This window comes from Lactuca serriola, chromosome 3 (genome assembly GCF_051521515.1).
Source record: "Lactuca serriola cultivar US96UC23 chromosome 3, Lser_US96UC23_V15, whole genome shotgun sequence".
Classification (NCBI taxonomy): domain Eukaryota; kingdom Viridiplantae; phylum Streptophyta; class Magnoliopsida; order Asterales; family Asteraceae; genus Lactuca; species Lactuca serriola.
Window position 1 is genome coordinate 253,952,886 of NC_136410.1, and position 72,089 is coordinate 254,024,974.

The window sequence follows — 72,089 nt, forward strand, 5'->3', positions numbered from 1 at the left end:
TCAACTGTTTGATAGTTGCACTTTGGGCTGTAAATCCTTAAGGGATAAAGGTTGGACGGTTCTAGGGCTTAGGATAGCCTCAAATCCGTCCAAGGCTTATCTATGGTAAGGATTAGGATTGCTTTGAGAAAAGATTATCCAACTAGGGTTTAAGGGTGAAACCCTAGGAGCCTTACAAGTATAAATAGACCCCTAGGACAAGGGAATTAATCGACACCTCTGCAAAAGCAAAGAAACCCTGGCCGATTTCTAGTCCCTCTCCTCTCTCTCAAATCATCCTCTTGCTAGTTGGTGTTTGTAAGCCATTAGAGGAGTGACAATTGTGACTCTAGAGCTCCAAGACAACAAGATCAAACAAGAGATTCAAAGGTAAACTTCTAGATCTAATTTTGTATTGTTCTTATACCTAATTAGTCATTAGAAGTCTTGGATTGAAAGCATGTTAAATTAGAGAAACCTAGATCCAAGCATTAGGGTTTGCATGTGCACATAGGGATGTTCATATGGCTAAAACCCATCAACTTCTAGTATGCCCATCGTACGTGCTGCTCCTCTACGGTCATCCATGCATAGTACGCTAAGTGTGCTCATAAGTACGTACAACGTACTTAAGGGACCATTATGCTAAACTTAGTTTTCTTCAAGGTTCTCAAAGCAATACCTGAATTGGAGTGTTACAACTCTCCCCCACTTGAACTAGACTTCGCCCTCAAAGTCTGTGGCTGTGAATAGATCGGGATAATGCTTCGCATCTTCTCCTCCGGCTCCCAAGTCCATTCGAAGCCTCTTCGGTGATGCCATTGCACCTTCACCAACTTCACCTCTTTGTTCCGAAGTCCCTTTGTCTTTCTATCTAAGATGGCAACCGGCCTCTCGACATAGTTCATGCTCTCATCCACCTGAATATTGCCCAATGAAACGACTATGGAATCGTCAGAGACACTTCCGAAGCTGAGACACGTTGAAGGTGTTGTGAATCTGGCTAAGCTCCTCCGGAAGATCCAAGCAATATGCCACCTTGCCTACCCAGGCCGTGATCCTGAACAGGCCTATAAACCGAGGCCGCAACTTTCCCTTCTTCTGAAACATGATAATTCCCTTCCGGGGCGACACCTTCAGCAACACAAAATCCCCCACCTGGAACTCAATATTCGATCGCTGTCAGTCAGCATAACTTTTCTGACGAATTTGCGCGACCCTCAGCCGGTCGCGCACATGCTGAATCAGTCTGGTAGTCTTGAGCACTATCTTGGTGCTCCTCATGACTCAATACCCAACCTCATCCAACACACTAGCGTCCTAGACCTCTGACCATATAACATCTCGAATGGAGCTCATTCGATACTGGCATGATAACTGTTATTGTATGAAAACGCTTCCAGTGGGAGGTACGTTTCCCAACTCCCTCCAAAATCCAGCACGCATGCTCGAAGCATTCCCTCCAGTGTCTGGATTGTCCTATAACTCTGTCCGTCGGTCTAGGGGTGGTATGTCGTGCTAAAATGTAGCTAAGTGCCCAGTTTCGCATGGAACTTCTTCCAGAACCTGGAAGTAAACCGGACATCCCTGTCAGAGACTATGTCGCATGTTGCAGCTCAACGCATCGGCCACCACGTTGGCCTTCCCTAGATGGTATAGGATCTCACAATCATAATACTTCAGCACATCCATCCACCTCCTATGTCGCATGTTGAGGTTCTTCTAATCCATCAAATACCTTAAACTCTTGTGACCAGTATAAATGGTGCATCGCACTCCATACAAATAGTCCCTCCAAATCTTGAGGGCAAACACCACTGCCCCTAGCTCCAGGTCATGAGTCGGGTAATTAACCTCATGAGGCTTCAACTGCCTTGAGGCGTAAGCTATCACATGCCCCCTCTGCATCAGTACAACACCTAACCCTGAAATCGATGCGTCATAGTACACCACCAAATCGTCTAACCCCTCGGGTAGTACTAGGATTGGAGCCTCGCATAACCTTCGTCTCAAGGTCTCAAAGCCATCTGCTAATTCGTGCCCTACCGAAAGGTCACATTCTTCTTAGTCAAGCGGGTCAATGGCACAACAATCTTGGAGAAATCCTGGATAAATCTCTGATAACAGCTCGTTAAACCCAAGAAACTACAAATCTCTGATGCGTTCTTCGGTACTTCCCACCGCATCACAGCCTCAACCTTGGCTGGATCAACCGAAATACCCTCCTGATTGATGATATGCCCCAAAAATTGTAGCTCTCGCAGCCAAAAATCACACTTGGAGAACTTTGCATAAATCTTCTCCGCCCTCAAGGTATCCAGTAGTTCCCTCAAATGTTGCGCATGCTGCTCCTTAGTCTTAGAATAGACCAGGATATCATCAATAATAACGATCACCGACCAATCCAACATCGTTCTACTCACCCTTTTCATGGGCATTGGTGAGCCCAAATGGCATCACCATAAACTCATAATGCCCAGACCGAGTCCTGAAAGCCATCTTCGGTATATCCTCATCTTGAATCCTCATCTGATGGTACCCTGACCGAAGATCAATCTAGGAAAACCATGACGCACCCTACATCTGATCAAAGAAATCATCAATCCTTGGCAACAGATAACGGTTCTTCACCGTTAGTTTGTTCAGCTCCCTATAATCGATGCACATCGTGTGTGATCTATCCTTCTTTTTCACGAAAAGGATCGGTGCTCCCCACAGGGAACTGCTCGGACGTATGAACCCTCGGTCTACCAATTCCTGAAGTTGCATAGATAACTCGTGCATCTCAGGTGGTGCCAACCGATATGGTGCCTTTTCTATCGGAGCAAAATGAGGCGCCAAATCGATGCGAAAATCCACCTGCCTCTCTAGAGGCACTCCTGGTAACTCTTCGGGGAAAGCATCCTGAAATTCTTGTACGACCGGCACACTGCCCACATCCGTCATGGTCTCTACCCTCGTATCCGAGATATAACCAAGAAATCTTGTACAACCATGCTGCAGAAATCTCCTAGCACTCGCAGCCGAGCAAAGACTTGGTCCTGCGAGGCTCTCTCACCATGAATACCCGGTTCTCCCCCACTTGGGGTACGAACACTAACCAACTAGTTCTCGCAATTAATCATGGCCCCATTGGCCAATAGCTAGTCCATCCTGACAATCACCTTCAGCCCTCGCAACGGTATCGGGACTAGATCCACACGAAACCTCTCGCCCAACACATTCAGGATGCAATCCCTATACACCCACGCTGCACTAATAGTGCGGTCATCTACGATCTCTACCTTAAGGGGGGAATCCAAAGTTCCCGGCGCGTCTCGGAACTTCTTGCTAAGCGCAAGTGACACGAACGATCGGGTACCACCCGAATCAAATAAGAAATGAGCAGGCATACCATTGAACAAAAAGGTCCCTATACAAGCATAAAGTACACATAAGTCATGCAAATAATAAGAACATAGAGTAATAGACACGTACCAGCCACAATGTATGGCGCTGCTCGAGCCTCCTCGGTAGTCAGCTGAAATGCGTGACTCTTCACCGTCGGGGTATCCGCCATGGCAGGGCGGCCATCGGTGATCCTCAGTGTGGTGAGTGTAGGCTCCACCACTGCTCCTCCCCCTCCCTGCAACCTCGGACAATCGGCCTTTTTATGTCCAGTTTGGTTGCAGTGGAAACATATCAATCCCTTCTTGGGGCAATCCCGGCTCACATGCCCCTGCTGACCACACGTATAACATGTCAGACCCATCCCCCGACAAGCTCCCCCACGGAATCTCCCACACTTGGCACACCAGCCATGGCCTTGCTAGCCTCTACCGAAGAATCGAGGTCTTAGGCTTTTTAGCCTGACCAACCATTGTCTGTACTTGCTCCGGCTTCCGCTTGGTGCGGAAGTCTAACTCCATCTCCTGCTCCCAGGCCTTCTCCACCATCTCATTCAGGTTTTTGCACCCTATAAACCTCACAAACTCCTGGATATCATCTCTCAGCATGGAATAATATATCGTCATGTGCATATGCCCGTCAGTATCATACTGAGGAATAAACAATGATCGATCGCGAAACTTGGCGGTGATCTCCGCTACAGTCTCAATGGTCTGCTGGAGTTCCTGGAACTCTCTCACCATCCTCCGCACCTCAATGGCTGGTGCAAACTTCAAGTCAAACCGCCGAACAAACTCGGCCCATGTCATCTCAGCCATACCGGCTGCTCCCACCTGGCTGGTAACCTCGCCCCACCAATCTTGGGCCCTGTCTCTCAGCACACAAGAAGCAAATCCCACCTTTTCCGCATCCAGACAAGAACTCGTGTGTTGGGCGTTCTTGATATCCTTCACCCAACATCAGCTAACAATGGGGTCCCTGACCCTGAAATACTTCGGCGCCGCACACGCCTTGAACTCCTGGAATGAGGGGGTTTAGGCCCTAACCTGACCCGCAACAATCTCAGCCATGAATGTATTGAGTCTCTCCTCTATGATCTCTATCATACCTACCTTGACCGTCCAAAAAATGACTAGGGTAGCGTCAAGGATGCCCCTGGTAACCTAAGCTGCAATAAGTTCGTGCAACCTCTCATCAATGACATCGGTAGTGTTGCTTGATCTAGCCCCTGATCCAGATCCCGATCCTGACCCCCCTTCCCCAAATCGTGTCACCACCATGCTGAACTGAAATGCAATAAATCATATCAATCAGGATTTCGATATAAGGGATCTTCCCACACCAGTCCTCCTTAAAGTCGTCAGATCTAACACTGGTTCGGGTACAAGTCCTATTCTTTCAGTAGTACGAGCCCAATACTACCTTCCACACCTACCTGTACCTTTCCCCAATGCTCTACCTAATAACTCTAATTCGTCCCAAAACTAAACCATATACCACAAACTACCACATACATCAATCTCAAGTTTTCCTAAGATATTGCTCTACTCATATCAATCAGACCAATCATAACAGGTTGCCTTTATGCATGCAAATTATACACAGAAAAGGATCAAATAGTCTTTCGGATAAAAGATTCTACCCTAGGACAACAACCAAACAAGGAACAGGAAATAAGGCCAAATCAATCATTCTGAGGCTATAACCTCCTAACCGTATACAATTTTAAAAGCATACACATAACAAGTTCCATATAATCATAAAGCTCAAATATCAATATAACATGGCTAACATATTGGGGAACTACTTACTTGGCTCGGCTGATCATGCACGTTGCAGTCTCATCTTTTCCATTCTTTTAAAACCTTTTATGTTATTTTTGAAAACAATTTTACCATTTCCTTAGTTTCAGTCCTGACACACCCGAGAGAGTGCCCAAATCCCTCAAACCAAAGCTCTAATACCAACTTGTAACGACCCAATTTTACAAAGAAAATTTTCATTTTTGAATAATCAAACATATTTCCATACATTAAGAAATCCAGTTATAATGGTTTTCAAAACATAAGTCAAGTAGACCTTTTATTCCAACATCAGAGTGTCCCGTGAAAACGCCTGAGAGAGAGTGCATGTCGTGCCATCATGCCTTGCCTTTACCTTTGGGATCTGAAGTACCTGAAACAAATCCACAACCTGTTAGCTAAACGCTTAGTGAGTTTCCCAAAGCATACCCCACACACAGTCCACATATCACTTATCATATTATCTATCAAAGCTACATATATCATATAATCCATGCATACAACATATAAGGAAGCCCTAGAAACCCTCCAGGGTCTTACACCTAGTGCCACTGGAACCCCTACGTGGTCTTACCATCTGCCATGGGAAACCCCACATGGTCTTCCTACCATGGGACACCCCACATGGTCTTCCTGCCATGGGAACCCCTACATGGTCTTCCTACCAAGCAAATAACATACAAGCTAATCATGCAAATATACTAGGACGCCATGTAAACCCTCCAAGGTCTTATACCAATTGCCACGGGAACCCCCACGTGGTCTTAGTCTACTGCCACGGAAACCCCCTGGGGTATTCCCTACAAATGTTATACTAACATAACACATAATCAATCGACAATCCACATATCGTAGAAAAGGCGGCTTTAGTGCCTTAGACCCATTGGTATGGTAAGAAGACTCACCTCTGTCCGAAGAATCCGAAACTACTCTCCTAACTGTCCGCAAACTCCTATGCTGAATAATAATATTAACTCATATCAGGACATCACATAATCAAAGGGAAACCTAAACCCCAAGCCCTTCCATAAAGGGCCAAATATTCTTCCTTTGTTAATGGGCCCAAAGTCCGTGTCCAAAAATCATTAATGGGCGTCATGGCCCAATAAGACCCAATCATAACATCCATGGCCCAAAACAGATAAAATGGCCCACTATTCCCAAAATGAAACTAAGACCAATAAACAAATGAGGCCCAACAGTTAAAATGGCCCACTATCCGTGGTGTGTATGCTTAGCGTGGCACCCTAGTACGCACAACATACTGGGTTTCTAGGACATACGCACAACGTACACTAGGTTACACCCATTGTACTAACAGATTAAGCACTTTCTCCATTAATTTCTTAATACTCGATTCCTTTACGTGCAAAGGTCAAATCTAAGCTTATTAAGACAATCTAGGGCATAAAGTTGGCAACTTTATGCCTTTGCATGTCTCATATGTTCCCAACACCCCCATTAAGACCTTTTTAAGGATCTTAACCCATACATGAGATCAAAACACCAACCAAGACTCCATTTTTATGTTGCAAACGGACCAAAGGACCTCAGATCTGTCATTTCCATCTTCTGGAGTTGCTCAACTCACAAAAGGAGATCCAAAATAAACAAAGCGGACAAAACTAGAAAACCCTAGCTAGATCTAGAATTTAAGTGGAAAGGTGCAAGCTTTATACCTCCAGAAGCTCCTCAAGGTCGAGTAGATGCAAATCCTTGAAGTCTACGGCCACTCCGAGCTTGCTTGACAACCTCTTCTTTTTGAATGAACAATATAAGGACCACAAATGCACTCACAAATGGTAGTAGGGTTTTCATAGGCGTTTGAAGGTGAAAGGGATTGATTAGGGTGAGGCTCAAATGAGTTAAAGGTGTTTATATATGTCTCAAGTCCAGAATTTAGGGTTTGGACATCTGAAACGTACGCCCAGCGTACGTGCTGCCCTTCCGCGATCATCCATGCATAGTACGCTAAGCGTACTCATAAGTACGCCGAGCCTACGTAAGGTACTATTGTGCTAAACGTAGTTTCTTCAAGGTTCTCAAAGCAATACCTAAATTGGAGTGTTACATATATGCCTTTTTTATGGACACCAAGTATGCAATCACTCAAAACGCGTCAACTCCATAAGCAGTCCTCAGTAACTTGGCGATAAAGTCCATAGAGATATGTTCCCACTTCCAATCGGGGATCTCCTAACACTGCAATGGACCATGTGGATGCTGGTGCTTTGCCTTAACCCGACAACAAGTCAAGCACCTCTCAACTACCCATGCTACATCCTTCTTCATACATGGCCACCAATAATCTCTCTTCAGGTTCAAATACATCTTAGTGTCCCAGGGATGGATCAAGAACCTCGATCTATGCGCCTCCTCCATCAGTATACGCCGAGCTCTGCCCGTATAGGGCACCCAAGTCTGCCCTTAGAAACTCATAACCGCTCGACTATCCGTCACAAACTCGGACACCTGCCCAATCACCCACTCCTTCTTGTGGTTCTCCGGTCTCACGGCCTCCACCTGGGCCTTTCAAATAGTATCTTAGACTGGATTCATCACCGTCATCCTCATACACACATCTCGGATCGGAGCACTCGCTGCTCTACGGCTTACGGCGTCGGCTACCACATTAGCCTTGCTCGGGTGATACATGATCTCACAGTCATAGTCCTTCACTACATCCAGCCACCTCCTCAGTCTCATATTCAGTTTGGACTGATCCATAAGGTACTTTAGGCACTTGTGGTCCATGTATATGGTACACCAAACCCCATACAAATAATGGAAAGGTCGAACTGATGGGTTTTAGCCATATGAACTTTCCTATGTGCACATGCAACCCTGATGCTTGGATCTAGGTTTCTCTAATTGAACATACATCGAATCCAAGACTTCTAATGGCTAATAGAGTATAATAACAATATGAAATCATAGATTAGAAGTTTACCTTGAATCACTTGCTTGATCTTCTTGTCCTTGAGGCTTTAGAGTCATAATTGTCACTCCTCTAATGGCTTACAAACACCAACTAGCAAGAAGATGATTTAGGAGAGAGGAGAAGGGATCAAAACGGCCAGGGATTCTTCTCAAAGCATAAGTCACAAAATCCTTTAGCCCTTGGGGTCTATTTATACTTGTAAGGCTCCTAAGGTTTCACCCTTACACCCTAATTGGATAACTTAGGCCCTAAGCAATCCAATACCCTAATAGATAAGCCCTTTGGACGATTTCTATGGTATCCTAAGCCCCAAAATCGTCCCCCTTATCCATAAGGGATTTATAGCCTAAAGTGCAACTATCAAACAATTGACAGTTTATACCCCTTTATTCAATTAATCTCTTTAAGTCACCAAATTAATTCCTAATTAATTTATGACTTATATTAATTAAATAACAATATTATTATTCCTTATATATTATCCTTATAATATATTAATAATATTCCTTCTCTCATTATAAATCATCCTGTCAAGTTGCTATGGTAAAGGCAACCCAAAAAGACCATGCACAACCGGGTCAAATACTTGCCTAATATAGTTGCAGCCTTAGACACTAATCCAACAGTCTCCCACTTGGATAAGTCTAGTAACTATATATACAAGTATATTTCGATTAGCAATCGTAGCTCACAAAGACGCTGTCAAACTCTGATCTAATCAATCTTGTCCTTCAGATAAGGGATCGTATAGTCCTCTGTTTAGATATCATGCTGACATTTATATGGAACTAATTTGTCTAGCATTTGGTTTCTCGATCTCCAATTTATTTGAGATAGAACTTAATCGAACGCATCAATTCAGTTCTGATCGGGCCCGACATATAAGTCAAATCAAATCATCGAGCGGCCGAGATATCGCTTTTACCCTCTTGGGATAAAAGTAACAGATAAATTTCGACTTATATACATTTACTTATTCATTAATCAACTATACACAACAATGCGTTTTATAACATCAAGTTACCGATGCGGTTTCGCATTATCAATGTACAGCTAATTAACAAATAACAACCCATATATCTAGGTTTTAAGACCATATGATATTATCGTCTTGCGATCACCCTTTTATCATATTCGACAAGGTGATTCCAGCAAGCACGGGTTTGTTCCAATGCTCAAAACTAGTTCATAAGCACTCATAAACGTTGCAGCAAACTTTTGCTATGTCTAATACCATTTAGACAATCTACACACCAATTCATGACAATCTTCATTCATACCTACTTCCAACATATGAACGATTGTGGATAATTTAAATAATTCGATTATTCTTAATAAACTCAATTATTCTGGAAGTCAAAACATGCAAAATGAAACAATAGTTAAACAATTAACATAAGACAGTAACATTACTCATAAATAATACTCTTTTATTTAATCATCAAATGTTAATTATATTTATCTATTACACGTTTCACTACTATCTAATCTATACTAATATCATCCTTCAGCCCAATACTCCTAGCATGCTGCAAATGCTTAACCCTACTCAGTCCCTTCGTAAGCGGATCTGCTGGGTTATCTTCTGATGATATCCTCTTCACTACGAGTTGTCCTTCTTCTACACGATGTCTAATAAAGTGATATTTTCTGTTGATATGTCTAGATCTACCATGATCCCTCGGTTCCTTGGTCAAGGCAACCGCTCCTTCATTATCACAGAAAATCTCCATGGGCTCCTTTATGGCAGGTACAACTCCAAGATCACCGATGAAGTTCTTCAACCATATTGCCTCCTTCGACGCTTCGCTCGCTGCAATGTACTCTGATTCGCACGTTGAATTAGCTACGGTTTCCTGCTTGGAACTTTTCCAAGTCACTGCTCCTCTATTCAGGGTAAACACCCAGCCCGACTGCGAACGGTAGTTGTCCCTGTCGGTCTGAAAGCTGGCGTCACTATACCCTCGCACCTTCAAGTCATCACTCCCTCTGAGGACTAAGAACCATTCCTTCGTCCTCCGAAGGTACTTAAAGATATTCTTAACCGCAATCCATTGGGCTCTGCCAGGGTTCCCTTGATATCTGCTAACCATGCTCATAGAAAAGGCTACATCAGGGCGAGTACAAGTCATAGCATACATGATCGAGCCAACTGCGGAAGCGTATGGTGCTCAGCTCATTTCTGCTATTTCAACTTCAGTACTCAGACTTTGAGTCTTACTCAATTTGGAATTACTTTGTATCAGTAATTCTCCCTTCTTTGAGTTTTCCATACTAAAACGCTTTAGTACCTTATCTAAGTAAGTGTTCTGACTAAGTCCTATTAGTCTCTTACTTCGCTCTCTCATTATCCATATTCCCAGAATATAGCATGCCTCTCCGAGGTCCTTTATAGCGAAGAACTTCCCGAGCCAGGACTTAAGTTCCTGTAGAGTCAGGACGTCGTTTCCTATGATTAGTATGTCATCGACATACAGAACGCGGAAGCTTACTATACTCCCACTGGCTTTGACATATACACATGATTCATCTTCGCTTCATACAAATCCAAACTCTTTGACTTTCTCATCGAAGCAAAGATTCCATCTGCGAGACGCTTGCTTAAGTCCATAAATGGACTTCTCAAGCTTAGACACTCTATTTGGATGCTTCGGATCGACAAAACCCTCTGGTTGAGCCATGTAAACATCCTCAGCCAACTTCCCATTAAGAAAAGCGGTTTTGACATCCATTTGCCAAATCTCATAATCATGAAATGCGGCAATAGCTACCATCACTCTAATAGATTTTATCTTCACAACTGGTGAGAAGGTCTCATGATAGTCAACTCCAGGAGTTTGAGTAAAGCCCTTCGCAACCAATCGCGCTTTATATGTGTGTACGTTTCCATCCACATCGGTCTTCTTCTTGAAGATCCATTTGCACCCAACGGTCTTACATCCAGGCACATTATCAACCAAATTCCAAACTTGGTTGTCATACATGGACTGGATCTCGCTGTCCATTGCCTCTTTCCATTTCGCAGACTCCGGGCCTGCCATGGCTTCCTTATAGCTATTAGGTTCATCTAGATTTATTAGTGTACCATCACTAATATACGTGTCGCCTTCGGTAGTAATATGAAAACCATAAAACTGGGGTTGAACTCTAACTCTTTCAGAACGTCTAAGAGGTAAGGACTCGTCAATCGGTTCAACTGGAGTTTCCTCCTCGGGTTGAGTGCCAGCGGTAGAGGTTCCTTCATCTATCGACTCTTGAATCTCTTCAAGTTCAATTTGCCTCCCACTGTCTCCTTGGGTTATGAGTTCTCGCTCTCGGAAAACTCCTCTCCTCGCAACGAAAACAACATTGCCCTTCGGGGTATAGAAGAGATATCCAAAGGATTTCTGCGGGTAGCCGATGAAAATACATCGCTCACTACGAGGTTCGAGCTTGTCGTGAGTATCTCATCTTATGAAAGTCTCGCAACCCCAAACCTTGATATGTGCCAACGAGGGAGCTTTCCCTGTCTACATCTCGTGAGGTGTTTTGGCAACCTTCTTAGTAGGGACTCGGTTAAGGATATGGGCGGCAGTCTCTAAGGCATACCCTCAAAAAGAGATAGGTAGTGAAGCACGACTCATCATAGAGAGAACCATGTCTAACAAGGTTCGATTACGCCTTTCTGCCACACCATTCAACTGCGGTGTTCTAGGTGGTGTCAATTGTGAAACTATTCCACACTCCTTGAGATAGTGATGGAATTCAAGACTTAGGTACTCTCCTCCTCGATTGGATCGAAGCATCTTGATTTTCCTGCCCAATTGATTCTCCACTTCATTCTTGAACTCTTTGAACTTTTCAAAAGTTTCTGACTTTTGCTTGATTAAGTAGATATACCCATATCTACTATAGTCATCAGTAAAAGTCACATAGAAGCGGTTTCCATCCTTCGTGGTCGATCTAAACGGTCCACATACATCGGTATGTATTAGGTCCAATAGACCCTCACCCCTTTCACATGTACTTGTGAAGGGTGACTTAGTCATCTTTCCCTGCAAACAAGACTCGCATGTGTCATCTTCCCTAACGTCGAATGACTCCAACACTCCATCCTTTTGGAGTTGGGCTATGCGCTTCTTGTTGACATGTCCAAGACGACAATGCCACAAGGATGCTCTATCCATACCATTGGAAGAATCCATGCATAAAACATTATTTCCTAAGTTATCTACAATCATAACAGTTTCATAAATTCCATTACATGGTATAGCTTCAAAATATAAGACACCATTTAGATAAGCAAGAATAGAACCATTCTCATTATTAAAAGAAAATCTAAAACCTTGTCTAAACAAACCATGAAATGAAATGATGTTTCTAGCCATTTCTGGCGAATAGCAACAATTGTTCAAATCTAAAGATAAACCATTCCTAAGAACTAAAGAATACACTCCAATCTTGGTCACAGGCGACGATCTTTTGTTCCCCATGATTAGATTTAATCTTCGATGCTCCATATCCCTATTTCTTCTTAGTCCCTGCAATTCAGAACAAATATGGTAACCACAACCGGTATCAAGGACCCAAGAAATAGCATGAGATGAATCGTTAGATTTAATTGTATAAATACCTGCGAAAGATGGCTTGATCTTTCCTTCCCTTATGGCTTGCAGGTAGTCTGGGCAGCTTCTCTTCCAATGCCCTATTTTATGGCAATGATGGCACTCTGCCTCCTTAGGGTTAGGACAGGGTTTAGCAGGATCAACTTTGGTCCCACTAGAAGAGGAACCATCTCGGGACTTTCCCTTGCGGTGGCTCTTAGACGGAGCCTTCCTCTTCTTGCCTCTTCCTTGCCCAATGGCCAAAACAGGAGCAATGGGTGGATTGGGAGTGGCTGCAACAGACTTGTCCTTTAGGTTGCTTTCAGCAACTCTAAGGAGACCTTGGAGCTTGCTTAGGGTGACCTCTTCCTTGTTCATGTGGTAGGTCATCCTAAATTGATTGTAACACGGAGGCAAAGAGTGAAGCACCATGTCGATCGCCAAGTCTTCCCCAAAGTCAACATTCAACTTGCAAAGACGATCGACATACCTTTGCATCTTTTGCAGGTGCACGGTAAGAGATTCTCCATGACCTATTTTAGCGGAAATCATGTTAGTGAAAATCTCGTAATGCTCTTGCCTCGCATTCTGGTGGTACCTCTCCAACAAGTCTTGGTGCATTTCATACGGATACATGTCCTCATAGGACTTTTGGAATTCGGCATTCATGGTGGCTATCATGGTGCAATGTACCTTCGTCGCATTACGCTCGTGAGTTTCAAAAGCGGTCATTTCAGCCGGAGTAGCGATTTCTGGGTTGATTTTCTCGAGCTTCTCATCTAGGACATACTCCTTGTCCTCATAGCAAGAAATTGTGTGAATGTATCTTATCCATTCGCTAAAGTTCGTCCCATCGAAAGTCACCTTTTGACAAAGGCTCATTAATGTGAATGAACTAGCAGCAGCGTTGTTTGCGTTCGACATATACAAATAGAAAGGACAAAGATAGATTAGAATATGAATCCCCAATTATCACCCAATAAGAAAAATTAGGGCTAGGATCCAACAACAATATTTACATATTTGAAAAGGGATGCCGTAATCCAACATGCAAACAATTTGAAGGTAAGTGAATGACGATTCACTAATTCGCCACCACAAAAATATAACTTTAAGTTCTAAATGTATTGAGAATTCCTAGGTTTGGATGAGATTCATTGAAAACTTTTTAATGGCATGTTTAAATCTCGATATGCCCCTCTCGTTTGTGACTGGGATACCGAGGATCACAAAGTGGGTATGAATTACCATGCAAATTTACATGGTGCCTTCATTGTAACGATCACCTATTCGATGTGCCGATAAACCACACACGCTCCATCAAACTATAATAAACAATGAATCACCCTTTGCCACCATTGCTTAGAACCAATTAGTGTGCCGGTAAACCACACACGCTCCACTAACTTCTTAGCAAGGGTGCAAAGTGTAATTTCATGGGATTGCATCAATTCACTTTTCCTAAAGTAACTAAGATTGGGAAATATTTTAAAAACATGTAGTTACTTTGTGTTTCATATTATACTTTTAATGAAGAGATGAGGTTGTCCTATCCTACCCGTTCGGCTAACGACCCTCCACCGATCAAGCAAGCGGTGGGTGTGAGTGTACACCCATTAAGCGCCATTTTATAGGCAGCAACCTTATACCCACCTTATAGACCGGCTTCGTGAATGAGGCCTACTAACGGTAAGACTAGCATTTTAATTATACATATATAGATATATTAATCTTGTAATATTATATTAGTATAGGGTTGGATTTTAAACTGGTAAAATTCTAGGGTTTGAAATTTAAATCTTCTAAATTAAACTTTTAATCACAAAAAATAAATTTCAAAACTTGAGGGCAAGTTTTAAACTTTTAAAAACATAGAGGATCAAATAACAAATAATCTTAATTAACAATTAATTCCCTAATTATCCATATTTGATTTATTTAATTATTTCTTGCAAAACAATTTACCAATTTAATAAAATAATTAATCAATTATCACATAAGGAAACAAATATTTTATTAATTGATAAATATCTTCAGTTAGGTCAAGAATATACTCATATATATCATAAAATCGGATTTATATTGATCTAATATGATTACGGCAAGTATCTCAAAGAAAAAGAGCTAGAAATCCTGAATATTGCTCTTTCTGACGCTCGAACTCGCCGAGTACCCAGATGGACTCGCCGAGTACCACCATGGGACTCGCCGAGTTCATCAGGCAGAGGACAAAAAACGATTTTTCAGCAACAAACAAGCAATCAAAGTATCAATTCAATAGAAACTAATCTAGGCTCTGATACCACTGATGGGTTTTAGCCATATGAACATTCTTATGTGTACATGCAACCCTAATGCTTGGATCTAGGTTTCTCTAATTGAACATACATTGAATCCAAGACTTCTAATGGCTAATAGAGTATAATAAAAATATGAAATCAGAGATTAGAAGTTTACCTTGAATCACTTGCTTGATCTTCTTGTCCTTGAGGCTTTAGAGTCACAATTGTCACTCCTCTAATGGCTTACAAACACCAACTAGCAAGAAGATGATTTAGGAGAGAGGAGAAGGGATCAAAACGGCCAGGGATTCTTCTCAAAGCATAAGTCACGAAATCCCTTAGCCCTTGGGGTCTATTTATACTTGTAAGGCTCCTAGGGTTTCACCCTTAAACCCTAATTGGATAACTTAGGCCCTAAGCAATCCAATACCCTAATAGATAAGCCCTTTGGATGATTTCTATGGCTATCCTAAGCCCCAAAATCGTCCCCCTTATCCATAAGGGATTTATAGCCTAAAGTGCAACTATCAAACAATTGACAGTTTATACCCCTTTATTCAATTAATCTCTTTAAGTCACCAAATTAATTCCTAATTAATTTATGACTTATATTAATGAAATAACAATATTATTATTCCTTATATATTATCCTTATAATATATTAATAATATTCCTTCTCTCATTATAAATCATCTTGTCAAGTTGCTATGGTGAAGGCAACCCAAAAGGACCATGCACAACCGGGTCAAATACTTGCCTAACATAGTTGCAGCCTTAGACACTAATCCAACACGAACACCACTGCCCCCAGCTCCATATCGTGGGTGGGATATCTCGTCTTATGAGGCTTCAACTGCCTCGATATGTATGCTATCATGTGCCCCCCTCTACATCAGCACCGCACCCATCCCTAATATAGATGCATCGTAGTAAACCACAAAGTCCTCCACTCCCTCAAGAAGGGCTAACACTGGAGCTTCGCACAATATCTGGCGAAGAGTCTCAAATGAGGCATGCTACTCGGGACCCCAAGTAAAAGTAACACCCTTTCGGGTCAACCTAGTGAGAAGGATGGCAATCTTGGAGAAATCTCTGATAAATCTTCGATAGTAGCTGACCAATCCCAGAAAACTCTTGATCTCGGTGGGGGATCTCGGCACCTCCCATCTCATCACTGCCTCAATCTTGGCCGGGTCGACCAATATCCCATTCTGATTAACGAGGTGTCCTAGGAACTGGACCCTCGTAACTAGAAATCACACTTGGATAATTTGGCATTAAACCTCTCCGACCTCAAAACTCCAAGAATCTCCCTCAGATGCTCCTCGTGTTGCTCTCTAGATCTCGAATACACCAAGATATCATCGATGAACAGGATTACCGATCAATCCAACATAGGCCTGCACACCCAGTTCATGAGGTCCATGAATGCTTTCGGTGCGTTGGTGAGCCTGAAAGGCATCACCACAAACTCGTAGTGCCTATAATGTGTGCTAAAATTTGTCTTCTGGATATCCTCCTCACAGACTCTCATCTGATGATATCCATACCTCAAATCGATCTTGGAAAACCATGAGGCTCCCTGCAACTCGTCGATCCTCGGAAGTGGATAACGGTTCTTGACCGTCAGCTTGTTCAACTCCCGGTAATCAATGCACATCCGATGTGAACCATCTTTTTATTAACAAAAAGGATCGACGCTCCCCACGGCGAGCTACTCGATCTGATAAATCCCTTTCCCAATAGCTCCTAGATCTATGAGGATAACTCCTGCGTCTCTGGTGACGCAAGGCGATTAGGTGCCTTGGCAATAGGCGCTGCTCCCGGAACCAAATCAATCCGGAACTCCATGCACTTGCCTCTCGGGAGGCACACCCGGTAACTCCTCAGGAAAAACATTCGGAAACTCACCTCAGCGATAGAACTCAGTCTCTTGGTAGCAACCCGCATATCCATCACATACGCTAAAAAGCTCCTGCGACCCTGTTGTAGACTCTGTCTCGCTCTGGCAGCCGAGCAGAAAGTTGAACCATATCTGGTACCATCTCCATACATTGTAAGCACTCCCCCACTAGGGTCTCGTATGGTCACCATCTGATGCTCGTTGTTGATCACAGCTCTGAACCGACACAACCAATCCTTGCCCACAATGACACGAACATCACCCATCGCGATCGGGACCAAATCTATCGGAAATTCAACACCAAAATCCCAAGTACACATCCCCAGATCACATCAGTAGCGAACAGTGCATGCTCATTGGCCTGAAATTCTCAAAGGTCGACTCAACGCCTCGCGTCGGATACTGATGTGACAACTAAATGCTAATGACACGAAGGATCGACTCGCACCCGAGTCAAATAACACCAAAGCAGCTACTTAACTCACAAGAAAAGTACCTATACAAAACACAATATAAGCACAATATAACTCAAAATAGCATAAGTAAAATAACACATACCGACCATAACATCTGGTGCTGCGCGAACCTCCTCCACTGTTAGCTGGAAGGCTCTCCCACAAACCCTCGGTGTCTCGACCATTGCAGGCCGACTCTCAGTAGCTCGTATAGCAGCAGGTGTAGATTCCTGTGATGATCCCCGAAGAAGTTGGGGGCACTCGGTCTTCCGATGGCCGGTCTGGTTGCAATGAAAGCAGACTGCAAACCCCTTGGGGCAATCCCTCGCCATATGCCCCTCCTTGCCATATTTATAGCAAATACCCGCTTGACATGATCCATCGTGACTCTTGTCGGACTTCCTACAAGTGCGGCCCTTCTGGCCCCCAGACCTTGAATCAGCAGGCTTAGCCTGCTTGCCTGTCGGCTACGACTATGCCGGCCGCCGGTCTCTCCCCTGAGACTCCGCCTCCTGCCTGACCCGTGATTCTCCATCTTAATCTCCCTCCTTCGTGCATTTGCCTAAAGCTCCGCAAATGTCCTCTAAGACGAACTCGCCACAAACTCTCGAATATCCCTCCTCACAATGCTCAAATACTAGCTCATACGTTCCTGCTGAGTAGACACGTGCTCAGGGCAGAACAACGCCCTCTCGTGAAATATCCTCGTAATCTATGTCACTGACTCTGTCTTCTGCTTGAGAGACAAAAACTTCGGGGCCAACCTTTCCTTCTCCACCAGGTGAACATACTCATCTCAGAACATCAATGTAAACCTCTCCCATGTCACTGTAGTGTGTTTTGCAGGAGTACAATTGGTGGTCCCAATCTTCCACCAGTCCTTTGCCCCCAATCGAAGCTTGTTTAGCACGAACCGTATCCTCAAATGCTCTGGGCATGAACAAGTATATAAACACCACTCGATATCAAATATCCATCTCATCACGGCAATCAGATCTTGAGTCCCTTCAAACTCTGGTGGCTTCATGTTGCTAAACTCCTGGTACAGCAACGAGTTAGCTCCCTGTGGCCTGGCAGCAACGACAACTGCGGTGGCTGCAGCAGCAGCCGCCTCAGTAATAGCAGCATATCGCTCATCAAACATCTCAATCAAAGTGGTCTTAATATACCCAAACATCTCTGGAATAACCTCTCGTATTGCTGTAGCCACCTCGTCATGAATCATCCTGAGAATCTCCTCATCGCTAACTCCACTACTCTCTGGGTTGTGGCGTGTACCCATCATGACGTCTCTGAAACACACACAAAATCATCAGATACTCGGTCTAGTATAATCACACTCGATCACTTGCCCCTACTTGCTCCTTAGCGCCCTAAGGATTCTTATTTGGGCTGCCTATAGATTCGGTGCTTTCAATAGTACGGGCCCAATACTACCTACCACACCAAACTTTAGTCACCCTAAATCCTCCTCCTAGGATCCTAATTCACAAGTACTCTATATCTCATGAATAATAGACTACTCTCTCAGTAGACCCCTCTCAAACTCATCTAGGTGTCTCTCCTAGATTTTCTTTCAACTCAAAAACCCTCTCTAGGTGATTGCTGCTAAATACTCTTACTCAGCTCATACTCAAAAGCACATCACAGATAGCAGCAACTCCTAGGCTAAGGCATCACAAATTAGGCAAATCTAGTCCTAAAATATGAAATACCTAGCCTACCCTCTAGCATGCATAATAATATCTCATAATATCTCATAACACTGAAAGTAAGGGTATTTTGGGAAATCACCGTTCGGGCTCTGGCTGATTATACACACTGCTCCAACTTGTTTTCTCTTAAGCTCTTTCTCATTTTAGAAAAATTATATGTTTTGAAAATTATTTTTCTCAAATCCTCATTTTGAGTCCAAACACACCCGAAGGTGCATCCGAATCCCTCAAACCAAGTCTCTGATGCCAACTTGTAACTCCATAAATTTTCAAACCAAAATTTTCAATTTAAAACACATTTATCTCATTTCAAAAATCACCAAAAGTGCCAAAAATATCAATTCATCAAAACACATATCCAAAAACTCTATATATCATACATCTAGGATCATTCCAAAACATAACTCAAACTCTGGTGTGTGTACAATCAAGCCGACGCCTTCCCGTGATCCTGAGAAGTACTTGAAACACATAACACATAACACTTTAAGCATGAAGCTTAGTGAGTTTCCCAAAATACCACACATAGCTCCTTAGCCACTCGAAGCTATAACTCAATAAGACCCTCCGGTCAATGTATCTCAGTAGGACCCTCCGATCCCACAACTCGGGTGGACCCTCCGGTCCTAACACAGAAGGATCCTCTGGTCCTAACTCAGTAAGCTTAGAATAATACACAACATAAATCACATAGACATAATGTAGGATATCACAATACTCAATATAAACACATTGGACCCTCTGGTCACACAACTCAGATTACCACTCTAGGTATGTATAGTGAGAAGACTCACCTCGTAAGAATCAGATAACCTCGAACTCGAATCACCGATCTAGCCTCCACCTAACACATACGATAATTATCCCTAATTAATAACGGTTCTCAATCAAGCTAGACTAATCCTTCTATAAACTCATAGAAGGGTAAAAGACCATTTTACCCCTCCATGGCCTTAATAGTCCACAGATTGACCAAACCCTAAAAGTCAACCAAAAAGTCAACAACAGAGAGTATGTTGCGTGTTCCAGCTCTCTACAATGGGCATACTCTGCTGCCATGCACGCATCGGGGATGCTCAACCCCTACATTGCGTGTACAGGGATTACGCCCAACGTACGTTCCAGTTTAACTCTTTCTACTCATTTGGTCTTAATAAGTTAAGACCTTGGCTCATATCACAGATCTGGACTCCCTAATAGCTCTTACTCCATAAAGTCACTGACTTTAAGACTTTGCATGGCTGATATCGTCACAAAACAAAAAACACTCACTCTCTTATCTCAAAAAGCTTATATCTCATGCATAGCTTGATTCCAACATCCAAGTTTGGATTTTTATGACATTACACCACTAAATACACTCAAAGGGGTTGATCATAGTCTTTGGAGCTCAATATCTCATAAAGTCTCCAACTTTTGGGAGAAAAACCCTAGAATACTCTACTATGAAACACAAATCAAAAGAGTGAGAAATCTTGAAGCTTTATACCTCAATATGAAGCTCCCAGCATAGATATGCTCAGATCCAAGGGCCTCGACTCTCACTCCTTCTTCACCAAAGCTTCTTCTTCACTCCAAGAACATACAAAGTCACTCAAAGGCTCTCAAAAGAACTCACAAGCTCTTGGAACGAAGGTTTAGGGTTTAAGAGGGTTTGTTGTCTGAAAATGGTGGCCAGGAATAAGGCCATCATATCCTTTATATAGGGGACTCACCCTAAATTAGGGTTTTCACTATAGGCCTAGTACGCCCAACGTACCTTCTTGTACGCCCAGCGTACTAGGTAGCTTCAGCGTCAAAAGCACGCAGATGAGTATGCTGAGCGTACACTTGCATACGCCCCATGTACTCATTCACCACCTTTTCTCAATAAGAGGCTAAAGTGGACAAGTACTCAAAAGATCAAGGGTTACAAGGTATGTTACAAGGTATACCTGGACTTCGGATGTTACAATTTGCCATGGACTCCCTTCATGGTCTTCAACTGGGAGGCCATGGGCTACCCTCATGGTCTTACATCCAAGGTCCATGGGCTCCCCCTCATGGTCTTACCAAATTCCATGGACTCCCCCCATGGTCTCCACATAATTCAATACATACCAAATAACAAAACAATTGCATATTCAACTATTAAAATCTCATATCAGGTAACGGGTCGACATTGGTGCCTTCGACCCATTAGTATAGTAAGAAGACTCACCTCAGTCTATAGAAAAGAATAGTTGCTTGGCTACCAACCCAAAATATCACACTAAACAAATACATAAATACGTAAATAAGCCTAATTAGGTCTTTAATGTATGCAGGCTGTATGGGCAACATACAACATAGTACGCCCAGCATACAACTATATTGCATCTAACTCCATTAAGTCCTTAATGTATGCAAGCTTTTCGTTCATGTTCCAGATCTTACCCGATTTAAGGGTCCTAATGCATAAAGTTGGAAACTTTATGCCCTTGCATGCCCTATATGCTCCCAACAACTGTTTCTATCTCATTAAGACGTTTCCAAGAGTCTTAACTCATGCATCGAGCCATAGAGGTCATCAAGCTTTCATTTTTATGATATAATCAAGCTAAAGGATCTTAGATCTATCCTTCCTAACGTTTGGAGCTGCTAAAACTCCCAAAAGAGGATTTATGGACTCAAAAGAGAACTTCTAGAACCCTAACTCAACAAGCAGAAAGAATAAACAAGTTGAAAGCTTTTTACCTCCACAAGCTTCCCAAGCTGCTCCAAATGCAAGATCCTAAAACTTTTCCCCACGTTCAAAGCTTTTTTCCACTTACTTTTCTTTGCTAACACGACAAAAATGAGGTATTTAAGGCACTTCCAAGCTCAAGAGTTGCTCACAAAGGATTTAGGGTTTTGGGGACGTTTGAGAGTCATGAAGGCTGGTTAGGGTAAGGTCCAAATGATATAAGTGATGGGTTTTGAGCATTCTAACACTTCCTAAGTGTACATGCAACTCTAATAAACCTTGGATCTATGTTTGTCTAAGATACATGCAAATAATTATTTTTCCAAGGTTCATATCCTAACTAGCATGGAATGGGGAACTTGAATCAAATAAAGCTAGTAGAAATACTTACCTTGTAGTTGTAGTTGATTCCTAGGGAGTTTTAGAGCCTAGCACCAATAGTGTGGATGCCTCAAATTGAAATCACAAATCACCACAAACTTGGAACTTTGAGAGAATAGTCACTGCTATCTTGAAATTGGCCCTCTTGCTTTTCTCACTCAACTAGTGTCCACTCATAAATTTCAAGAACCAAAGCCTCCTTTATATAGTGTGGTGGATTAGGGTTACATCCATGTAAACCCTAATACCCATGTCTCTGCATTTCCATGACATCCATGGGTTAAAGCTCCATGGAGTATCCATGGACTTTCCATGCAAGCCTAGCCCATTCCAATTAAGCATTAGCCCACACTATATAAATATAGAAGCCCATATTTAATTAGTAATATCTTTGATCTCTAAATTAATCCTAGATTAATTATAGATCAATACTAATTAAATAATATGATCTTATATTAATATATTAGAACTTATAATATATTAATAAATCATAACTTGTACTATTCTCAAAAGATTATCCATAAATTGGTCGGGTGAAGTGCAACCCAAATGGACCATGTCGGGTCGGGTCAAGTACATACCAAATATAGTTATGGGATTAGACACTATATCCAACAGTCTCCCACTTGGATAAGTCTAATAACTATAGTTGCAAGTATGACTTCAGGAACCGATCAGCAATCGTAGCTCTTTAAACTCTGTTGAACTAGAACGCGCCATTTTAGATAAGTGATCATATAATCCTCTGTTCTAGATATATGTCGGACAAATACATGGAACATGGTCTTACTTATTGTCCAGCATTTGTTTCCCGATTTCCGATTTGTTTGACATAGAACTTAACTGAACACATCAATTTAGTTCTGACCGGGCCCGTTACATAGGTCAAAACAAAATCATCGAGGGGCCCAGATATCGCTTTCCTAGAAGGAACAGTTAAACTTCGACTCTTATGTTTGTTCTACCACTCATTGAATTATACACAAAGGCACGTTTTATAACATTGAGTTACCAATGCGCTTTCGTACAATCAATGCATAACTAACTCGTAAGTAACAAATCATATCTCTAGGTTTGAAGACTTATATGATATTACCGTCTCACGATCAATCGAGATAAAATTCCATGAAGTGATTCCAGTGAGCGTGGGTTGAGTCCAATGCTCAGAACTTATGAGCACTCATGATTATTGTAGCCATGTCCAACACCTTAGACCTCTGCAACCAATCATGACAGTCTTGATTCATACCTACTTCCGACATATGACCGACTGTGGAGGTTTGAATAATATGATATACCAAACATAATTATTCTGGAAGTCAAAACATGCAAACGAAATATAGTAGACGATCGACAAGAGATAGAAACACTTTACTCATAAATAAAACACCTTTTATTCATCATCTAATGTCAATTACACTTTACAAATTTCATAATTTATCTAACTACTAAAACTTATATCATCCTTCAGCCCTATGCTCCGAGCATGCTGGAGATGCTTAACCCTACTCAGTCCCTTCGTGAGAAGATCTGCTGGGTTCTTATCCGATGATACCCTCTTTGCCACAGGGATTCCTTCTTCTATTCGATGTCTGATGAAGTGATATTTTCTATCAATGTGTCTGGATCTCCCATGATCTCTTGGTTCCTTGGCTAAGGCAACCGCACTATTGCTGTCACAAAAAATCTCCATTGGCTCTTTTATAGCTGGTACAACTCCAAGGTCTCCGATGAAGTTCTTTTACCATATAGCCTCCTTTGCTGCCTTGCTTGCTGCTATATATTCTGATTCACAAGTGGAATCAGCCACTGTCTCCTACTTGGAACTCTTCCAAGTGATTGCTCCTCCGTTTAAGGTAAAGACCCAGCCCGACTGAGAGTGGAAATTATCCCTATCAGTTTGGAAGCTAGCATCACTATACCCTACAACTCTCAAGTCATCACTCCCGCCGAGGGTAAGGACCCAGTCCTTAGTCCTCCGCAGGTACTTACGGATATTCTTTACCGCAGTCCAGTGTGCCTTGCCAGGGTTCCCCTGATACCTGCTAACCATACTCAAAGCAAAGGCTACATCAGGTCGAGTGCACGTCATAGCATACATGATCGATCCTACAACTGAAGCATAAGGTAGTCGACCCATTTCTGCTATCTCAGCCTTAGTACTAGGGCTTTGTGTCTTACTCAATCTGGCATTACTCTGAATAGGTAACTCACCTTTCTTGGAGTTATGCATCTTGAATCTTTTCAACACTTTGTCCACATAGGTTCTTTGACTAAGTCCAATTAGTCTTTTACTCCTCTTTCTCAAAATCCTTATCCCTAGGATATAGGCAGCTTCACCAAGGTCCTTCATAGCGAAACACTTCCCAAGCCAGGACTTTACTTCTTGCAGGGTTGGGATGTCATTTCCTATGAGTAGTATGTCATCCACATACAGTACCAAAAAGCTGACTATGCTCCCACTAGCCTTGACATACACACAAGATTCATCTTCACTCCTAGAAAAGCCAAATTCCTTGACCTTTTCATTGAAGCAAAGATTCCATCTGCGAGGTGCTTGCTTTAATCCATAAATGGATTTCTCAAGCTTACACACTCTATTAGGGTACTCGTTGCTGACAAAACCTTCTGGCTGACTCATGTAAACATCTTCAGTCAACTTTCCATTAAGGAAAGCGGTTTTGACATCCATTTTCCAAATTTCATAGTCATGAAATGCAGCTATGGCTAACATAACCCTAATAGACTTAATCTTGGCTACTAGAGAAAAGGTCTCATCATAATCCACTCCAGGAATTTGAGAGAAGCCCTTTGCAACCAGCCGAGCCTTATAAGTGTGTACATTACCATCCATGTCGGTCTTCTTCTTGAAGATCCATTTGCACCCTACAGTCTTACGACCTGGTACATTCTCAACCAAGTTCCAAACTTGATTATCATACATGGATTGTATCTCGCTATCCATAGCCTCTTTCCATTTGGCAGACTCAGGGCCTGCCATGGCTTCCGTGTAGCTATTAGGTTCATCCAAACCTACTAGTGTCTCATCACTAATAAGTGTCTCACCTTCCGGAGTAATATGGAAACCATAGTAATGCTCAGGTGCATTCCTAACTCTCGTGGAACGCCTCAGAGGTACAAACTCGTCAATTGGCTCAACAGGAGTTTCCTCCTCAAGTTGAGGGCTAGGGTTTGAAGTCCCTTCACCGCTTGACTCTTGAATTTCTTCAAGATCAATTTGCCTACCACTGTCTCCTTGGCTTATAAAATCTCTCTCTCTCGAAAGACTCCACTTCTTGCTACAAAGACCATATTATCACTAGGTCTGTAGAAGAGGTAACCAAAGGATCGTTGTGGGTAGCCGATGAAATTACACCTCTCGCTTCGGGGTTCTAGCTTATCATGAGTCTCGCGCCTCACAAAAGCCTCGCAACCCCAAATCTTGATGTGGTCTAGGTTGGGTACTTTACCAGTCCACATCTCGTGAGGAGTTTTGTTAGCTTTCTTTGTAGGGACTAGATTAAGAATATGGGCGACAGTCTCTAAGGCATACTCCCAAAATGAGATTGATAGCGAAGCTCGACTTAGCATGGAATGAACCATATCCAACAAGGTTCGATTACGCCTCTCAGCTACACCATTCAACTGTGGTGTCCTAGGAGGTGTCAATTGTGAGACAATCCCACATTCCCTAAGATAGTCGAGGAACTCTGAACTAAGATACTCACCACCTCGATCGGATCATAGCATCTTAATGTTCCTGCCCAATTGATTCTCGACTTCCTGTTTAAATTCCTTAAACCTTTCGAAAGTCTCTGACTTATGCTTGATTAAGTAGACATATCCATATCTACTGTAATCATCAGTAAAAGTCAAAAAATAACGATTAGCATCCCTTATGGCATGTTTGAATGGTCCACACACATCCGTGTGTACAAGGTCCAACAAACCTTCACCCCTCTCACACAAACCTGTGAAGGGTGAATTTTTCATTTTACCAAGTAAGCATGATTCGCAGCTATCATCTGACTTTAGGTCAAATGACTCCAAGACTCCATCCTTTTGGAGTTGGCCTATGCGTTTCTTACTTATATGTCCAAGACGACAATGCCATAATGATGATTTATCCAAGTTATTATTATTAACAGAATCAATACACAATACATTATTTCCTAAGTTATCAACCACAAATATTGTTTCATACACGCCATCACAAGGTAATGCTTTAAAACAAAGAACATTATTAAAGAAAGCATTAATCGAACCAACTTCATTATCAAATGAAAAGGTGAAACCTTGTTTATACAATGCATGAAAGGAAATAATATTTCTTGCCATTTCTGGTGAATAACAATACTTATTCAAATCTAAACTAAACCCACTACTTAGCGATAAAGTATAAACTCCAATCTTGGTGACAGGTGAAGCTTTCCTGTTTCCCATGATCAAGTTTATTCTTCCTTACTCCACATCCTCACTTCTTCTTAGTCCCTATAAATCAGAACAGATATGAATACCACAACCGGTATCAAGGACCCAAGAATTAGAATGGGGTGAATTATTAGATAAGATAGTGTAAATACCTGCATGGTTGGGTTTAACTTTCTCATCCTTCACATCTTGCTGGTACTTTGGGCAGTTCCGCTTCCAATGTGCCTTTTCATGGCAATAGAAGCATTCAGCCTCTTTTAGGTCAGAAGAAGGAGTGATGAAACCTTTCTTGGTTCCACTTGAAGAAGAGCCATCAAGGGTCCTAACCTTGGTACCCTTCGAAGAACTCTTTCTCTTCTTCCCTCGTCCTTTCCCGATTGCCAATATAGGAGCAAAGTTGGTAGGAGTAGGAGTAGTAACAACCGCCTTACCCTTAAGACCACTTTCTGTGGTCTTTAAGAGTCCTTGAAGTTTGCTGAGAGTGACCTCTTCCTTGTTCATGTGGTATGTCATGCGGAATTGATCATAACATGAAGGTAAGGAGTGCAAAATAATATCTATTGCTAGTTCCTCGGGGAAGTTCACATTAAGCTTCAGCAAACGGTCCACAAATCTTTGCATTTTCTGCATATAGCCCGTGATGGGTTCACCATCCTTCATGCGAGTTGTTATCATGGAGGAGATGATTTCATACCTCTCTTGAAGAGCACTTTGATGGTATCTTTCCATCAAGTCTTGGTGCATCTCATAGGGGTAGAAATCTTCATAGGATTTTTGGAGATCCGCGGTCATAGTGGCCATCATGATGCATACCACTTTGGTGGCATCCCTTTCATGTGCCGTAAACTCAGCAATCTCTTGAGAAGTAGCAACTGTCTCATCAATCTCCTTAAGCTCCTTATCGAGGACATATTCCTTGTCCTCGTAGCGAGTAATCATTCTGATGTTTCTGATCCATTCATTAAAGTTGGATCCATCAAAAGTGACTTTCCCACACAAGTTCATAAGAGAAAAGGAGCCACTAGGATTAGAGCCAGAAGCAGCGTTATTTGCAGACACCTTGTAAGAGAAGAAAGAAAGAATTAGTTTAGATATAGAGATAGACCTTAATAAAACACCCAAATGTAATATTAAGGCTAGGATCCAATCACAATATATTATACTTAGAAGAGGTATTTCGTAATCTAAGTAATGACATATTTGAAAGGTAGGTGAATGACGATTCACCAATTTCCACCAAAGTCGAAATATTAATAATATTTAATTTGGTTTTTAGAAACTCCTAGATTCTTTTGAGATTCAATGAACTTTTCAAAGGCATGTTTCAATCTCGAGTGTGCCCTCCAAGTTTTGTGACTGGGATGCCGAGGATCACAAAACGAGGTGTGAAGTAACCATGAAAATTACTTGGTACCCTTAATAAATTACCCCTCAATCGATGTGCTGGTTAACCACACACGCTCCATCGATACTATGATAAATATTAAGTCACCCTTTACCTACCTTGTTAAGTCCAAGTTAGTATGCCGGTTAACCACACACGCTCCACTAACGACTTAGACAAAGTGTAAAGTGTAATTTCATGGATTAGCACCTTATTCACATTTTTCCTAAAGTAACTAAGATTGGGAATTTAATAAAACATTTAGTTACTTTATAATATTCATCAAACTTTTAATGAGAATTTATAAGTCCTTGTCTTACCCGTTCGGCTAACGACCCTCCACCAGTCAAGCAAGCGGTGGGTGAGAGTGGACACCCATTAAGTTGTCATTTTATAGGCAACAACCTTATACCCACCTTATAGACCGGCTTCGTGAATGAGGCGTACTAGCGGTAAGACAACTTTAATCTTATACATATATATTATTAACTTATAATATTATAAGTATAAGGGTTGAATTTTAACTTTTAAAATTCTAAGGGTTGGAACTAAAGTTTTTAATATGACTTTACTTGTTCCAAAACTTGAGGGCAAGTTTTGTAAACTTTCAAAACTTTTCATTTCTTGTAACTTATGAGTTTAATAGAGTAATAAAAATGAAGACTCTTCATTTTTCTAACTCTTGTGTTCTTTTAATGGTTTTAATTCAAGTGACTTTTGGTTTTCCATAACTTGAGGACAAGTTATGGACTCCATTAAAACACATAATGATCATGAATTAATCTACCACATAGGTTACAAATAATTCCTATGATCATCTAAACATCATAACATCAAGAACATGAATATGAACACTTTCATGAATCAAAAATTACACATAAAACTTTGTAATTTTGGTAACAAGTTGTTGTAAATGGATTAGCAAAGACATTACACCATCTAAAACAAGTTTTCAAGTACCAAAATAGTTTAGGGTAATGTTTCTAGTCCATTTCCAGCAACTAAAGTCGAAAATCTGCACTCTGTGGCTCCTACTCGCCGAGTGCATGAACCTACTCGGCGAGTAGGTTGAAGATACATATGAACTCGGCGAGTCCCCCCATGGACTCGGTGAGTTCATCAGCCAGACAGCAAGTTTTTCGACTTTTTCCAATATTTTGCATCAAGTATCAAACAAACAAGCCTAGGCTCTGATACCACTGATGGGTTTTGAGCATTCTAACACTTCCTAAGTGTACATGCAACCCTAATAAACTTTGGATCTATGTTTGTCTAAGATACATGCAAATAATTATTTTTCCAAGGTTCATATCCTAACTAGCATGGCATGGGGAACTTGAATCAAATAAAGCTAGTAGAAATACTTACCATGTAGTTGTAGTTGATTCCTTGGAGTTTTAGAGCCTAGCACCAATAGTGTGGATGCCTCAAAAGGAAATCACAAATCACCATAAACTTGGAACTTTGAGAGAATAGTCACTACTATCTTGAAATTGGCCCTCTTGCTTTTCTCACTCAACTAGTGTCCACTCATCAATTTCAAGAACCAAAGCCTCCTTTATATAGTGTGGTGGATTAGGGTTACATCCATGTAAACCCTAATACCCATGTCTCTGCATTTCCATGAGATCCATGGGTTAAAGCTCCATGGAGTATCCATGGACTTTCCATGCAAGCGTAGCCCATTCCAAATAAGCATTAGCCCACACTATATAAATATAGAAGCCCATATTTAATTAGTAATATCTTTGATCTCTAAATTAATCCTAGATTAATTATAGATCAATACTAATTAAATAATATGATCTTATATTAATATATTAGAACTTATAATATATTAGTAAATCATAACTTGTACTATTCTTAAAAGATTATCCATAAATTGTTCGGGTGAAGTGCAACCTAAATGGACCATGCCGGGTCGGGTCAAGTACATACCAAATATAGTTATGGGCTTAGACACTATATCCAACAATAAGTGTGCTTAAATAGTGTCCAATCCAATAAATTAGGGTTTGGACATTAGCCTCGTATGCCCTGCGTACATGCTCATACGCCCAACGTACGAGCCTCAGCCACCCGCTGCATGCACACGCATACGCTAAGTGTACTCATATGTATGCCCAATGTACGGAGGTTCTATTTTGCCAAAATGAATTACTCTGAGGGTTAAAAAATGGAATACCTGGGTTTTGAGTGTTACAAGTCACATCTAACAAAGTATTGGAATCGGGTCATTCAACTGCATACACAACTTCAACAAACACGGTTTTCAAGCAACGTCTTTCAAACCGGATTTCGCGATTGGTGTTGATTTACATCCAACTTTTATGTTAGAATCCACATTCTACTTATTTACAACATGATTCAAGTTCATCTTCACTTTATTTGGTTAAAGTTATCTTTATTTTGAGCTTTCTGAAGGGTTAAAACGCCATTGTTGGCTTCACTTTGAGATATGTAAGGATATTATGATAAAGGGAACTGTAGGTAAGGAGAAGCGAAATGAGGAAGTTGAAGATGAGAAGTCAGCGATCATAGAATAATTAGGTTAGGTGGCATATTACATTAGTGATTTAGCAAGGGGTAAACTATTTAAAAGGATTCGAAATTGAAAAGGAAGTTACATCAACTTCAAATACTTATTTGACTTATGAAATCTGCTATGGTAGCCTAGTAGGTAACAGTGATTAAAAGAGTAGATCGACAATAACTTTATTCCCTTAAAAAACATCAAAATAATTTAAGTGACTGAATGAGAAATTCGAAATACATTATTGACCAATGTGTCATTTTTCCCAAATTAATTTCATGCAAAGTTATGATATATATATATATATATGTATATATATATATATATATATATATATATATATATACACAAATTTTAAAGAAAATAACAAATTTGAAACCCTAAATCGATTCATCCTGGAAAATAGGTGTTACAATGCTGGAGTGCAAAACCCTATTTTTCGAGCCTAGAGCCCTAATTAAAGGATGTAATGGCTAGGGTTTTGCTCACCCTTTCCTTCCATCACTCTCTTAAGCCATTATTCAACCCTATCCCTCTTTGTGTTCATTTTGAAGGTTATTGGGTGGATTTGTGACATTGAAAGAGTAAGAAAGGAGCTGAAGCGCAAGGATTCAACAAGAAAAGTTCTTCACCACCTTCTTGTGCATAACTTGGACCTTAATAAGTCCACATGTTCTTATATTTTGGCCAGAAGATGAAAAAGGTGAAAATAAAGAAGAATTTGGGTTTTGGCATCATCGGATTTGGGGAGATTGTAAGGTCAAACCTTAGAGTATGATGATGTAAAAACAATCATGTTGACTCAATCAGCACCAACGTCTCCCAAGCGCCAACGTGAAGTTAAGTTTGCAAAGACGTGTCAACACGATATGTATATTTTATGTAATCTGTTGTATATATAAATATACATAGTTATTAGATCTGATATCTTAATGATATCATATATACTTTATTATTAATGTTGAGTATGTGATATCCATGGTTTATAGAGATTCACATTGTATTTACTTTTCTATATGTACTATCCGATCATTAGTTGATTATCGAACCTTAGAGCTTAGTGCTCGTTCTCTTGTGAGAACTTTTTTTCTCAGTGAAAAACCTTTGTGCTTTTTTTGTGTTCTTTTATTCATTTTTATTGTTAATCGTCATAGATCAAGAGAACCTACAAACTTAGCTTACACTTATTCACGGAATATATATAATAGTTGTTTTGACATAAACCTGAAGGCCAAATCGAAAAACGTTGACAAAACTATCCCTTGACATGTTTGATGTTGTTTGAACTAGCCAATTAGCGGGACCACTTGCTTGTTATGCCTAGTAACTATAGGGTCAGGTGAATTATTCTTTACAAGTTAACATGACTTTGGTTTGGACCAGGAATTATTAATACCAGAGATCATGTTTGGTGATTTGTGTAGGGAAGATAACCCATACATTCAACACTACACTCAACATAGTTACAAAGTAGTCGGCAAAGATGAGAAAATGGAAGATGAGAAGAGAGAAGTTGATGTTGATTATTTCTGGATGTGCGGAAAAATGAAGGGGCAAGGGACGTATTTATTTCATTCATCGATATTTTTTAGCTGTGTGATCCAAAGGTTTGCTGAGCGGTTCAGATGTTTGAATATACCCAATAAACTCTTTGATTTTGGCCGATTAAAAGCCCAACCTCTTAATACAATCAATCACAATAATTATGTAGTCATTTTTATAAATATATGTTGAAATATTGTATTATATATTATTTTAGTTGATAGTTGATATGTTTTAAGGTTTTATTTATTATTTTTATTCAATATTATTAAAATATTTGTATTATTACCACACACATTTGACCACAAACAAACAGATGAAGCATGTAATAAAAATAAACATGAAAAATAGTTAAAGTATAAAACAAAAATTAAAAACTAAACACATAATTTATATAAAGTCACATGAACACTTTTAGCAAGTAATAATCAAAAATACATAAACCTTACATAGAATGAAAATTTGTTTTTATAATCAAAATATCATTCAATGCCTAATTTTGAAAATGAGAGCTCTTTCTCCTGCACCCGCCATTTCATTGGCCAAAAATTTGAAAATTAGATCCCTTTCTCCCTCACCTGCCATTTAATACTAGAAACGTGTGTATGCTCCACTACAACAAAAAACGAACGGGAAAACCCTAGCCACAACCGCCTCTCCTCCTTACCACCGCAGAGCACCGCCACTACAACTTTTTCTCATGTCGCTTTGGTCGGCGTCTAATGACTTAGCATTTTCTGTAAGTGAAATCATAAGCTTGAATTCTACTCACTGCAAGAAATTTGGGTCTTTACTCACACATATTATGTGTAGATAAAAGCATCATATGTGATGGTATTCATTATTACCTACACATACATTAAGTGTAACTATGTGTAGGCTCATGCCTGTTGACACAGATCATTACCGACACATAATTTATGTGTAGATATAATATAATCTATACCTACACATATATGTGTGGCTAAAAGTAGTAAATATGTGTAGGTAGAGGTATTTTGATTTGTTTAGGATATCGATGACGTGGCTGACGACGTGGCTGATGATGTGGCTGCTGACATGGTCAATGATGTGGACTATACATGCCATAAAAATACGTGTGGGTAAGAGTATTTTTATGTGTAGGCATTGGTTTTGATATGTGTTGGTAAAAATATATTTATATGTGGGTATTAAAAACGATATGTGTACCTAATACAAAATAAATGGAGACATTTGTATAAATAGAAACATATGCATTCGAAATAGCATTATAAGTTGAAAATTGTCTAACGTAATATTTAAAACCAAAAAAATTACAAGTCTCAAAACTTGAAATACTTAAACTACCAAAAGATCAACTAGTCATGAGTAGCTACTTGAAAATACTAAAAATTATAGAATGGTCATTGCATATCATCATATATACCAATATTTTCATCATGAGACTATCTCGACTGAGTGTGGTTAGATGTACCACACTCGGATGTATCACCATGTGATCTTCCTGATTATGTGCTAAGAGGAGGAGGCATGATGTTTTTTCTCAATCAATATTTGCTTCATAACTTCATGTTCTCTTTTCATTGTTTCCAATTCATCCACCAATTCATCATAACTAGGATGCTTTGATTTCTCAGTGGAGCTTGTGATGTTACCTACGACAACAGGATCACGTCCCCACCCGAACAAACGAACAGAGTTTCGTCTAAGTACCTTCTCTAGAATCAACTTGTCACTCATGGATTCGGAATGCTCATTTAATTACCCACACATATGCAAAATATGTGTAGATATTTACTTACACATAACATATGTAGGTAATTTATGTGTAGGTAAAGACCCTAATTTCTTGTAGTGAGTTTTATAGCAAAATTTACTATAATGTCAAGATAAAAAGCAGAACATACATTCTTTACTTTTTGGGGGAGGGTTGTATACTTAATTTTGGGTGGTTTGATTTTTTTGGTGTTTCATGAATGTGAGTTGGAAGACGCATATTTTTGGTTACTTGAACTAAGTTTCTACTATTTTAGCAGTATCGATTTTGCCTGAACACATTTAAAAATCACTCTTTGTGTGTAGAAAGGACCAATGGGAGCTTGATAAGTTTAGACATTAGTTATATGCTTACATATTGATCGATCCTTAGTAACTTGAGTCATTTTTAAGAATTAGCTACAAAAAACTATCGGTGAGATTTTTACTAAGTAATTAGATGAACCATTTGTTGGATTAGTGTCTAAGTCCATAACTATTTTGGTATGTACTTGACCCGATTATGAGCATGGTCTTTTTGGGTTGCCTTCACCATAGCAACATGTAGGATGAATTAAGGAGAGAGAAAGGTTTAATTATGATTTATTAATATATTATGAGAACAATATACTAAAGGAGAAATCATATTGTTTAATTAATATTAGTCAAGAATTAATTAAGAATTAATTTTGTGGCTAAAAGAGATTAATTAAACTTAGGGGGCTAGATTTGTAATTATAAGATAATTGCAATTGGGCTATAGATTACCTAAATAATATAGGTTGGATGAATTCTATGGGAAGCCCATTAAGAATTCGTCCAAGGGATATGTTAAAGGAGTTCATGGGTTGCTTAGGGCTTAAGCAGCCAGATTAGGGTTTCCTAGTTGTAAACCCTAATAACCTACATGTATATAAAGGCCCTCTATGCACCAAAAACGTGGCTAACACTTGGATTAGGGTTTCCAGCCGTTTTTGGTGTCTCCCCTCTCTTCTCTTCTTCATCTTGTTGCTTAGTGGTGTTTGTGACTCCATTAGAGGTGCAACACTTAAGGCACTAAGCTTTCTGAAGCTAAGGGTTGATTGTTATTGCTATATAACAATCAAAGGTCTGATCTAAACCCTATTTTATGTTAATATGATTAGTTGTATGCTAGATCTAGGGTTTATAGCTTTCGATATTCAATTGCATGTTCATTAGACAAACTAGATCCAAATGCTATTAGGGTTTGCATGTACACCATACGATTGATGTATTGCTCAAAACCCATCAGTGGTATCAGATCCTAGGTCGTTTTTCTATTGAATACATGCATAATTGAACTGCCAAAGACCTGAAAATCAAAATTTCTTGTTGTCTGCCTGATGAACTCACTGAGTTCCTCTTAGAACTCGACGAGTTCCAAAGAGGACTCGACGAGTTGGTTGTTCAGTTGTTGGGTTTTTCGATTTTTTTAGTCAGATTTTGATGTGGATAATTACCAAAACTCGTTTTTATTGCCTAAAATCGATTTTTTATGTTTGGAATGATTATCCTTATCAAAATTGATGGATTTGGTTAAATATGGATAATATTGGATTATTATTAGATAAATATTTGACCTAGTAAGTTTGAAAAGTTTCAATTTACACCCTTTAGGTTTAATAGTTTAAATTTGAACTTAAAATTTTTTTTGTTTTTGAAATTTAAATAGTTAAACCTTAATGTTTTGAAAGGTTTCAAAACTTGTCCTCATGTTTTGGAATTTAAATTTTTGATTAAAAGTTTAATTTTGAAATATTTAAATTCTAAAACATAATGTACTATACTATATATATGTAACATTAAAAGTCTAATATTATATATATATATATATATATATATATGAGTAAAGAGTCAGTCTTACCGTTAGTAGGCCTCATTCACGAAGCTGGTCTATAAGGGGTGTTTAAGGAAATTGCCTGTAAAATGGCGATTGAATGGGTATCCACTCTTACCCACGACACTCTTGACTAGTGGAGGGTCGTTAGCCGAACGGGTAAGATAGGACAGAAATCTTCCATTATAGGTATAATGAAGTACAAAGTAACTAAATGCTTTCACAAATTCCCAAATCATAGTTACTTTAGGAAAAATGTGAAATTGTATGCTAATCCATTGAATTACACTTCGTACCCTTGTCAAACGTTAGTGGAGCGTGTGTGGTTAACCGGCACACTAATTTGGGATGACATTGGTAGCGAATGGTGGCTCGATGTTTGTCATAGTTCAATGGAGCGTGTGTGGCTAACCGGCACATTAATTAGGTGATAGTAGCATTGAGTGCACCACATGATTCGTATGGTTATTCACACCTTATTTGTGATCCTCGGCATCCCAGTTACAAATAGTAGGGCATAATCGAGATTAAACATGCCATTGAAAAGTTCAATGAATCTTAAAAGATCTAGGAGTTTCAATTCGTTTAAAAATTAAACTTCCTTTTTCATGGTGGAAATTGGTAAATCGTCATTTACCTACCTTCAAATATTATGTGACTAGATTACGGCATCCCTCTTCTAGGTTGTAGAGTATTGTGTTGGATCCTAGACTTGATGTTTCATTTGGGTGTTACATCAAGAATTCTAATCAACTTAACTTGAATTTTCTCCTGTTTTTTAGATGTCTAGTTCTGACAATCGTGGTCTTCCCAAATCCCATGGAACAAGCTTTCCAAATGAAGATGATGTTCCATGATAAGATCGAGGAACAAGAGATCATGCTTCACTTCCTCCACCTCCTCCAATTGTTCTCACTAACCCACAAGTTCGAAGGCTTGAAAAGTTCAAGCTCACTCAAGCCATATTGGCGATTAAGCATGAAGATGGAAAGTCTGTGTGTACACACGTCTTAGAGATGAAGTCACACATTGATAGGTTAAGGATGTTGGGTGTCGATATTTCATAGATAATGGCTATTGACTGGGTTCTTTAGTCACTTCCTGAATCATATAGTGAGTTCGTTAGAGAGCACTATATGATGGATCACGACGTGACCCTCATTGATCTCACCTATTTGCTTGTAGCTGCTAAATCAACAATGATTTGGCGTGCCGCTCAAGCAAATTTGTCTGGTGAATCAAACTCCCAAACTTCAATGGACATTGAAAATGATGACATTGGATATCCAGAAAAGGTAAACTCTGAGATAGTTCCTTGTGACATTCCAAAAGAGTCCATTTACTTTTATTTCCAAGAGAAGGGGCATTGGAGACGAAGCTGCCCTATTTACCTGAGAGATCTAAGAGATGGGAGAGTCAAGACGTATGGCTCTACTTTAGGTAAAATCCATTAACTAACTCTTTTAAGTTCCTATTCTGGATTCTTAATACATGATGTCATAAGATTACATTTTGATGTTTTGTAGGAACAAAAAAAAGAGAGGAAGCTTAAGGGAAGAAGTGAGCTGAATCTAATCGTGAAGAAATGAATTTCGATCGCATTGCTTGAAGATTGGATTCTTGAGCTACTACTTGGAGTTAGAATAGATTGCTTAGGAATATGTAACAACATAGTTTTTCAGTTGAATTGCATTGTAAGGACAAATTTTTCCACAATAAAATAAATTTTGATTTTATATTATTTATCCTTGCAATGGCATGTATGAAAATTGATGTTTGAATGTTTCTATTATTAGCAATAATGGATTTGATTCTTAATTATGTTATTTGTGAAATGTCGAGAATTTACCAAATAGGGAGAGTTTCTCATCGCCCAAGTTTCAATTGGACAGAAACTTGGAATCATGCAACATGCATTGCATGATGAATGAGAAGCTTCATATTTGGAAATTAGACTAAATCTTTGGCAAAGTGTCAAGCGAAGGACTAAGAGATCGAGTACACTAGGTTGTACGTTAATCAAGTCCACCACAAGAGTGATAAAGATTCGTCATGATTTACTAAAGTTTAGTAAATATGATTATACTTATAAGATTAAGTGTAATTCTGAGTTAGTTGAAAAAGTTTCAATGAATAGCAGAACAAATAAAGAAGAATCAAGTAGGCAGAAAGATAAAAGTTTCTCTACTCTAAGAAGAAGGGAGAGTATCTTTTATTTTGTTTTATGATAAGTCTTAATGATTAAGAACCATATCTCAATTAATCCTCTAAGTGAGTCTTAGTACATTTATACGTCTAAGAAGAGGAATCAGGAATTCTGGAAATGGTTAAATCAAGAAGTCAATCATACTTCGTTCCAATATCGAATCTTAGAGTCATACTCCAAGATTGTGAATTGAGTGACAAGTCTATAGTAGGTTTATAACACTCAACGAATGTGGAGTTGGAAAAAGTCTTCTTATTCTTGCACATTTGAAATTGGTAAGTTGTACAGTCTTGGATAAGATAAAGACCAACTAGGACCAATTATGTGAAGTGTTTTGTCTTGATAAGAACTACACTAACTCTTGAATATTTGTTTTGTCTAGAAAAGTTTTCTAATAAGAGAATCATATATGTCAAGAGGTCAGTGGGAGTTTTAATGATCTTGAAAAGGGGTTCAAGAACAAATCAAGAATAAACCTTATCAATCATCACTAGCACATGACTTGAGGTTTACAACCTATCGTGTTGACATTATTTTGTTTCTGTGCCATTCCAATTGAGTTAATTATGTATGTGAGTTCTATAAGTTCTCATTTGAATGCATAAAGACAAAGCGCCTTGATCGATGGAAAGTACATTGATATGTAAGGATAAGTTGTTAAACTACTTGGAAGAGATGGTGGGCACTCGTGTTACCATAAGGCTAGAAATCAAGAAAGTTCAATCCATATGAGTTTGGATTTGTCACAAACTTGGTTTTGGCAAATTCACATGGATAGGAACTCATACGCCATAAAAAATCTAAGTGTCATAAGATTCCCTCCTTCATGAAAATGTATGTGAGCAAATTCTTTCACTAAGAGAGATTTTAAGAAGATAGCAATTGTGAAAATTATATTCTCAAATTTGATTATGGTTACGGCATCCTTTTCCATAGTTCGAATTGTGAGATTTGGCAATTAGTCTAACATTTAGGACTTATTAATATAAGTTCTGAATTGTTTAGACACACATATGAGCTATCTAAGGCAAAGGTGTATAAGTTTAAGAAGCTTAGATAAAGGCTTATCGAAGCATCTGGTATTAGAAATATGAACTTCATAAATTCAATAGGCATTGTTTTCTGGAAGTTTAGCTGTTTTCTGAATACATGTCAAAGCTAGTGGGAGCATAAGTGTTATGCTTATATGATAATAATCATCATGATAGTGGGAGCATAAGTGCTATGCTTGTATGATTATTATGGCAAGTATTGCAAGTTAGCAATACTAATTATATAAAAACAAAGATTCAATTTGTAAAGTTGCATGGGTTGAAAAGTTGTTTTGCTATAATTAAGGGAGAGAATATTATACTTCGTTCAAAATCTAAAGCTTAGATTGAGAAATTTTAATAAATATAGTCAAAAGATACATAGTGTGTTCTCAAATTTCTATTATGATTACGGCATCCCTCTTCATAGTTCAAATTATGAGAACGTGACACATAAAATATTATGGTGGGAGATTGATAAAGTATCATATCTTTATGTAAGACATTATGTGTAGTCTCCCATACGCTTCAAGTATTGAATCAATTGCAAATGCTATAATATTTGACCATTCTAAAATTTTCCAAATGTCTAGCGCATTAAGAGGGAAAAAGGACTAGAATCGGTTTTGACTAAAATAATTAAACAACTATCAAAGGACGATCCAAAGTTCGCTAAGGATTGGTCGCTTGTGAGTAGTTGGAAGTATGGTATTGGATCGACCATATCGACATTATTATGAATAGATAAGATTCTATTAAGAATGAGTTGTCATATGGCAAATGTGGAAATGTTTCCATATTAGGAGTTGGATATTGAGAGTCTATGCCTAGATTAGAAACTTTTATGCAAGAAGGATATTCAAAGGAATGTACTTTGAATGTGAGACTTCACGTCTATGGAATTGTCTTGTAACAATTTCCGACAGAGTACTTTGTAATTTCATTGACCAAGTCTTGGTGACTTTTGTGTTATGACTTTGCGAAAGGATCGTTGCATAAAATGTTAGAACCTAGCATATTCTTGTAGTGGCAAGAACCTTGTGTTCTAACACTAATGATAAGGATTGGGAATTGTGAAATGAGCATCACTGGAAAAGTTTTCAATTGATCTATTTCACAAAGTAAGGACCATAGGAAACATAGTGTGTATGCTTTGTGCATGGGACAACTATTGTTGTAATTTAAGTAATAAGTTGATTTTCTGAAACAATAAATGATGAATAATGAGTAATCAATATGGTGTTTAAACAAAAGTCTTTTATTTACTCCCACAATTTTGGGGCCATATAGGATTAAGTATTATTGTTGTGTTTTAGTTTGCATGTTTTGACTTCCAGAATAACCGGGTTATTCAAACCTCCACAATCGGTCATACGTTGGAAGTAGGTATGAAGGAAGACTGTCATGAAGAGTTTGTAGATTGTATGAAGAGTTTAGACATATCACAAGTTTGTTGTAGAGTTCATGAGTGCTTTAATAAGATTAGAGTATTGGATTAAACCCACGCTCACAAGAATCACTTCATGGATTTTATCACGAGTGATTGTGAGTCGATAATATTGTATATTCTTGAAACCGAGACGCGTGAGTTGTTATTTGTTGGTCGGTTGCACATTGATAATAAGTAAATGCACCAGTAACTTGGTTTTATAAAACTTATTGTTTTGTGTGATTCGATTAGTGAATGCAAGCAAGCATATGAGTCAAATTTTATCCATTGCTTTTACCCAAAGTGGGATAAAAGCGATATCTATGGGCCCCTCGATGATTTAGTGATGACACCTAAGCGTTTGGCCAAGCCGAGACTAAGTTGATGTGTTCAATTGTAGTCTGTTGTCAGTCGTCATAAATCGGAAGTCGTGAAACAATATAGAGAGAATGATTGAAATTCATGTCTTATGTCTATACAATATCTTGAGAATGGAGGAATATATAATCCCTTACCTAAAGGACATGTGTATCTGATAAGATCAGAGTTGACAGCGAGTTTTGAAAGCTACGATTGTTGATCAGGTTCTGAAGTCATACGGAAAATAGTTATTAGACTTATCCAAGTGGGAGACTGTTGGATTAGTGTCTATGTCCATAACTATTTTGGTATGTACTTGACCCGATTATGAGCATGGTCCTTTTGGGTTGCCTTCACCATAGAAATATGTAGGATGAATTAAGGAGAGAAAGGTTTAATTATGATTTATTAATATATAATGAGAATATAATATATTAAAGGAGAAATCATATTGTTTAGTTAATATTAGTCAAGAATTAATTAAGAATTAATTTTGTGGCTAAAAGAGATTAATTAAACTTAGGGGACTAGATTTGTAATTATAAGATAATTGCAATTGGGCTATGGATTACCTAAATAATATAGGTTGGACGAATTCTATGGGAAGCCCATTAAGAATTCGTCCAAGGGACATGTTAAAGGAGTCTATGGGCTTCTTAGGGCTTAAGCAGCCAGATTAGGGTTTCCTAGTTGTAAACCCTAATAGCCTACATGTATATAAAGGCCCTCTATGCACCAAAAACGTGGCTAACACTTGGATTAGGGTTTCCAACCGTTTTTGGTACCTCCCCTCTCTTCTCTTCTTCATCTTGTTGCTTAGTGGTGTTTGTGACTCCATTAGAGGTGCAACACTTGAGGCACTAAGCTTTCTGAAGTTAATGATTGATTGTTATTGCTATATAAAAATCAAAGGTCAGATCTAAACCCTATTTTATGGTAATATGATTAATTGTATGCTAGATCTAGGGTTTATATCTTAGGATATTCAATTGCATGTTCTTTATAAAAACTAGATCCAAGTGCTATTAGGGTTTGCATGAACACCATACGATTGATGTATTTCTCAAAACCCATCACCATTGATCATGCAAATGGAGTTCATGCTGGTTTGTGTTATGTGTAGTTCCTAAATTAGATCATATATTTTATTAATAAGTTGAGTAAGTAATTAGACTAGCCATTGATGATGCTTAGATTAAAAAATGGAGTTCATACTGGCCTACATATGTTATGTTTTATTCTTATACTAAAAAATGGAAAGCATATGTATGTGATGCTCTGGCAAGCAAGCAGTGGCGGATCTAGCCCAAAAGTCAAGTGGGGTGCACAACCATTGACCGTGGAAATTAATAAAACAAAGTAATAAAAAGTATAATAAAATTAAATTTTACAACTAAATGTCATTTTACAATTGAAATCTACGGGGACACATAGCTAAGAAACGTTTGATAATATTTTCAGTTGTAACCTTGGAAAATCCCTTTCTTTCAACCGCACAAATTACACAATCATTTAAAAATTCGTCCAAAATTCGATTCCACAAATCCGACTTTACAAGCTTCATCGCGAAAAAGCATCTCTCCACCGTTGCGGTAGCAACTGGCAAGACCAGTGACAACTTCACTAACCGATAAATCAATGGAAAGGAAAGATGTGTATCGGTTTCCACCATCACTTTAGCAAGGTTGGATATAATCTTCAAAGTAGCAAATCTTCCATCTTGTTGCATATGAGAAGGGTAAACCGAAAGTTCATGTAGAATATTCATCCTATCTTTATAGCTAAAATCATGTGGATAGAAATCGATCAACTTTCGTAACTTTGATGGGTCAAAGTCACAAAACGAATCATGTGGATTCAAACCCTTCATACAAATAAGCATTTAAGAAGTTACATCACTAAAACGATCACCGAACTCTTGAATTTGCATATCTAAAACCATGTTAAAACAAAAAACTCGTAATAATGGCGATTTGAGATATTGGTATGTTGTTTTCGATTTCTTGGATTAACATAAATATCCTCCATGTTCATTATTTGAATTTCTTTATTCTCACAAAAAGAGGTGATGTCCAACATAAGTGAATCAAACCCATCATTTCTCATCTTTTTTTAACATTACAACGGTTTATTTCACCAAACTTATGGCATTCACGATATCCTGATCCTTTCTTTGTAGAGATTGTGACAATATGTTTGTTATCCGTAAAGTTTTCAAAATCAACTGTAAATGGAGCACAAAATCAAATGATCGAAAACATATTCGAAGACTCCTTTCTTGACGTTGACTAAAACTATTAAGGCCTTCATCTTCAACATATTCAAGCACATCAATAACAGATGAAAACAATCCAATTAAATGCTATAGAGCTTTGTAATGAGAATTCCAATGTGTATCTCCGGCTCTAGTAAGAGAAAGCTCTTGGTTTAATCCACTTCCGGTTTCAATTTCACCACGACCGATGGACTCTTCCAGTTTATCTTTTTGACTTTCACGCATCATATATGTCCGTTTACAAGAACCACACACAAAATTCATTAGAGCAGCCACCATATCAAAAAAGTGTCCAACGTCATGATGTTTTTTGGAAACCGCCACAACAACTAGTTGAAGTTGGTGAGCAAAACAATGAACATAATAAGCAGAGGAATTTTCTCTCATTATTAAAGATTTTAACCCATTAAACTGTCTACTCATATTGCTTGTTCCATCATAATCTTGACCCTTGATCTTCGTCAAACTCAATCCATATTCAGAAAATAAAGAGTCAATACCAGATTTTAGCGACAACGCCGATGTCTCTTTCACATGAACAAGTCCACTAAACCTTTCTTTAACAATCCCACATGTAACATATTGCAAAACTACCGCCATTTGTTTGTTTTTGGATATATCACTGGACTCGTCAACTAAAAAAGCAAAAATATCATCACCAATTTCTTCAAAACTTGATTGAAGTACTTCTTGTGCGAAACAATGAGAAATATCTTTTTGAATACATGGATCCACCATTTGATTGTTCCCCGGAGCATTTCGTAATGTCACTTTACAAACACTCACATTTTGTTGTCGAATCAAATTCAATGTTTCCAAGAAATTTCCTCTAAAAAGAGACATTTCAGACTCATCATGACCGCGAAAAGGCAATGCACATTTCAATAAATGTCTACAAGCATCAATGGAAGCAGTTAATCGAATTCGATGTTCAATCTTAACAACCTCATTTTGCTTGTGAAGAGCAGTAGCAATTGACTGATTTTGTCTCATTAAGTCTACACATTTTTAAGGGCAATGTAATGAGAACTATTAACATTATCTCCCTCGTGAGTTTTAAATCTTTCCAGTTTATTCCAACTAGTAAAGTCTTCCGTCACAAAAGCATCACCCCCAACCTTTTTACTTGATCCATCTTTAAATAAATGACAAAACAAACAAAATGATTCATCTTTTTTCACACTATATTCCAACCAATTTCTGTAATCATTAAACCATGTCGGATTAAAATATCTTGTCCTCTTTCCTATCACCCTTGGTGGAAACTTATGAACACGTGGTTGAGAAGGTCCTCTAATTAAATATTTTCTTCTTATTTCATCTCTTTGATTAGGGTGATAATGTGAAAACTTTTTTCTATCAGCCGGATCCCAAGGAATGTCAATCATATCGTCTTCAATCGGGACGGATGGAATTGAGCTAGGTTGAGGAATTTTATTAGAAACATTTCTGGATGAAGATGCTTCATTTGTTGATGGTTTTCTTTTCAAATATCGTAACATATTCTTTGTTAAATAATCATTGACATGTAGATAGCAAATTTAAAACATAAATTATTTGAATTGTAGTTCAAAATATTTTAAACAGAATGCAAATAACCATTTTTTTGCCATATATGAGTTAATATGTTTAAACAGATAATCTCAATTACAATCATTTATATATAATCTATTTGATATTACTTCACCTGTTTCCTTTCCATATATACTAATATGAGTCAATTTTTCCTTTAATATATTTGATATTTATAATTTTGTATCCTAATTTTTTATAACTAAAATATTCACATAAATAATAAAAGAATTAACATTTTTAGCAATCCCAAAGAACTTTTATTAAAATTTAATACAATCCAACAAACCTCTCATAACTTTTTTTTCTCTCTGAATATGAACACCCAAAAAAGAACTAACAAACTTCAACATTGCCCACAATCCCAAAGAGTCGAACATATGTAAAACAATCTAACCGAAATACAGAATCAATTTCAAAGAATCAACATACTTAACCAAGCAAATCATACCAAGGATGATGGACAAACAAAACATATATTCATGTCGAGTGCTGACTACCGGCAAGAAAGAAGTTGCTTCTGGTAATCTTTCTTATATTAGCTATAGCCTAATTGTTTTCTCATGGAAATGTGGAAAGAAACTCTATACTTTGCAAGAATGTCGTAGGATTTTTTTTTTGGAATATGTTAACGAACATTTTGTATTTGCAAGAAAAAGTTAAAAATACTAATTTTATTATAAGGTTTACATATTTGTTATGCTGAAGTTCATTTCTTGATTCTTTGGATCAGTGTAGGTGTTATGGTTATCATCAAACACATTTTGAGTACGGGAGCCTTTGTCATGTCCTTCATCTTCAGATATTTAGATGCATATTTCCTCCACCATTGAATCAGGTACTTTATTGCCTCTTCTCTCTTGCCTCTCTCTTATTTTGGTTGATTAATCTTAAAAAGTTTATGCTTCTTCTTTTCTTCATTAATTCTTATGGTTATTGACTAGCTTTTTCACACTAACAAAGTGAAAAAGAATGATGAGCTAGTACACCCGCTTCCTCTATGAGAAAATCACTTGAAGATTATGATAGACGACATAGATGATACATTTAAAGGTATTCATGTTCCTCTGATATCAAATGAAGTTGGCATACTACAAGATGCAGTCGACACTCTAATTCAATGGTTGAGGATTACAATTGTTCTCACTAAAGTACATCTTCATTATCCTTTACTTTTTTATCTACTATATACACGTTAACTCGAAATGGAAGAATTCTTTATACTTATGCCTTTATTTAACATCAAAATATCATATTTAGACTGACAAATAAGACATTTTGATGGTTGAGAAGGGCACATACGAAGTCCTCCCAAATTAAATGGTTTATTAATGATTTTCTGTTAGATTCAACTGTTTTGAAATGTTAGACAAAAACCGATTTTTTGTTGTATTTGTTTTTTTAGTGAGGATGGAGGATAGCTGGTACACTTGATTATGGGACAATCTCTCTGCGATGTGTTAACAATTTCTTTTTCGAAAATTTTAATGTAGTAAGAAATAACTAAATTAAAGAGTTTTTTTTTGTGACACTCAAGATGCTTTTATCATTGAATATCATGGTTGGTTGTTATGTCTATATTATTAAACTTTTTAATCCAAGCATACTATCTGTATTTAATATGTGTTTTGGATGTAAGTCTCAGTTGTGTAGGTAGTTAATTGTAACATAGTGTGACTTTGGATTACAAAATAAAGTATTATAAAATCAAAATTCTTTATATGAGTTGGTTATGTGAATGAATGTAATCTTTATATGACCCAGTTTTAAGGATTGGAACCGGGCTCTTATCTCTTTATACGACCCGGTTTTGTGTTGTAGAACCGCGACCTACTCTCTTTATGTGGCTTAGTTTTGTTTATTCTAATCTTCTTATAGGTCCCGGTTTTTATGAAACACTGCATTCTTTTCATACTGATAGGACCCGATTTTAAAACCGAGTTTTATTTCTTTTTTCACATAAGACTCGCTAACCTTAAGACCCAGTTCAAAACCGGGTTATTTAAGTGATTTAACTGGGTCATATAAGCCTTTTTGTAGTAGTGATTGAAAAACTTACTAAACTTTTACCATATTATTGATTTAATTAAAGAAAAATTAAATATATTTTAATTTTTTTTCTCTTACTTAAAATTATAATATAAATAATTTATTAATTTGAACATTTATCATGACAATAGAAAGATAGATAGGAACAAAACTAATTTTTTTAATTAAATGAAATAAACAAATCAAATCAAAGAGATGGTATTTAGACTAACTACACATACTTTCACATATATAGATAATAACATCCTATTTATACCAAATACCCAAATTTCACATTCGTATACCACATATACAACAAACGTACATACATTCACATACACATATAATAACAACCTACTTATACCAAATACACATAATTTCACATAATAACATCATACTTCTACCAAATACTCATATACCACATATACATCAAACACAACGTACATTGACATATATACACCAAATTTACATAAATTCACATACAAATATCAAATATACATACATATGACAATTTTCAAATAATTAATACAACTACACATATTTTGCAATTATACTAAAATTTCACAATAAATAGAAGTAAACAGAGCCTGTGGTGGCGGAAATCAATGAAAATGGTCTAGTGATGGCGGTAGTCGCTGGTGGTGGTCGGGAACGTAGCAAAACAATCAACAAAACTGAAATTGACAATTTTTTACAGTTAACCACTCCAATAAGCTTAAAATCGATGTTACAAGAGAAAAGGGACCGGAAATTGACCTGGAAATAGCTTGGTGTTGCCGGAAAAAGTTTGGTCCTCACCGGAAAATTTTTCTCCACCGGTGGTATCTTCTTTGTGGACAATTTCACACACCGAAAATTGATAAATGTCACTGGTATCCCACAATAATCGGCAAAGTAATATGTATGCAGACGAGAGAAGAGAAACAGGCGAAGGCAGTGAAATAGAAGCGCTAAAGGAAAAAAGTTCGAGTTTTTTTTGGGCTAACTGCATCGGCCTTTAGCGGCGACGCCTTTACCAGCGACAAATTGGGCTTTAGCAGCAACAACTATCAATAGCGGCGACTATCAGGAAGGAATTATTGTCGCATCATTTTTTTATCTTTAGCGGTGACTATTTTGGGTCTTCAGCGGCGACAAAAGTCGCCGGTATTTCATTTATGCGTTCCACGAGCACCCTAGCCGTTGGATTAGAACCACAATCGGACGATTCGCGTTTACTAGAACGTCAAATAGCGGTTAGGTGTCATTCATAGCGGCGAAACCAATAACGGCAAAATAGGCCTTTAGCGGCGACTATTTAATTTGTCACCGCTAAAGCTCCCTGTCGCCGCTATTGATGTCACCGCTAAAGCTCCCTGTCGCCGCTATTGATGTTGCCGCTAAAGACTCTATTTCTTTTAGTGCTATACAAATATAAACCATTAAACCTAAAAAGTCAAATAAAATTCTATTTGCATAATAGAAGTATTTAAGACTCTTAACTCCATCGATCAACAACAATTTCCTGTTTGGTCTTGTTGTTATACTCAAGATCCCAGGGCATCATAATAAAGCTCAACTGAGTGCAAACTACAGGAGGAAACACGAGCCCCATAATTCAAGCGTGGGTATTTTGACAAGTTGGTGCAACTTTGATCGATGGGTTGATAGGTTGTATATTGATACGCTCAAGGGTGATGCCTGCACAACTGTTATGATATGTGCTGCACTTTATGGCGATTGCATCAATTCGTGTGGAAGAAGTCTCATTTATATCCATGAATGTAACACCGTTTATTTCAACTACAGGTTTCTGTTCATACCCGAAATTAAGATAAAGTCATGTAGACGAAAGATTCATTGAAATAGAAGGATATATAATTAATAAATTACATTATCTTTGCATTTGGTAGGATCGATACGAGGGCAATAAAATTGACTAAGTAAGATTGGATGTTGGACACTCCTCATCTATATGTTACTAAATGTTATTTGACGTGTAGAACCGGATCCACCCTGAAAGAAACAAACGACCCACGAATCAATTTCACTATTAAATTAATATTGTTATTTTAATAGGATTAAAATGAAATGAGTATTTATACTATTTTATTACCGGCAAGGTTTTAATAAGAACTCCATTTTGACTATAGAAAAGGTGATGCCAGAAAGTGTGATATTGATTACGATGTATGTGGCACCATTCCTTCCTGGGCTTCCAACACTTGACAAAAAGAAACTTAATAATTATTTACACACTACTAGAAAACTGGGAAATTTCCGACTGCCATATCTGTCGGAAATCTGTCGGAAATCCGTCGATAAACAAGATTCTGACGGAATTCGGTCTGTCGTAAAAAGCCCCGTGGGTAATTATTTGTGACGGAATTTCCGACGTATTTTCGACGGACAGTGACGGCCATTTGTCAGACCTCTTTGACCAAATTAACGACGCAATACCGATGGAGTCCCGACGTATACTATTTGTGACGGATTACCGGCGGATAGTTTTAGTGACAGATTACAGATGGAACCATAAGTGATGGATTACCGATGGAATCGTAAGTGACGGGTTATAGACAAATTGTTTTTGGTGATAGATTACGGACAGATTTTCTTAACTTTTCGTCTGTGACTATTCCGTCACTACTTCGTCGGCAAAATGATTTTTTAAAAAGAAAAAATAATTTAAAAAAATCCAATTTTTTTCCACATAAATGCAAAAAGTAAACTAAAGTGAACACATAAAAAAGAAATACGATAAAGTGTCACAAAATAAGATCATACCACATACGATTACCATATTTAATTGACCGTCTAACAATACACTAATTAGCATTCCAAAATACCTAATTAAACATCATACTCTGGATGCGATTACCGTAGTTGTTTGGACATCACTAAAAGTGTCACAAAATACTGTTACTAATTTTTTAGACTAGAAACATAAACTAATTGATGTATAATATAAGTGTGAGAAAAACAAAGCGGAAAAAACTACGTATGGTGCTTGAAATGTCGAAAGTTAAGAAAAATCCGTCAGAATTCCGTCGGTAACTACCGACGGATTAACGACGGAATTTCACCAACCATCGCTAACCCGTCGGTAATTATCGACAGATTTCCGACGGACCTGTTCTAATTTCCGGATTTTCGAGCACCATACGTCGTTTCTTTCGATTTATTTTTCTCACACATAAAATACATCAATAACTACATATTTTACAAATTATATCTAAGATACATATACGTACACCCATGTACACCTTAGGGACCGACGTTTCAATTCTAATTTTCAAGTTTTCGGGGACCAAACATGATTTTTATAACCATATCTTTTCTTACAAGTTACACCTTTGTTATACACCAATTAATACACATTGAACAAATTATAGTAAATTTAGTACATACAAGTGTATACACAATCGGGATCTCATGCATTGATATGTATTAGAATGTTAAAGCATAAGATCTTTAGCGGGGCTCCAATAGTGTGCACGAATGTCTGTATATCTATATTAGCTATAATTATGTAAATATATACTTATGGATGTATATTATATGTGTGAGAAAAACAAAGCAGAAAAAACGACGTATGGTGCTTGAAATGTAGAAAGTTAAGACAGGTCCGTCGAAAATCCGTCGGTAATTACCGACGGATTAGTGACGGAATATCACCGGTCGTCGATAATTACCGACGGATTTCCAACAGACTTGTTCTAATTTCCGACTTTTCAAGCACCGTACGTCATTTTTGTTCCGATTTCTTTTTCTCACCCACATATAATACATCAATAACTAAACATTTGATATATTATAGCTAATATACACATACATACATCCGTGTAAACCTTCGGGACCAACGTTTCAATTCTAATTTTCAAACTTTCGAGTACTAAACATGTACTAAACATGTGTTTTATTACATTAATATATTTTATTGTAATTTATTATTATTATTATTATTATTATTATTATTATTATTATTGTAATTATTTTTATTAATATTATTATTTATTAATATCAATAACTATATAAATAGTAATTAATAATAATAATTACTTATTTTCATTAAAAAAGTAAATAATTATTTATTTACTAATACTAATAGTTACAATAAATAGTAACTAATAATAATTATTATATGATTTTAATTAACAAATAAATAATAATTATGTAAGTACTAATAATATTATAAGTAATTAAACTATTATTACATACTAATACTAATAAAAAAGTGGATTTATTTGGTTGATAATTATAATATTTTAATTATAAAAAAGTTAATAGTTAATTACTATTATTAATAAAAATTGACTTATTTTTTTAATAATACTAATAAAAAAAAGTTTTCTTATTTCCTATAACAACATTTATGTTTATAATTTATAATTTTCATAATAATTATAAGTAATAAAAAAATTACTTCTACTATAATAATTAGTAAATTGAATTATTATTATATATATATATATATATATATATATATATATATATATATATATATATATATATAAAGAATTGCACAATTAATAATAATAATAATAATAATAATAATAAAAATAATAATAATAATAATTGAAATATTTTTAGAACATTAGTATAAAAAAAGTTGATTTATTTTCTAAAAAAAACAATTCCGTCAGAAATCCATCGGTGATTACCGATAGAATACCAATGGATAGCCCAAGTCTAGTATTTCGTTTAAATTTCGTCGGTAATCACCGAGGAATTTCAAACAGAATTTATTTCCTTCACTATTTTGTCAGTATTCTGTCACTAAAATTAGTGTTTTGATGTTTGTCACAATTCCGTCGGAATTTCGTGACTAATTTCCGACGGAAAAATTCCATCACTAATTTCCGTAGGAATTCACGAAGTTTTCTAGTAATGACAACCATGATATATTTCTAGTGATTAAGTTGTGATCGAATGTTGTACAACAAACCTTATGCCACGAACCGGGCCACGAAATAGACCATCAACAGTGATGTGGAAGCTACCACCATTGATTGCGATACAATCATCCCCTAAACAATAAAAATAAAATAGTGTTAGAAACAATGCTTTTCATCAAGTAAGCAAGAAATATATAACACCATACATTATATAACTTTATTTATTTGTTTATTTGTTTTTTAATTTTGTTTCATTGCATATATTACATGCATGATTATAACGTACATGAAGTTTTTTTTTCTTATTAAGATTATATATGTTGAAAGAATTACTCAAGTATACCATGCATCGGCTTGTAAATGATTTTCGTACTATGCACAAGTTTCAAAACAACAATGATATAATGGTGCTGCAACTAATAAATAAATCAGGAAAAATAGGTTGTTGTTATCTGATGCATCTAATTTTAATTAAATAGATATATACTTGAGCAATAAGAAATTTGTACCGGTCACAATGTGTCCACCAGTGATTTGAACACCGCTTCAAACACATATGCCAATGTCATTCGTGTTAGGACTTTGTTTAGGCGTGGTTATGCTGATGTTAGAGATGATGCTTCCATTGCAAGCATTTATAGATATATGGTTTTCCGGGCTATTGATAGAGGTTACACTCATAAGGTGAAGGCCATTACAATGGTGAAATCTCATAGCCTAAAAAAAACATAAACCCATTATATGTGATCAAATAATAACTTAATTTGTTTTGGATGTTGCACAAGGGGATTGCTTACCGAGGGTTATTTTCACAAGTGCTAATCTGAAATACTTAAACAAACAGTCAATAGTTAAAAAGGTTTAAAACTTAAGAAATAGGGCTTAATTATAATGGATTTTTACTGGTTTGTTTATCATATCATATGATCATTACATTTTCCTTTGTTGTTATTACAATACTAGCTAGACTCCGATATGACAAATCTATCGAAATATAAGCTGGTACGTAATCTCGATGAAAAATAGTTTCCACGATTATATATAGTTGGATTCATTTGTTAAAGTATTTTGTTGTAATAAAAATAAGATCCATGCATATATCTAAATAATAAACAATTGAATGAAAATATATTGCTGTTTTTTGCATAGTAATAAAAAGATGTCATGACCTGTTTGCAAGAGTCCCACCAACCAAGCTGCCTTTGACCATGAAATCGTCCGCATTAAGTTATAACAAGATTATCCATGTCTTGAAAGTTAAGCCAAGTATCAGTGTTATTAATCCACTTGTTCTTCGGTGGTCCTAGAAGAATCCCTACGGCCTGCAAACATATAAAAAGATCCCATGAATTCTATAGTAACAAATTAATTTTATTTTCTTGGCAATCACATTCATTAATTAATTACACTTACGGTGACGACGACAACAGTTGGAGCTTTGCATGGACCAGCGAAAGACAATGGTTGAACAAGAAAGTTTCTGGCAGATAATTTGAATTGTCCAGTCGAACTGCATGTCGCATCCCATGCCTTGTTAACCACCTACAAGATCATGACATATGTACATTAAAATTTATAAATTGTAAAATGCCTAAAAAAATCAATGCAACTAGCTCATCCATGGCTAAGTTAGCAGAAGTACGTAATTCAAAGAGAACTTTGTATCATATTCCATAGCTTGAAAAGAGATTAGTCAACTTCTACTACTCAGAATCACAATGTGTATATATAAAAGTTGTTGTGTACCAAAGAATCGTCGGTGATGCCATTTCCTACAGCTACAAAGCACTTAACATCAGTTTCCAAACTAACTACATTTTGAGGTTGAATGATGCATCCAATGATCATGAGAGTGCATCTAATCACATTAAGCGTCGTACCAATAACCTGCATTGACAAATAATAATAATAATAATAATAATAATAATAATAATAATAATAATAATAATAATAATAATAATAATAATATTAACATAATTTATTAACTATTTTAGTCACGTTTTGGCATAATAAGATGAACTGATCATACAGTTTTTAGTGTACTTACCATGACTAGACGGAGATAAAGAAGATGAAAAGCTATGAATAAATTAAAATGATAGGAATGGACTCAGCATTTATGCATTTATACACGTGGTTCGAAAAGAAGATAAGATGATAAATGAGGTTAGTTTTGTTAATGATTTGTTAAATCTTGAATAAAGAATTACTGATATGCACATTAGTTATGAGATCTAGTTTCCTACATAAATTTTAGTCAACAGCCGTCGCTAATACGTCGGTAATTACCGACGAATTTTCGACGGACTTTTTCTTATTTCCGACTTATCGAGCACCATACGTCGTGTCTTCTGATTTATTTTTCTCACACATAAAATACATCAATAACGACATATTTTACAAATTATATCTAAGATACATATACGTACACCCATGTACACTTTGGGGACCGACGTTTCAATTCTAATTTTCAAGTTTTCGGGGACCAAACATGATTTTTATAAGTATATCTTTTCTTACACCTTTGTTATACACCAATTAATACACATTGAACAATTATAGTAAATTTAGTACATACAAGTGTATACACGAATCGGGGTCTCATGCATTAATATGTATTAGCATGTTAAAATATAAGATCTTTAGCGGGGCTCCAATGGTGTTCACGAATGTCCGTATATTTATATTAGCTATAATTATGTAAATATATACTAATTGATGTATATTATATGTGTGAGAAAAAAAGCGGAAAAAACGACGTATGGTGCTTGAAATTTAGAAAGTTAAGAAAGGTCTGTCGAAATTCTGTCGGTAATTACCGACGGATTAGCGACGGAATATCGTCGTCGCTAATTCGTCGATAATTACCGACGGATTTCCAACAGACTTGTTCTAATTTCTGACTTTTCAAGCACCGTACATCATTTTTTCTGATTTCTTTTTCTCACCCACATATAATACATCAATAACTACACATTTGATATATTATAGCTAATATACACATACATACATCCGGGACCAACATTTCAATTCTAATTTTCAAACTTTCGAGTACTAAACATGTTTTTTATTACTTTATCTTCCTCACACCTTTATTCTATGTCATTAATATATTTTATTGTAATTTATTATTATTATTATTATTGTAATTATTTTTATAAGTATTATTATTTATTAATACCAATAACTATATAAATAGTAATTAATAATAATAATAATTACTTATTTTCGTTAAAAAAGTAAATAATTATTTATTTACTAATACTAATATTTACAATAAATAGTATTTAATAGTAATTATTATATGATTTTAATTAAAAAATAAATAATTATTTAAGTACTAATAATATTATAAGTATTTAAACTATTATTACATAATAATACTAATAACAAAGTGGATTTATTTGGTTGATAATTATAATATTTTAAATATAAAAAAGTTAACATTTAATTACTATTATTAATAACAATTGACTTATTTTTTTAAAAATACTAATAAAAAAAGTTTACATATTTCCTAAAACAACATTTACGTTTTTAATTTATAATTTTCATAATAATTATAAATAATAACAAAATTACTTATACTATAATAATTAGTAAATTGAATTATTATATATATATATATATATATATATATATATATATATAAAGAATTGTACAATTAATAATAATAATAATAATAATAATAATATAAATAATAATAATAATTGAAATATTTTTAGAACATTAGGATAAAAAAAAAGTTGATTTATTTTCTAAAAAAACAATTCCGTCGGAAATCCATCGGTGATTACCGATAGAATAACAATGGATGGCCCAAGTCTAGTATTTCGTTTAAATTTCGTCGGTAATCACCGAGGAATTTCAAACAGAATTTATTTCCTTCGCTATTTTGTCAGTATTATGTCACTAAAATTAGTGTTTTGATGGTTGTCATAATTCCGTCGGAATTTCGTGACTAATTTCCGACGGAAAAATTCCATCACTAATTTCCGTAGGAATTCACGAAGTTTTCTAGTAACGACAACCATGATATAATTTTAGTAATTAATTTGTGATCGAATGTTGTACAACAAACCTTATAATGCCATGGCCTAGGCCACAAAATAGACCATCATTAGTGATGTGGAGGCTACCACCATTGATTGCGATACAATCATCCCCTAAACAATAAAAATAAAACAGTGTTAGAAACAATGCTTTCATATCAAGTAAAAATATTCAAGGCAAGAAATATATAACAACATAATTTATAACTTTATTTGTTTATTTATTAAATTTTGTATCATTACATATATTACATGCATGATTATAATGTACGTGAACTTTCTTTTCTTATTAAGATTATATATGTTGAAAGAATTACTAGTATACCATGCATCGGCTTGTAAATGATTTTCGTAGTATGCACATTTTTCAAAACAATAATGATATACAGATGCTGCAATTAATAAATAAATTAGGAAAAGTAGGTTGTTGTTATCTAATGCATCTAATCTTAATTAAATAGATGTATACTTGAGCAATAAAAAATTTGTACCAGTCCCAATGTGTCCACTAGTGACATGAACACCGCTTTAATCAGATATGTCAATGTCGTATGTGTTAGGACTCTCTTTGGGCGCGGTTATGTTGATGTTAGAGATGATGGCTCCATTGCAAGCATTTATAGATATATTATTTTTCGGGCTATTGATAAAGGTTACACTCGTGATGTGATGGCTATTGCAATGATGAAATCCATTGCAATGGTACAATTCAAGAGCCTAAAAGAAAAAACATAAACCCATTATATGTGATCAAATAATATAACTTAATTTGTTTTGGATGTTGCACAAGGGGATTACTTACTATGGGGTTATTTTCACAAGTGCTAGTCTCAAATATATAAAGAAACAGGCAGCAGTTAAAAAGGTTAGAAACTTAAGAAATATGGGTTAATTATAATGGATTTTTACTTGTTTGTTTATCATATCATACAATTTTTACATTTTCCATTGTTGTTATTACAATGCTAGACTCCGATATGACAAATCTATTGAAATATAAGCTGGTACATAATCTGATTGAAAAACAGTTTCCACGATTATATATAATTGGATTGATTTGTTCAAGTATTTTATTGTAATAAAATAAGATCCATGAATATATCTAACTAATAAACAATTGAATGAAAATATATTGTTGTTTTTTGCAATGTAATATATAAAAAGATGGCATGACATGTTTGCAAGAGTCCCACTTGTTCTTTAGTGGTGCTAGAAGAGTCCCTACCACTTGCAAACATATAAAATGATCCCATGAATTCTATAGTAACAAATTAATTTATTTATTTTCTTGGCAATCATATTCATTAATTAATTACACTTACAGTGACGACAACAGTTGGAGCTTTGCATGGACCCGAGAAAGACAATGGTTGAACAAGAAAGTTTCCAGCAGATAATTTAAATTGTCCAGTCAAACTACATGTTGCATCCCATGCCTTGTTAACTGCCTACAAGATCATGACATACGTACATTAAAACTTTTAAGTTGTAAAATGCTTAAAAAAGGAATGTCACTATTGCTAAGTTAATTACCTGCTTATTTCCTGTTTCTGTCAATTTTTAGAATATCCGTCAGTAATTCAAAAAGAAAATAGCTTGAAAACCGATTAGTCAACTGCTACTACTCAGAAGACTCACACTGTGTATTTATAAAAGTAGTTGTGTACAAAAGAATGACAAGTGATGTCATCTCCTACAGCTCCAAAGCTCTTAACATCAGTTTCCAAACTACCTACAGTTTGAGGTTGTGTGGCAGTGATGAATTTGATGCTCATGAGGGCGCATGTAATCACGTTAAGCATCGTACCAATAGGGTGCATTGACAAATAATAATAATAATAATAATAATAATAATAATAATAATAATAATAATACCAGAAGTTATTAACTATTTTACTCAAGTTTTGGCATTATAGGATGATCTAATCATAGAGTTTTAGTGTAATTACCATGACTATACGGAGATAAAGAAGATGAAAAGCTCTTAATAAATTAAAGTGATACGAATTGGCTCATGCATTTATACGTGTGGTTCGAAGAGAAGATAAGATGATAAATGAGGTTAATTTTGTTAATGATTTGCTTAATCTTGAACAAAGAATTAATAATATGCACATTAGTTATGAGATCTAGTTTCCTACACATATTTTAGTCACAAACCGTCGCTAATATGTCGGTAATTACCAACAGACTTATTCTAATTTCCAACTTTTCGAGAACCATACCGCATTTTTTCGAATTTCTTTCACTCACCCACATATAATATATCAATAACTATATGTTTGATAAATTATATCTAATATACGCATACATACAACCGTGTACACCTTCGGGACCAATGTTTCAATCCTAATTTTTAAGTTTTTGAGTACTAAACATGTTATTTATTAATTTATCTTCCTCACACCTTTATTATACATCATTAATATATTTTATTATTATTATTATTATTATTATTATTATTATTATTATTGTAAATATTTTTATTAGTATTATTGTTATTTATTAATACCAATAACTAGATAAATAATAATTAATAATAATTATTTTTTGTCGATAAAAAGGTAAATAATTGTTTATTTACTAATACTAAGAGTTACGATAAATAGTAATTAATAATAATTCTTATATTATTATAATTAAAAAAATAAATAATTATTTAAGTACTATTAATATTATAAGTTTTTAAACTATTATTATATACTAATACTAGTGGATTTATTTGGTTTATAATTATAATATTTTAATTATATAAAAGTTAATAGTTAATTACTATTATTACTAATAATTGTGTTATTTTTATAATAATACTAATAAAAAAAATTTACTTATTTCCTAAAACAACATTTACGTTGATAATCTATAATTTTCATAATAATTATAAATAATAACAAAATTACGTATACTATAATAATTAGTAAATTGAACTATTATATATTTATATATATATATATATATATATATATATATATATATATATATATATATATATATATATATATATAAAGAAAGAAAGAATTACACAATTAATAATATTAATAGTAATAACAACTGAAATATTTTTAGAATATTAATATAAAAAGTTGATTTATTTTCTAAAAAAACAATTTCGTCGGAAATGTGTCGGTGATTACCGACGGAATACTAACGGATGACTCAAGTCTAATATTTTGTTTACATTCCGTCGGTAATCACCGATGGATTTCCGACTGAATTTATTTTCGTCGCTATTTTGTCAGTATTCTGTCACTAAAATTAGGGTTTTTTTATGTTTGTCAGAATTCTGTCGGAATTTCATCACTAATTTCCGACGGAAAACTTCCGTTACTAACTTCCGTAGGAATTCACCCAATTTTCTAGTAGTGACAACCATAATATAATTCTAGTGATTAAGTTGTGATCGAATGTTGTACAACAAACTTTATGCCCTTACATCGGCCAAAAAATAGACTGTCACCAGTGATGTGGAAGCTACCATCATTGATTGCGATACAATCATCCCCTAACCAATAAAAATAAAATAGTGTTAGAAACAATGTTTTTCATCAAGTAAAAATATTAAATGCAAGAAATATATAACATACATTATATAACTTTATTTATTTATTTATTAAATTTTGTTTCATTGTAATATATATTACATGCATGATTATAATGTACGTGAAGTTTTTTCTCTTATTAAGATTATATATGTTGAAAGAATTACTAGTATACCATGCATCAGCTTGTAAATGATTTTCGTACTATGCACATTTTTCAAAACAACAATGATATAATGATGCTGCAATTAATAAATAAATCAGGAAAAGTAGGTTGTTGTTATCTAATATATATAATCTTAATTAAATAGATGTATAGTTGAGCAATAAGAAATTTGTATTAGTCTTAATGTGTCCCCTAGTGACATGAACACCACTTTAATCAAATATGTCAATGTCGTCCGTGTTAGGACTCTCTTTGGGCGCGGTTTATGCTGATGTTAGAGATGATGGCTCCATTGTAAGAATTTATAGATATATGATTTTTTGGGCTATTAATAGAGGTTACACTCGTGAGGTGAAGGCCATTGCAATGGTGAAATCCTAGAGCCTAAAAGAAAAAACATAAACCCATTATATGTGATCAAATAATATAACTTAATTTGTTTTGGATGTTGCACAATGGGATTACTTACTCTAGGGTTATTTTCACAAGTGCTAGTCTGAAATACATAAACAAACAGGTTTAAAACTTAAGAAATAGGGGTTAATTATAATGGATTTTTACTTATTTGTTTATCATATCATACGATTTTTACTTATTTGTTGTTAATTATAATGGATTTTTACTTATTTGTTGAATTAATGAAACAAAACGGATAAGATTTTGAGATACTAACAAAAAAAACTAAAAGAAATTTTACTACACAATTGTATTTAACTATTTATTTTTAGTATGCCAAAGAGTTTACAATGAATTGGATCAAAGTGAAATGACAAATATCTTTTACAGATCAGGACAACCCAAATATTAGAACTATGCATTTTTATATTAATTGTCTGTTGGGGTAACGACGAAATTTATATTTTGTTTATTTAAATAAAGCTTGATTTTCAATTTTGGTGTACAAAATCATGATTCAGTTTAACTTAAATTTGATAACGGGTAACACGCTAATTGGATAAGGTTATATCTAGTAAATCTTGTTTAAAAAAAGGGAAGTGATTCGTACACAACAGTTTTTTGCCATACACAACAATTCATGTATTATATAGTTGTACAATACAACATTTTAAAGCACCAATTATTGTGTATGGAGAAAAATTGTAGGACCAGCTTCCTTAAAAAATGGATTTCATCAAAAAAAATATCGTAATAGTTTCATATCTCTAAATATTATTGAAAGAGAACCCTTAATTCACCACTGAAGCAATCAGAGCCCTTGATTGTGTTTTAATACTCTGTTTTCCACCCTTAGATAAAATTGTTGACATCATCTTTCTCAGATAAAATTCAAACACAATTAGATTTAATTATAGAATCTTTAAATTCAGTAATGATTTTTATTAATCGAAACATATCATTCTATTTATATACATGATATCAGTTTTTTCTAATTAATATTGTTCCTAATTTAACTCCCTTATTTATAGGTTTTGATTTCCAAATTCAAATCTTTTTATATTTTATTATTTATTTTTTTTTTTTAAATAACTCATTAAACAAGCATATCAATAATTAAGATATTAACCTATAAAATCTAATCTAATCCCATTAAATCAGCAAAATATTTAAGAGTCAAAATTAAATTCAATATTATTCATAATTTATCTCCCAGTATATCTCACATAAAATGAATCAATTTGAGATAATTGTTTGAATTTTAAAACTGATTAAATAAGAAAGTCAATTAATTTGAAGCTTTGAATTAATATAGCTGATATCTTTTTTTTTCAGATGAATAGTCGAAAATCTCCAAGATGATATCTTAGGATCCTGATTTTTTTTAGAAGATAATGATTTTCTTATTCAAAAACACCTTATATACACGATTACACTGAAGTGGTTATTCTTACGGTTTTAGATTGAGTCCTATGATTTATAGTGTTCTTCTTGAACAATCTTCTTCTCCAGTTATTTTTTCCAAGCTCTTACGTTACTTTGTTCTCCTTATTCTTTTTCAATTTCTTGCATTTACTATGTTCTTATTATTTGTTATTACCGTGTTCTTGTTGAGAGGTCATGAAAAAAATTAATCAATCTACTTTAAGCATAATAGTTTCATTCATTTAGTTACAAAAACAAAATTATACCCTTTATATCGATTTTTTAATAAGAGAAAGCCATAAAAGTCGTTTTAAAGCATGATGACAAAGTTAGTGGAATGGACCAAAAGCAAGATAAAGAAGTTTTTTATTGTTACGCTTCAACTTGCATGAACAAACGCGTATATGTTGTTCTAAGGTTTTCAATAACTCTTTTATACATATTATTATAATCTTCGATTAAATTTTCTAATTTTATATTACTGAATTTGTTTATATCAATGGTTTTAGTTTCAAAATCACCATTATAGTACAAGACTTTACCGGTGTGGTGTCACTTATGTTATTTGATCGTGACGCAAAGAAACTTCTGGAAGAAAACACATAAGAGTTGCTTCTAAAGTTTAATGAAGTTATCAATATTAACTTCATTTACATAAAACTAATTGTTACTTTTTGCCTATCTATTTTTATAACTGTTAATTTTTTCATTTGTAGGAGGGTAATATGAAGATTTATCCATTTGCTTTAAAATTACTTTTGGATAACTTAGTGTTCAAAATTCAAATTTCTCATTATAATTTGAAGAACAATGTTGATGGTTATGCAATCTCAAACTTCAATGTTGATAACAAAATCACAGTTGAATTGGAAAAAAAAAATTAACATCGAACATATAACATTCTTTTATGAAACATACTACAAACACTACACTTATTATATTCGTTTTTTTTATATTTTAGTTGATCAACTAATATATTTCTATGTACTACAAATATAGACGTTGTAATCCGATTTTTTTAACGTTTTATCGGTGAAATTCGGATGTCAAGACACATTACATTTAAAGGTTTTAAATATAATATAATTAAATCTAATATTTTAATTACTTTAAAATATTATTAACTTTTAGATTGACATGAATTTAGTGTCTATATTTAGGATGCAGTTTTGTTTACTGGTGATAACGTTATACTCGCTTCAAATCTTGATAAAAGTATTGCAACAAGTCCAGTAACTATGTGGACATCCTTTAAAAAGTGTCTAGACATGAAGAATTAAAACACAACTTGGAAGATGTTTATGATGTTGATAATCTGGAAACAATGTCCTTAACCAAACGATCATTAACATCAATGACAGATTGTACTTCTGGAGAAGGCAAGCCAAAACTGTTAATTCCAAAGAAAGAAAAAATAATATATGATTTTCATGATTTTATATGAGTAGTTGGGTGATTTGAGTACGGTTGATTTCATATTATGTTTACGCACTATTTTGTTTTTGGGTTTGGTTTTTGATTACTTTGTTTCATAGTATTCGTTTTTTGGGGTTAAATTTTGATCATTTAAATACATTTTGGATTTTATGAAATGTCAAATAATTCATCTATTTTCATTTTGGGTTTAAACTCATGAATTTAGAATTTTAATCATTTTTTATTTGATTATTCTGTTTGAATGTGAATTTGTCAACATTGTTACAATATTATTCTTTACAACTTCAATATAAATAGTAACAAACTACAACTTTTTATGAAATTATAAACTTTTATAAATCTTCTAACCATTCTAAAACAATTATTTATAGTTCCTTTTGAATGTATTGATAAATTTATTAGTAAACATCTACCATTGAAATATTATTATATTTTAGATATTAATGATATCCACAATTTTACAGATTTAAATAATAAAACTCATTACAATGATGCTTGAGAGAGGCGGAGGCTAAGACGCTTGAGAGTGGCGAAGGCTAAGACGTTTACATTTTTTTGGAAAGGGAACTTCCCTAACAAGGGTTTCCGAACCAGCTTTCGCGCAGCGACTAATCCCCGCTGCGAACATGGGGCTATGCCTTATGCATTGGAGCCACTGCAGGCGAACCTCCATGGCCACATAGGATGAGTAGTGCCAGGATATGAACATGGGTTAATAGGTTATCCACCATATCTTCCACATGTCTTACTAAGTCACCACAACCCAAGTGTAAGACATTTACATTTACAAAATAGAGATTGAGTTATATGTCTAAAAGAGAAACTTTATTTCATCATCTAAAGCAATAAATATTTTTTTTTATTGTGTTTTACTTATACATTTTCCACCCTTAGATCAAATTGTTTACGTCATCTTGACAAATGCTTGGTCAAACACGTTGTCCATCAATGTTTCTGCTCAAACCTTCACTAATTTCTGTTATCCCTAAAATAAATTCAAATCCTCCCCAAATTTAAAGTCATAACTTATGCACTGACCATCCTATATGTTTGCAAATCAACATGATATATCTTCTTAATTATTCTATTTCTTTCTTAGTGTATATCGATGGTACCAAAATTCATCAAGGGCAAAACAATAACATTGTATTTAATTCTTATTAATATAGTAAATACTTCCAATTTTGAAGATAATAATTGGTCTCATACATGTTAACTTACAATTGCTCGATTTCCAACTATTTAACTCAATAACTTTATGTAATTATTCTTAACCTTACCTTTTTCTATAACGTTATTGATTAGATTTACTAATTAATTTTAAATTGCAGAGATTTTTACTTGAAAGTGATGAGCATTAGTTGATGTTTTTATTGAAGCTTTAGGATTATGCATAACTCAAAATCCCTTAGTGGTACTATCCTACATACTTAATAATTGATTATTTCGACAAAAGTACTTTCCATTAACTTTGATAACAAATTTTTAGAATTAAACATATTTTTATGATTATAAATTTGTTTTCTCTACTCACTTATACTTATCATCCTAAAGATGAGAAAAGATTAACCATGTCTATATTGAAAAGTGCCAAAAAGATCTTATTGATCATACCTTTCTGACATGATCTTCAAATGTTCTTTGTTTTTTTATTCGTTTTTGTGTATTTGATCTGTTCCTTCAAGAAACTCAGTTTTCTATTAATTTCGATAACAAATTTGTTGAATTAAGCATACTTTTATTATTATAAATTTTTCCATTTTCTATTGTTAAATCAAGTGTAAATGAATTTGAACAATTGTTAAATTTCATATTCTACAATGTAATTTATGCACTAATTAATCAAATAATATTACATATCTACGTGGTCGGGTACCTCCAAGACAATAAGCAAACATGTAAATTACATGCAATTTCATAATATTGTAATTTTTTACTGGATTTAAATGAACAATTACTTCTTTCACTTGATTTATATTCTTGATTACTCATATATGCTTGTAATAAAATAAAATTTTGATAAATTGAAAAATTGTTCAGCAAAACCTTAAAATTTTGAAATTTGTTGGAAATTTTGTTATATGCCAAGTTAGGCTTCTTTTTGCATTGTCATGTTTGTTGATTTGGCTATGTAGGGTTCATTCGAAGTTCCATTTCTCTACAAGAATGTTAACGTTCACATCCAAGTGGAAATACTCACAATTGGTAAGCATTCTAAAAGATTTTTTCACTTATATTAATCAAAACTGTTATTTTAAGTGGTTCGTTCTCCTGAATGCCACACCGGTTGTCACTATATAGACCTTCTAGCCGTCTAAAGAAGAATCTTAACGACTTTATGAAGAATTTTGCTACATTTTTAATGAAGTATCACTCTGTCAACATTCTTCTCTATAGTTATTTCTCTTATTTTCGATATAGATGCGTGTCACAACAATAAGGCAGAAAGAGGTGTTAGTGACCATTAAATATGAAAATGTAATATATAATTTAAGAATAATATAAAGTGTAAATTGCAGATTTATAATATTTATTTCAATGAAAAATATGTTGTTTAATTGTTAGGTTACATATTTTTTTTTGTTTTTATAATTATAATTTGATTTTGACAAGTTTGATCTAAATTTGATAATTGAAGCAGGTAGGAAAGATACGTGCTAACGATTTTGAATTTATATTACCCTATAGAAACCAATTGTAGCCTCATAGATCATTCCCTCATATCTCAGTAGGTCTTAACATTTCCCAAAATTCAGCTACAAGAAGTCATGGATGCACTTCTTGAACCAATCTTCTAAACCGAATTTCATTTGTTAGTTGGATGTAGTGATCAAAATGCAAGATTTGTGAAAGTTCATAATTATTTACTAGTGTTAACCTTTAGCAAATTATAAAACTAATATTATATTTTTGTTCATAATATGTTTTTTTTTTGTAATAATTTATTTGATCGGAAGATATGTATATGAGATTGGGTGTAACCTGAAAAATCATATTTTAATTTTTATAAGGAAAAAATACTTTGAAATCGACCAAATTACAATGTCTGAATTTGATGTTTATGATTATGACAATTCACTTTTTGTGTAATGTTTATCGAATTTCTTTGTAGAATTTAATGTTGTCGGTACATATAACAACTTATTGTTGTTTTTGTTTTTACATGGCCAATATGAAAAGAGCCATATGAGCCTCCGTTTGGGTTGGTACACATAACAAAGTCAATTCATAAACCTACTCCACAACATGTTTTAATCAAGAAGTCGCATTATGTTGTGATAAAACAAAGATCACATAGATCATTTATGTTAAAAAATACTATATTAAAAAACCAAATTGCTCTAATATAAATATTAAATATTTTTATCTAATAAGTTTGGTTCAAAAACTCTAAAAATGAATCTAACTAACATTTTTTTTATTAAAATTCAACCTAAGACAAAACCACTGATTAATGTGATATGTATTTAATTTATATTACCACGTTAAACGCGGGTTATAATCTAGTATTTCTTGTATAATATAGTTTTTTATTTACCAATATATATATATATATATATATATATATATATATATATATATATATATATATATATATATATATATATATATATGGTGAGGTTCAATAGAGAACCATAATTAACCACGGAACCAAGGAACCAATCATGAGCATCGGAAATCATAACGATCAACGGCCAAGAAAATAGATGTACAATTATACCATAATTAACCACGGAACCAAGGAACCAATCGTGAGCATCGGAAATCATAACGATCAACGGCCAAGAAAATAGATGTACAATTTTACATTGGACGCACACACACCAGATTATACCAAAAAATCCACCCTTTACAAAAAAAAATTCACCACTTTTTTTTCGTTTAAACTTTTTTTAGGCCATGTTTTTTATAAAAAAAAAACCGAATATACCGTTGTTCACGATTTTTCGTCCACTTTCCATAGAGAACCATGATGATATATAAAAAAAGAACTTTTTTTTCGAAAAAAACTCACTTCATTTTCTTTAATGAAAAAAGTTAAGGCCTATTTTTTATAGAAAAAAATTAATAAATATATCAAAATTCATATTTTTGTACTTTTTAAACATAGATTCATATTCATATTAAAAAAAACGATATTTCAGTTCAAATTCACATTGTGAACTTGTTCAGATTCATATTGTAAACCTGTTCAGATTCACATTGTGAACCTCCTCAGATTCACAGTGTGTATAATAATAAATCAGATTCACAGTGTGAATCTGAACTGATCGGAGCTTCACAATGTGAATCTACACTGATCGAGGTTTTTTTTTTGTGAACCTTCTCAGATTCACAATGTGAATCTGAACTGTTAGAGATTTTTCATATTGTGAATGTTAAAAATTGAAATATTTACAGTTTAGATTCACAGTGTGAATCTACAATGTTCGAGTTTTTTTTTAATCGGTGTTGATGTTTATTAATAGAGTACAAAAAATTAATATTTTTGGTATAATTGTTTTTTTTTATAAAAAAAGCTTAAATATTGAAAAAAATAAGAAAATTAAGTGAGTTTTTTTCAAAAAAAAATCATTTTTTTATATATCATCATGAACAACGGTATATTCGGATTTTTTTTCGATAAAAAACTTAGCATAAAAAAATTTTAAATGAAAAAAAGGAAGTGAGTTTTATTATAATCTGATACATGTGCGTCCATTATAAAAATTTACAACCCTTCTTTTTGCTGTTGATCGCTTTAAGTTCCGACGCTTTGGATTGGTTCTTTGGTTCCTTGAATAATAATGGTTCTCTATTGAACTTTTCCCTATATATATATATATATATATATATATATATATATATATATATATATATATATATATATATATATATATATATATATATAGGTAAAGGTTCAAATGAGAACCAAAAAAGATTAAGAACCTAAGAACCACTTATATTTAGGTTATCACTAATGTATTTTCGTATTTGGTTTGATTTTTTTTTTTCATTTTTGGTAAGTTGTCAAAAAGAAAAGGGACATTGTTTTATCTGATGTTTCATTTCACCATACTTGAAAAACATTTTTCATTTCCTTTCTTCCTTCCTCCGGTGACACCAACCACCGCCGCCCCTACCACTAGCAAACAACGTTACTCCAGCGACTTTCCACCACCAGCACCACCTCCTCTGTTCACTCCAGTTACCGTCTCCTTTGTTCACTTTTACTATCGTCATCTCCGATCTCCGATGAACCACCAGATCTGACTTGATTTACATCCGATTTCATCAGATCTACAAGAAAACTCACCGGATCTACATCAGATCATTATCTCGAAACCGCCACCACGAATCAGATCTAGATCTAGAAATCACCACTACTAAAAACGATGACTGATGCCTCCGGGGAACTGAAAATAACCACTGTTGGCCCACCGTCACCACTTCTCTCCTCTGTTGCCTTCTCCGGCGACATCACTTTTTTCAATGAAGCACCTGGACAGTGTTTCTTCCACTACCTCCTGCTCCAAAACCTTGGGCGAAACCCTAGACATGCAACTTCATCAACGAGGCTCTTAGATCTGAAGTGGTATGGTCGAGATCTATGATATTCGGCGAAAAATAATAATTTTCGACTTTAGATCTTTGATTTACACCTCCAGATTTTCGAGCTCTGACGATATTTCCAGACCATATCATAGAGCGCCGCTAACCGTCACCGTCGCTGCTGCCTTGCGCTCCAGTGAAACACTAGCAACTCGTCTCCATCTCTCTCTCTCTCTCTCTCTGATCTCCAGTATAACACCGCCATATATGCATCAGGTATGTTGACTTTTGCTTTGATTGTTTTCTCTTCTATTAAGTTGTGAATTTAATGTTTAAATCTCTTATTTATTTGTTTACTTTTCTTAATAAGGCTATGAATTCATACTTTAGCAAAATATAAGACAACATCTGTAAAAAATGAAAATCAAGTAAAAAAACCATTCGAGACATTTTTTCACATCTCTGAAACCACTTTGCTTCTTAATATGTGCAGAGTCTGTACAAAAAAAAACTCACTCCAGATGAATGAAATATAGAATATCAATTCAATTTTTTCTTGATAAGGTCGTAAAGTGTAAAGAAAAAGAAGTCAAATGTAAAGAAAAAGAAGAGAAACCCTCTTCCCCATACATCAATACTTGTTTTTTTACTTTATTTTCAATTAAAATTTCTTCAATAAGAAATTTTAATTTTAAGTTGTGAATGCATAAGTATTTGTTTTCTACTTGTTTTTCTACTTGCATCTATTGTATATCTCTATAACATATTTTTTTTTTTCTGTTTAAGTGTGAATTTGATGTTTTAATCTCTCATTTGTCGTATAATTTTGTTAATCTTAGTTTTAACTGCTATTAAGTTGTGAATGTACAATTTTTTTTGAATTAAACTTTGAATTTATTATACTAGTTTGTGAATTTTCTATATTAAATTGTGTATTAATTGTAATAAGTGTTTTAAGTTGATAATATGAATGTGAATACTACTTTTTGTGTATTAAAATGTGAATTTAGTGTACTAAACTGTGATTTTTGTGTTTTAAACTGTGAATTGATTGCATTAAGCTTTGAATTTTCTTTTTAAACTACTAATTGACTGCATTAAGTTGTGAATTTTCTGTTTGATTTGTAAATTAATTAGATTAAACTGTGAATGATGTATATGAAACTATGAAGTTACTTGTATTAAGCTATGAATTTTGTTTATAAACTTTGAATTGACTATATAAAGAGTGTTAAGTTGAAAAGATGGTTGTGGATGCATACTTTTTGTGTATTAAATATTGAATTTTGTGTACTAAACTGTGATTTTTGTGTTTTAAACTGTCAATTGACTGTATTAAACTGTGAATTTTCTTCTTAGACTATGAATTGACTATATTAAGCTATAGGAACAACGACAGGATTGGTAGCAACTTGGACTACCACATTTTTGAGCTTCTTGGAGGGTCCTTGGGAACTCTGACCCTTTCGCTTTTTCCAGATAACCTTATTACTCTCATCAAACTCATTCTGATCCTCCTGAACATTTTCACGGTTTTGGGGGTAGGGGTTATATCCTGGACCAATGGACTTGTTAGGGTTCAAGATCATCATTGCAGCTGTCACTGCAGTAGAAATAGCCAGCTGGAACATCACAGGATCGAAGCGAGATGAGGGTGGGGACGGAGGGTCGTTGTTCTTCGAGCTGGGTTCTTTCCTTGAAGACATCTCGATCTAAAAGTTTAGGAAAAGAGGATAATAAGTCCTCTAAATTGAATCAAGAGATATGAAACAAAGGATATCTCTTTATGACAGACATATAATTCTATTAGGCGAATAAGCAGGAATGAATTATCAAAGCAGACATTTATCGCTAACGGAATGATCGAGGGGTAACGCTTGAATGAGGAATTTCTACTACAAGGCTGGATCCAGAAATACTCCCATAGTATTTCACGATTTACCGCGACGACGATTCGTTGTTTGTGGTATTTGGGTAAGTTTTAGGTATGCTGCATTCCACAGTCACTCGCAAGCACATGTTGGCCGTGTCTCGAATGAATATAGTTGATCAGGCTATATTGATCCTAGACACGACTACATAACTACCCAGGTTTAACTATAGCGTACAACACCCATTTACTTATGTTCTGTTCTATTTATAGATACGATTCTCGATGGCTAGGATACTTGTAGACTTTTTGAAAATACTTATATTTGAGATATACTTTTAGTTCAAAGCACTTAGGCCCCTTAATGTTTATAGTCTTATACCATGTAAAGTTTGGTATACTTAGTTCACTATAAACAAGGGCTCTGATACCAATCTGTCACACCCCGAAACCGAAGGCGGAAACGTCTCGGGGCGGAGGTGACTTCATGTGAATCATAACCAATGTACATAGTAAGCAAAGTAAAACACAAAACATTACATTACATAGATTTCATTACATCAGTTGAAAAGTAAAGTAGTACAAGTTTCATAGATATATAGTTTAAACAAAAGAAAGACGATTCTTCTACGCACTCCGTCTTCACCAAAAGAGATCGTTGGGTACCTTAAAGTGGACCTGAGAATACAAGTGGTTTGAAAATCAGCATAAAGCTGGTGAGTTTATAAGCGTTTTATTTTATGAAAAGAACGAGTTCCTTTAGTTTCCTGAAAAAGTGGTTAACCAAAAAAATCCCATATTTTCTTAAGTGTTAGATACCAAATCCAAATTGTAATGTAAAAGATGTACAATGAAAACATGATTGTTCTTATGATTTGTAAAGTTTAGTTATTTAACTTATTACACTTATCTGGTTACAACTACTGTTACTCAGGAAAATCCTATACTTTCCTATATGTGTAAGTGTGAAGTATTACTGGTTCTGTGTGAGTTAACTGATACTGATTTCGATTATGTTCATTATTATCCATAAGAAAACCCCATGTTTTCCTGAATGTGTGTGTACTATTACCAATTCTGTGTATGCTAACTGTTACCGATTCTGATTATGTTTAGTGTTCTCCCCAGGAAAACCCCATGTTTTCCTGAATGTGTGTATGTGTGTGCCTGTCATCCTTGAACGTACATTAGCTTTACTACGAACATAAAGCTAGTAAATGAGTCTAAAGCGTTAATAATCTAGATTGCGAGTCCTTAACCATACTCAGACTAGATATGACTCGAGTCGTGGCCAATATCCTTTTTATGACTTTCGTCACCCTTGAACCTTTCGGTTCGGCTGTAGCTAGCAGCCAGGTGCGGGATTGACAGTCCCGTATAGATCTATACACTCAAGTCACGCTCTCCTACGTTCGGAGATTCAGGTTACAGGGGTAGTCCTCCACTCTCGTGCCACGGGACGTGTTACAAAGGACGTGTCTCCAATCTTTAAGATTACTCATTACTTCTCGCCTAGGGGAAGTAGTATCTATGACTAACTAGGTTCTAACATATCTGTCCTTTACACTCGGGCCTAGGTGTTATTATTAAGGACATTACAAATGTTCTATGTTTTCTAATGACGACTATCCATTTACACTCGAGCCGAGGTGCATTATTAAAGACATTACAATGTTCTATATTATCAAATGACTGTTGTCCTTTACACTCGAGCCTAGGTGTATTATTAATGACATACCGAAATTTATGTTTTCTTTATCGTGTCTGACTTTTATACTCGTGCCTATGGTATTTTATTACAGACTTTACAATGTTTTATGTTTTCTATCAATATAAGTATGAACAATCAAATTTGAAGTATACAATATAACAGTATATAATAAGAATTGAAAATCGGTTTTTAAACAAATAACTCTGCAAGTTAAAACAGTTTGTTAAAAGGGTTTTCAATCCTAAAAAAAATGTACAAGTATGAAACCATTTAACTAAAATCATAAGTTTAAGTACAAGATATTCTTGTACTCTTGCTTGTATTCCCCCCCCCCCCCCCCTGAAAACATTGAAAAACCATTGAAAAAGGGTAGGGGTATGAACTCACCATAGGCGGAAAGTGTTGAATAGGATGCTAAACGTCGAACCGAGGCTTGAATACGAGCATGGTTCCTATGTAATATTAAATAATACACAATATATATCTAATTAGATTTAGATAACTAATTAGATACACTTGAACATTCTAAGACGCGAAAACACTCCAAAATAGGCGTTTGAAGTGAC

General features: G+C 35.4%; 1 protein-coding gene across 1 annotated transcript; it reads right to left on the bottom strand.

The window, feature by feature from the left end:
- Positions 1-42,048: 42,048 nt before the first annotated feature.
- LOC145096186 (uncharacterized) lies at positions 42,049-42,749 on the bottom strand. The gene is made up of 2 exons (XM_079033952.1): positions 42,594-42,749; positions 42,049-42,507 (listed from the first exon to the last, which is right to left on the bottom strand). Exons 1-2 carry the CDS (start codon positions 42,747-42,749, stop codon positions 42,049-42,051), a joined length of 615 nt encoding a protein of 204 aa, XP_078890078.1.
- Between the last annotated feature and the right edge of the window lie 29,340 nt (positions 42,750-72,089).

What these genes read in the sequence shown, in the direction of transcription:
- LOC145096186 (XM_079033952.1), bottom strand. Translation starts at nt 42,749, where the DNA reads ATGAGAAATGATGGGTTTGATTCACTTATGTTGGACATCACCTCTTTT. An exon ending in GCCATTATTACGAGTTTTTT is followed by an intron (nt 42,508 to 42,593) that starts GTTTTAACATGG and finishes ATTTGTATGAAG; the next exon opens with GGTTTGAATCCACATGATTC.